We start from the raw sequence: 72,089 nt of genomic DNA on the forward strand, positions 1-72,089 counted from the left end.
TCACAGCTTTCAACTGAAAGGGCATCAGACCAAGCAGGCTAACCTGGCCTACCTGAGCGGCCCGTCGCACGTGCAAGGACTGGTAGACCTATATTTCTTCTTATTTTTTGTGGTTTCTGTAATCGTAAGTGATTAGTTGCAAACCCGTCTTGTATTTCAGTGGTAAAACTGATTTGGAAGTTTTAGTTTCACAGTCCTAAGAGGTGTCGAGTCTTTCATACTGTGCAGTTGCAAGGAAGACTTCAGGCCTCCCTATCTCTCTGATCAGAAGAGGATGGTACCTTGGAAATACAATGGAAAAGTTCCTGAGTGTTTACCTGCCTTTTTCAAGCAAGAGTTTTTTTTCCTAGTCTGTTACTATTTCAGGTGATCTTGTCTATAGACAGTCAATGCCTGCATGCCTCCCTAACTATATAAATCATCCCAATAATTGTGAAAGATTGTTTGATTGGGAAACTAGATAGCTCTACTGGATTAACCTAGGCACACTATTCTAAACCTTCTATTAACTTTTATATGTGTTTCTTTTATTACCTGATAACTTTTACACCTAACATTTATACTTCTTTATACCTCCTACTCTCCTTTTCAGGCTTCTTCTATGATAATCCCAGGAATGACTTATTTCTTGATGATTTTTATTTCTTGAAAACTCTTGCTGCCTTCATATTTGTAACTTTCATTTCATATTTTATTCACTGCTACACTTTGTTTACAGCAGAACAAGGTAGCTTGGCTTCTCTTGTTTCTCTTATGTTTACAAAATACTCTGAGTAAAATATTCTGCAAGGAAATCTTAGCCACGTGTATGATTTTAAAATAAAGAACCTTAATTCACCACTCAGGGAAAGTGCAGGAAAGGTGCCGAGCTGACAGCCCTTCACACTCCAGCCCTGTCTTTATCTACAGGATAACAACTGTAATGGAAAGTTTCCCCTCTAATTCCTTGAAAATTGTGTCTTATCCTACTCTTGGAGTAACCTCCCCCACATTCGTTAAATCTTTGGCATCTCAGCTAGGGTTTGCAAGCAGACTTGTTGTTACTGGTGGGTTTATTTAATGTGGAAACTCATGTACTAGCAGCTTGACTGAGACCACCGACCTGTTAGTGTAGTACCCCTATATTTTTATTGACTTGTGTACATCATGTTTTCTTCAAGAGTTAAGAGTGAAATGTGCAGGTCTTGTAGTGGCTTTAACTCCATGAATACTGTGCTGTAAATAGCAGGCTGGTAATAAAATTATTAAAGCAAAATATCACAGGCTAGATAAAACACTAAGATAGGAAATATCATGATGGAACAGCATTTCACTGCTGAAACAAAAACTCTCTGCATTTGTCATGCTCAGTAAAGGAGTTCATATCCAAACTTAGCTTAAATTTTCAGACTTCAGGAATATACCCGCACCTTCCATAATCACAACAGAATAATAATATAATAAATCAGTTTTATGACTCCTGCCTATATTAAATCATGTGAATAGTAATTAAAGTGTGCAATGAAGGAGCCACTGAATTCAATTTCAACAAAAATCATCTTCCTGTCCTCTTTCAGGAGAAAGATTGGGTTTAGAGGTGAGAGGCAAATGGAGTGAGATAAAAACGAAGGGTGTTCCTCATACTGTTTTTCAACTATGTTTTTCACTGTTTGGCATAGAAGGATATTTACAGTGTTGGAAGTGAACTATGTATGGGTAAAGGAAAATTAGTATTTGTAATCTAGAACCTGAAAAAAAAATGGAAATCTAAGCTTTGGTAATTAGCTGTAGGGTAGTAACAGTCATGACAGGTGATTATTGTAGATGTCCACGTGGGTCAACAGTGGCTGAGCTGCTCACATTTAAAAGGAGGCATTCTCATTCCACTCAGCTTATCTTTCTATCCTTATTAAACACATTTCTTCCACCTCAGCTCCCAGACTGCTACAGAGGTGTGCAAGTCACATGAAAGTACTGCCAAGTAGGCACTAATTGGTGCCCCAACTGGCAATCTTAGAAGACAGGCCAAGGAAGGAGACTGAAATACTTTCCAGGTCAGCTCAAAGGCACTTTGGGACAAAAGTGGAAAGCTCACAGTGCTCCTGCCTTGTGTTTACATCTTTTCCAGCACAGTCAGGCCAATGCTTGTAATGAGCACCAATTATTCCCTTCTGAATAATCCTTTTAACAAAGAGTACCAAGTTTCTTCCCCATTTGAGCTGTGGATGTCACTGAAACTTGATTCTTTTGCATACATGGTTGCATATATATGTATCCACTGTTATATCTTGCGTTCAGTATTATGTCAAAAAGTAGATCTTTATAGAAATAGAAAATAAACTTAACCCTCAAAAGTGGTTGTCAGCAAACATGAGACTACGTGGGCATTGATCCTTCTACCTGTGAAAGTCTGAAAAAATGAAATCTTCATTCTTTGGAAGTGACATTTCAGTTCCAAGTACAATTATTTTTTTACAAAATGTCTATTTTGGATCACTGTTGCCTATAGGCTTTTGTTTCATTTGATAAAATATGTTCTTCATTATTTTAGTGGCACTTCTTCACCTATACCTACATGATAAGTTAATTTCAGCACAGGGACACTAAACAGACGTCTGACCTGTTACTTGGTGGAAAGCAGGGATTTCCTTTAGTCTGAAGACAGCAAACGATAGTTCTCTTGACCTTGTGCCAGAGGTCTATATGTCAGTTTGCGTTTGCTTCTGAAATGCGGTTTACTCATTTTTCAGTCTGACGTTAGACTTTCCTAGTGGCCTGTATAAACAATAGAGACTGACTCTTCACGTAAGGAATCTTCACATTCCTGATCCAGTTTCATTAAAGTGAGTTTTAAAGAAAAGAAAGTCTCAAGTGTTATTTTACTGTAGCTGTCGCAAAAGCCGTTTATTCTGGGTTGAGGTGCTTTTCATTATTTGGTTGGGTTTTTTTTACCCCCTTACTATGGTTTTTTTTTTGGATATTAGAATTGTTTGGCATCAAATGATGTTTCCTGAATTGGTGTATTGGGTCTGGCTGAGATGGAGTTAGTTTTCCCCGTAGCAGACCTCATAGTGCCGTGCTTTGTATCGGTAGCTAGACAGGTGATGGTAACACACCTGTGTTTTGGCTACTGCTGAGCAGCGCTCGCACAGCATCACGGCTCTCTCCAACACTCCTTGCTCACAGGCTGGGGGTGGGCAAGAGCTTGGGAGGGGGCAAGTCAGGACAGCTGACCCAAACTGACCAATGGGATATTCCATAACATATGATGTCTGATCAACAATACAATCTAAGAAAAAGGAGAAGCAGGGGCATTCATTATTATGTGTGTCTTCTGGAGCAACCACTACATGCACTGAAGCCCTGCTTCCTGGGAAGTGGCTGGACATCATCTGCTGATGGGAAGTAGAGAATAAATCTTGTGTTTTCCTTTGCTTCTGTGTGCAGTCTTTGCTTTTGCTTTATTAAACGGCCTTTATCTTGACCCACAAGTTTCTTCCATCTTATTTTCTCCATGCACCACACCCCGCATCCTGCTGAGGACGGGAGTGATAGTGTGGCTTGGTGGGTACCTGTCACAATGCAATGCCTCACCATGGTCTTCATCACAGGCTGCAGGGGAATCTCTGCTCCAGCGCCGGGAGCACCTCCTCTCCCTTCTTCTTCACCAGCCTTGGTGTCTGCAGAGTTGTTGCTCTCACATAGTATCACTCCTCTCTCCAGCTACTGTTGCTGTCCCATGGCAACTTTTTCCCCTTCTTACATATGTTATCCCAGAGGCGTTGCCATTGTTGCTGATGGGCTTGGCCTTGGTGAGCAGTGGGTCTGCCTTGGAGCCGGCTGACATTGGATCCATCAGACATAGGGGAAGCTTCCAGCAACTTCTTTCAGAAGCCATCCCTGTAGTCCCCCTTCTACAAAATTTTTGCTATGGAAACCCAATACAATCAGCTGGCCCATTTTCAGCAAGGTGCTTCTTTTCTGTTTAACTGGTGGGTTCAGAAACAGATCCTTGCTCTCGGGAGAGGGTATGTCCCTGTACATCCTAGCTCTTGCTGAGTGGTGGCCAGGGTGTACACCTTTCCCCTCAATTTCTTCTTCACAGTTTAGACAGAGCCTTCAGCACACTCCAGTCTCTGAGATGAAAATTGTGTCTTTACTTTTGATGCACCTCTGCATAGGGCATCCAGCTGGCTTTATTCTCATAATATATACAAGAAATACTTATATACTAAAAGTTGTGCATGTGCTGAAAGGCTTTGTGAGGTCAGGTTCCAAATCCAACATTCTTTGGTATTTAAGTTCTCAATCAAAATCAAAATCAAAACAGGAATGTCCGAACAGCTTTGTAACCTTATCATACTTCTACTGCTGCTTGGGGGCTGCCAAATTTCTTGCTTATTTTCACCTGCATACTGAAATTGAATCAAACAGCTGTTATAAGTTTACCTAATTATTTGCAGTAACAAACACAGGCTCGAAGGCCCTGTCTCCTTGCAGTGGGAGTGCTGCAGGGCAGGCGCTTGCTGGGGGTTCATACACAGGCCTCAGCTCGTTCTTTCTGAAGTGTGCAGATAAGGAGCTGCCTAGTTTGAGTTACTGGTGCTGAAGTAGCTGAGTGTTCATATGCTAAAAGACCAGTGAAAAGCACTGTTCAGATGAATTTCTGCAGACCCCTCAAAATTGGCATTTATGAGGGAAAGGTAAAGAACTATGACATCAACCTCAGAATACTCTTACCTCTAAGGCAGTGGCTCCAAATTAGAGGGTTGCTACCTCAGCGAGCACGTGAGAAGAGGAGACCAACTCAAGCTCAGCTGCAGAGGTTGAGCTCCCAACTGGAAGTAAGTCATGAACTCAGGGTGTGAAATGAGGGGAAGATTGCATTAGTAAAGAAATTGGAAGCCTTATGCCGTAACAGAGAAGAAAGTCAAATTTTATTTTGATAGCTACAAACACTTCCGGACATCACTATGTTTTCTTACCACACCGTAGACAGTCTTTTGCTGAGATGGGCAATCTCTTGTTTGTCACTTGAGCCCTCTGTATGGATGTTGTCAAGGAAGCTGTGCTTGTCAGAAATACTGCTGTGCATCAAGGGTTCCACAGGTACTTTGACCACCTTCAAAAGCCAACAGGAAAGCAAGAATAAGACAGGGAGCGAATAATAATGAGCCCTCTACAGTGAAGAATAGTCACCGATACCTTCCGGGTACTCTGTAGCTGTATAATTTTTGAAGGCCTTATATTAGTGTCTACCATGATAGTACAACTGTTGTGAGTTAGGCTGTGTCATTACCCCATAAAGGTTCTATAACTAAAGCTATTATACACAAGTACAGAATGGATGCAAACTGTATCTCTCCAGCATAGCTTCCTCTGTTATTGATAAAATTGCAAGCCCTTTGGGTACAATGTAATCTTGAAATGGCTTTCTTGGAGAAAAAAAAAGATAAATATTTAATGTTTGGAGGCATTGATAATCTGGTGTGTTGTTTTTTTTTTTAAAAAAAAACTTTTGGGTGCCTTTTTGTTTTGCAAATAACAAATGCACTGTAACATGTAAAATGTGTTAACGGAAGGAGGCAATTTGAGGTTAAGCTTTTAGTTTACTCTTTTGAGTTTTGAGTTCTACTTCATGATTATTTTTCCAACAGAAGACACAAATAGCTAATCTTCACTATAATAAAGGCTATTCAAATATTCTTTCTTCACTATGCTTGTCATCAGTGTATTAATAAGGGTCCATTTTCATTCCAGTAGAGGCAAGGAATGAGAATGAATCCTCCTTTCTTTCCACTGCTTCGGTAATACAGGGTAAAGCTCTTTCTGTTTCCTCTGTTTCCAGATTTCCAGCTTTTCACTTAAATGTATGACCAAGGGAGAAAGAAAATAGAACAGATTGTTAACCATGGTAATTATGGGACTCATTCATTCCTGATTACTTCATTTCTGTCTCTCATTTATCCCAAGTGTTGGGCACAGTTTTCCTCATCACTTGTCTTTCAGGAATTAATGTAAAGTATGTCTCAGTCTCTGCTTTGTTGTATGGGCTACCCTGCTGCTCCTTTCTGGTTTAACACTTACTTTGAACATACCAATTTCCACCTCTAGTTTAGGGTGAGTGACACAAGAGAAGTGCTTTATTTACTTGAAACCTTTGTTATTCTCCTGCTTCAAACCTTCTAATTTCTTGCTCATTGAGAAGAAACAATACATTTGACAAGTCACACAATACAAGTAAGAAATAGTGAATGATGAATGGCAAATAGAGGTAGAACTTTATTGTCATTTACCTTAAGGCCTCTTGTCACCACTTTGGCATTACAAAAGGATCTCAAAGGCAGGAAAAGCACTTATTTCAAGGTTCCTTTCATCTGACAGATGGGTGGAAGGGAACTCATTATAAATAAGTGTAAGCAATAGTAAACAAACAAACAACCTCCAAAGTAAAATAATTCAAACCATTTACAAGTATGTATGAATAATATCTGAGTGACTTGAGTTCACTTTTGGGAAACAGATTAAACAATTGTATTACATGTCACGTTTGTCACTAGTAATTTCTCCCACGCCTACAAAATGATCTAATTTAAGACAAAGTTTGAAGGCAAAAAAGACCAGACTTATTGCGAAATGAATGAAGCTGCACATCATTTGGAGATGGCACTACTATAATTACTATGGACACTGATATCTGTGAAGTGTTTTGATGGGGATTGTATACATGGAAAAAGAGACAGACTGTTACATGCTTTATACTGGGTTGGGGGTCAGAGACCATGATATGCCAAGTTTCTGTTTAGTCAGAGACAGTGAAGATGCAGGTCTAAGGGAATTATTGAGGATTTGGTATAGATCTAGGCTTTGGTATCTGAGTTGGATGCCTCCTTGATCTGGGATCAATGAAAACGAACCCCAGGAACTGCCCCAGCATGGCAGGCTGTATTCATGGCTTCAGCCTCACCTATTGGAGAGGACAGAAATCACAGTCAACTGTCCTGCTTCTAAGGTTGTGGGAAATCAAGGCTGGTTCCCCATCCTCAAAACTGAATCACTGTCACTCCCTAGAAATATGTCATGATCCATTTTCTTATAAAACTTAAGCAACACACCTGATAGCTTAGTTACTTCATGTCGCCCACTCCACAATCCTTCTCTTCAAAGCCCTCTGCTCCCCTTCCCAATTCCTTTGTTATTCCAATCTGGTTTATGGAAAAGCCAGCAAACACGCACAACAGATCCTATCCTTCTGAGCCAGGGGCCACTTCCACACCAACTTGTTCAACCTGTGTGTGAACATTTGCTCTATTCTTTAACTTTTTGCACAAGTCAGTAGCCACACAGTGTTACAAAGGACTTCTTCAAGATCAGTACTTTTCCATTAGGCCCTAATAAAATTAATGGCAAAGGAGCAAGATCCCTACCTTTGTCCTGTTAGAGCAGGGCTACCCAACTTCTAGCTCTGCCCAACAGAGGGGAAGGAGGAAGGAAGAGCGGAGGTGAGTGCAGGAACAGCATGGCTCTAGGCTGTGGACTGGGAGTAGGAATGAAGTAAATAATCTCTGCTGCTTCCATCACCCTGTCAGCACAGTTGTCTGGCCACCTGACTGACATGCAAAAATGCCCGTGGCAAATGAAATCTCTTTGTGGCTTCCATCAAGAAACATTGGGGAGTGTCTGAGAGAGGCATTTCTTGGGAGCTAGAATTGGAAAGACAAAACAAGAGATGCCCTTTTCTTCTGGCTTTTATATAAGAGAAATGACAGCTCTAATGTTCCCTAACTCAGAGTAACAAGTCTGAATTTGTTTACATTTTGAAATATAAACACTCAAAACACTTCATCTCATCAGTCGTATTGCATCCTGGTGACCATGTCCGCAGTGAGCTCAGATGTGGTAGGGGAGATATGCTACTGCGTAAAGCACAGTAACAGCTGTAGGTGTTGAATGTTATATTTTGAAAGTGGAATCTATCCATTAATAACTCAGATCAGGTTTTTTTGCCTAAAGCTAAGTCAATGAATTCTGTTAAATGATTTTTTAAATTTTTTTTTGTGTGTGTGTGTATCATACTTTTTGTTCCAAAAGGATATTATTCAAAGTTTTTGTTATAACACACCTGTCATGAACAGGTCTGGAAAAGATAATGAGCCTTTAGGAAGCCATAGTGAGCAGTTATTCATGCAAACCTAACCACTGTCTCCGTTGGGCGCAGAGCTCAGTCTAGCTCTAAACCACCAGAGCACAGAGAAAAGTCTCTGGTCTCTCTTGAAGAATCCACACAAGGCTGTGCCACCAGCTCAGTGCACTTAATGAGAAAACTACCCCATCGTTGGAATGACCCAGAGATTTTTAACGACTGCTGTAGTAAGAGCTGTGATCCTCAAATAGTGGTATTTCCTCACACGTGCCTTAGATATGAGTGGAATAATATCTAGCGTAAGAACGTAACAGCATTACTCATGTTTCTGATGTTTTATCTTTCACTTCATTCTTTGTGTTTTCTGGATGAAATTGTGAAGGAAAATGGTAATAAGAGTTCTGGTTGAGCAGCTTAATTATTTTTTAGACAAGTCCCCCGTAGTGATAACACTCGGTTTCTTCTGTCTTTGACACGAGACTCATCTGGGGGCTAATGGAGGCTGGGGGAGGGGAAGAAGAGGAAACTGAATCCTCCCAAGTAATCCTAAACAGAGTAAAGAACTGCAATGTGTCTGCTTTCTCTCCCAGTTTGTGCCAAAGAAAACTCACCTTTGTTTCAGGAGTGAAGCATGCCGATTCAAATTGGTACTTATGGTCTCTCTTGGCAAGTTAAACATCATCAGTGGTAATGTTTTTAATTGAAACTGATTCATACAGTGCCAGCAGAATTCCTGTGGAAGTCAGTTTTGCACAAGGGAGTAAAAAGGATGAGCTCAATGAAACGGGGAACAAACCAATTACAGAGGTCAAACTGAACAATAAACCCATTTTAAATTAAATTCTTCTGAGTTAAAACACTTGGTGCTCAGACCCTATAAGTACAGCATGTTCTTCTTCTTATACTCACCTGCTACTGGCCGGTGCCAGGGACACTGCTGCGGTCCTTTGTTCTGACCTGGTATCACGGCTTTTGTGTTCTTAGACTGACCACCAGCCGAGCTGTATTGTCCTAATATCCCAAGTCAGACACGACTAAATTAGTTCTTCACCACTTTTAGAAAGTTCTCTTTACTTTGTTTTGTAGTGCTGTGAAGCAAAAGCATCAAAACTATTGCTTAAAAAAAAAAAAAAAAAAAATCAAAAGAGACCTGCAGCTGAGGCAAGGACAAATTATTTCAATAGGCAAGGGATTATTTGAGTCTGTATTTCTGTTTTGAAATCTCAGTCCTTTTGCTTTAGATCTTGACATGCAGCCACACTATTTTCCAAAGGATTTGAACAGTCATACAATTATACACAGAGACTGCATGTGTGCACACATCAGCCCCCCAGTGGTGATTTTCAGTTGGATATTTTGTTCTTTGTACTTGTATTTTTGAGTGTGAATTAAAACAAATTCTTATTTTGTGCTTTGTTTTCAAAAGCCTGCCTACAGTTTTCCTTGGCTTTTGTCTTCTCCTTTTATCATTTGAGCAATGGGACATGAAATGAAGAAAAGAAAGATCAAGAAAATGATAGAAGGTTTGGAAAGTAAGATCTGTGAGGGGACAAAAAGGTTAATAAGATAAGTGGGATATTCAATCTAAAGAAAAGAAGTCTTAGAAAAAGCATGATAGCTCTCTACAGATATGTAAAGGGACAAGGGAAATTATTCTCATTAGTCACCCAAGACAGAGTAATATGCTTGAGCTGTTGCAAGGAAAATGTAGGTTAAATATTATGAAAAACTTTGAAACTATAAAAACAGATAGATGATGAAACAAACTGCCAAAGGATGTTAGGGAGTCACTGTCTCCGGAGGTATTCAAAGTGAAATAGCTGCTCATCTGTTAGAAGTGGTTTTGGACGAAACAAATTAAAAGAAGTAACACAACACAAAAGGGATGAAATGGATAGATGACCCAGCAAAGGTCCTTTCAGACTCAAACAATTCTAAGGACGAAAGACAATGTTTGAAGGAATATTAAACACAGTAAGACATGGAGAAGAGTGCATACAAAGTGGCAAAAAGAAAAAAAAAATAGAGAGAGTGCCTTTAAAAAGATATAGTGTTTAATAGCAAAAGAAATGAAAGGCTTAGGTTTTGAAATATCTAAAAAGTAAAAGAAATACTTCATCACCACCATTAAGTCTAAATCTTGCAACAGCTTTGAATACTTGCAAATTATACGTATCTGGGTAATCTTTTTGCACTCAGTTGTGTATGAAAGCAAGTGCAAGCACACTGAATGTAATCCAGAGCTTGTATAACCTTGCATTTCCTTATTTTGATATATGCATCCAGGTAGAGCCTAGTTGATGGAGAGGTAGAGTGTGACTGGATTATTATAGGTGGTACTGTGATTACTGTTCAAAAACTAAAATGAAATATTTTTAGGCTTCATTTTGAGCCATAACTTGTTCTCTATATAGCAATATTAATTTCAGTAGAGCCACTTGAAAATGAAGATACCATGCATTATGAGGAAGAATGGTGCAATCTGGCTTCCTATCATGTGTAATAACTATATCTATTTATTAAGCATGACGATCATTTATGACTTCATATTTCCCATTCCACCTAGAGGAAAGATTAACATACATTTCCTATACACTTTAGCTTGATAATGCAATTCCAGAGCCTAAATTCATTATGAATAGTGCCGTTCATCCAATGAGAGGCACGAAATAAGGACACATGGCTTACACTTGGCAATACCCTTTCATTTAGGTAGAAAGCATTAATATGGCTGTATTTGAGTATACATGCAACATTACTGCACCCCATGTTCAAGCTGAACAGTGAGAGGTGACTGATGGTTTTTATGTAGATGTGAGTGTGCCAGAATCCCTGCAAACCTGGTCTTCTTAAGGTCTTCTTAAGGTCTGTAGCCTTTGCTTTAGCTCATGCAATGAGAAAGCAAATGAGTGTTGCATTGTAGCACCCCAGGTCAGAAGGTTATTTTCTTCAGGATATGTATTTACACAAGAAGAAGTAGGCCAGATTTTTAGGCTTCTCATGCAGTGACTGCACTGCAAAGCTGCACTCAGGTGTCCAGGCTGGTGATTTCATGCACATTAAAGACCTGAGGAGTTTTGGGGTTTGCTTCCTTCTTAAATAGTTTTAAAATAATGTCTTGGCTGTTTCCATGAGTTTATGGAAACTTACCCCCTGCTTTTCAGCCTGTCACAACATCTTTCTGACAAGGCACTGGTCAACTGTGCGAAGTCCAGTAGTTATGGCTGTATTCCACAAAAATCATCTGCCACCACCTTGGACTTTACCCAATACTGTGGTGAACCAATTTAGACATAATGTCCCACGTAATTCTTGCCAAAACATCTTTATATTTATGGACAGCACTGAGGAACAAGCAAACTGAAGTACAGACCCTAGTTAGCTCCTTAACATCAACACTTGTATAATAACTCAGACTGGTATTTCAGCTGATATTATTTCGGCTATTTTATTTCTATTACCAATCAAGCCTCTTATCTTACTCTTTCTTTGACTCTCTGCATAGTCTGTCTTGTCTATTGATTTTTTTAGTCAAGGATCATGTTAGCGTACTCATGCCAGAAAAAACTTCAAATGCTGATAAACACAGAAGATGAGATATAATTAACATTTACATATTGGGTATATAGATACTATTGAAATATTATTGGAAAAAAATCCAACCAAAGTTATACTGTTACCTGTCATTGCTGTTTAGCCAAATACAGCCATTTAAGCATAAATTCAGGAATCAGACAGTTTCTCTGGGTAATTCTTTTTGGATAATAGCTGCTTGAATAGTCAGATGCCTTCCATACAATTGAGGATAGAAGGTGTCTATAAACCACTGCTGTTCAAAGTACCATGACAATCTTACACTATCTTTTGTCTAAACTGTTCTATGTTTCTATTCATGTGGAATTAAATAATATAGAAATTACTTTCTGTTGATTTGATGTTGTGTGAAATATCGGTTTCTGTTGCTCAATAAGTACTTCTAAGATTTGTAGCTGTCTTAAAATTGGAGAAATAATACAAGACTTTTCAAGGAGTGTGGAGACAAAATTAAGCACCTATTAGAAAATCTGGATTTTAATCTTATCTCAGATTGTGGATGTAGAAATTTAACAAGCATTTTAAGAATGTTGGCTGTTGCCTTTGTGGCATGAGATTTTTGTGTCCTTCCTTTTTTGTCTGGCTTTTGTTCAGTCAGATTTCACAAAATCAAGTTTTAACACTTTAAAACACTGAGGTTTTCCTGCTACAAGGTCACTGATGCAGTACTATCAGTAGATACCCAAAGGAGATGATCCATTAATTTCTGACTGTCAGATTTTTCTTATTATTAATAAAAGTAATGTATAAATATATTTTTTTCTGGACAAACATAATTGAAATATTTAATGTACTTTATATCTTTGAAATTCAATCTTGTAAAAGACCACAACCAATTCCCACTTCCCACTAAAGTAATGAAAATAAGATTTGAGGAGGACCCTGTCAGGAGGCCAGGTCAGCACTCTTTTCAGCCAAGCATATTTAAGACCAAATATATTTTTATATTGATATATGTACTTTTATATGTTAATCTAGTTCTCAATACTTTTGCTTTGGGGCTTCTGAGTACATCCATTACCACAAGAGGAGTTCACACTGGGAAAAGTCAATTATTTGTGCCTAAGGTTAACTGAATGCATAATAAATCCTTTCTTTGCTTTTTCTGTTTATGTAAACTGCTGGTCTAGACTCTAAACCAACATTTTTAGATTTCACTGTAAAGCTGATTTAGTAGCTGTTTAATAACCCTCTTGAGTTTTGTTTTGTGTAATCCTATGTATCTAAAAATATACATTGCAATCTTCTCAAAGAGTGGAGGTGATACAAGACCCCAAAGACATATGTAACGAACCAAGGACCTCCTAGACCTCAATTAACATAGCTAGATCCTTTCCTCTCAACCTTAGATCCTTAAAACACAATTTATTTAATCCCTGCTATAGTCAAACACACCAAGCGTGTGCAACAATACCTCAAAATCATTAGCACAAAACCTTAAAATAGTGTATTGAATTTGTATAAAACAGCCAAATCCATTGAGATCTTAGCTGTCATGCCTAGACTTGCTGAAGGAGACACCATTTAAAAAGTTGGTACCAAAATGATATTGCTGGTTCTTGTGTCCAAGTCCTGTAACATAATGCGCTTCCAGCAATAATTTTTCAATATCAAAAAGGGGAGACCAGAGAACTCCCAGAGGTGTTCCTGGAGTATATTGCTTTTCTTCTCTAAGGGGCTGGCCACGCTGTAGTTGAAGATGTGAATTATGCTTTTATAGTATATTCAGGCTAATTCTATAAACTACCACAATTGCAGGTTGCATTGTAGCTGCAGGTCCAGCACTGCGCAGGGTCCAATGTGTTTTACTGCACCTCTCTGGACCTATTAAAATACTGCGTTAATTTTTAGGAAACTGCAGTTACACTTTTGCTGTTGACTGGTGGAAGGCAGCTTGTGTATGAATGCTTAAGATGCAGCGCAGAAGTAGTGAAGGTCACTAGCTCAAATTTAGCCCAAAGAAAGGTCTGCTGATTCTTTAATTGCCTGAACAAAAGAAGTGAAATGAAGTGTAAGAAGTTCTTCAAGTTCAAACCTCGAGGAGCATATGTCCATCTATTGAACCCCATAGTCACATGCCTCACTTGGTGGTGGAGGGAGATAATACACATGCATTGTAAACTAATCCCTGAAGCTAATCTATTCATGCTACAGATTAGGGGCTCCTGCTCTGTTACTGTGCCTATGCTCTGAATTTCTTTCTCTAGGACAATATTTTTTTGTCCTAGGGTAAGACTTTCCAAGGCACTGCACTTTCACTATCAAATAATGCATCAGCACATGAAAGCCTAAATCCCAAATGCTTAGGCTCTTGCGTTGTTTGTGTCATCTTTGAAAATGGATTTGGAAGTCTATTTTTTTCTGAGATCCTTTGGTGGATGTTCCTCCTGAACTCCATCAGGTTTTTTCACTTGGAATAACAGATTTTTGAAGTTGCTTCTGACATTAACAGTCTGTCCAGAAAAGGCTGTGAGAGTAGTTTTATTACAGCTTTTTTCTGTAATTTCAGCTTTAGTGAAAGGGGTACCATGTGGTGAGTGTCTATACTCCATAATGATTCAGTAACCACAAATCTGCATGCAAACTGGATTGGTGATCCAGGCAATCAAAAAAAAATATTTTTTGGAGGTGTTTTGCATGCTGGGAATGTTTACAGTTTGTTTTTTCACAGTGACCTGTTTTTGCTGAAGGCTGGGGCTGATTCATCATTGTATTATTCTAATTTTATGCTAGCATAAGCCCATTTTCTGTAATAGAGTTCCTCTGATATAAAGCAGGAGTGATACAGTAGTGAAGCAAAGGCTACGTCTTTAAACTGGCACAGTCAAAACCACCAAGCCTGATATATTTTTTCAGTGGTAAATTGTAGCTACTAATTCCAGTCAAGGAGAGGTATGTGTCGATGCACTAAGCATTAGGTAAGCCATACTATTAGGGAAAGATTTCTCCTCCGGTTGAATCTCAGCCACTATGTGACAGTAATGGAAGATTCAGTGCAGCGGGAGAATAGGCAAGAACTACTACTACAACTACTACTATAGATGCTTCTTATGACTCTGAGTTGTGAGAGGGAACCTGTTTTGTTTTTAATCCAATGACAGTTGCATGTGAATTGATTAAATAGCCTTGGGGGGGGGGGGGGAATAGGGTAGGCTTCATAATTCTCCTTTTTAAAATACATTTCCATTTGGCAGAATGGATGCTTTCACCTCCTACTACATCTCTCTTCTTCCTCACAAGTAGTTTAACATACAGCTTAGAGACTGAGGAAACAAATTGCTGCTTCTGAGGAGCACACTCTAACCAGCCAGTTAGCACTTAGGAACAGGCAACGGTACCATGATTTTCAAGGAACTGGTGCCAAATCGGGGCACTTCTTCAGATTTGAAGTGGTACATGCTAAGTCTTTCATAACAGTTAGGAGCATGCCCTATGAATTTGACAGGTTCTTGAGGTTGCTGGATCAAAACTTTTGACTTGGTGACATCAAGACAGCTCAAGCTCTTATTTCAGAGTCTGGTTGTGCCCAGGCACCTTCTGTACGATAGCTGGAGGTGGCCAACAGCCTAACTCTGTGAGAAAGCGGTTATTTCTTATAGAGGTGTCTTTTGTCTGTTTGCAAATTTGTGGGGAAAAAGAAGGGTGAGTTTAACAGAGGGTAACTATGGTCTGACTTGCATTTAGCGAGTGCAGTGACCAAGATATTTTTCACCGTTTTCCCATCTTTAAAAATAATTAATTGATAAACACAGAGATACTACTTCACAGGACCCAGAGCTCAGGTTATTGATGCTGAGACAGGAACAAATAAAATTTTCCTAGTTAATGAAAGGTTTATAAACCTTTGCATCTAGCATCATATGGACTAATTAGAAAATTATATATGCAGGTACTGTTCAGATTGACTGGCGTTCCCTCATTTACATGGAAAGGTAAGTAAATTCTGCTTTTAAGAAAACACAGTGTTTTCCTAGTTTCCTGTGGCAGCCACTCAACTTACTTCATTTCTTTGCAAAATAGGAACTTCAGCATTTCATTTTTTATCTTTTATCATTAGACTCCTACAGCTTTAAAAATGATTTTCCCCCTAGAAAATGCAAATCTATTCCTTTGTAGTGAAAACCGTATTATACATGCAGCATGTAACTTTCAAAACTTTAGTTAGAAGCAGCAAAGCAAGCTGTCAGACATTTCAGTAATTGAATTTCCTTGAGAACTGCCTTGGTTTGTCAGCTCTGACTTTGCTGTCAAAAGAAAAGAAAATAGCCAGGGAATTAATCTAAGATAACACAGGGGGTATTTTGATAATGCCAAGACACAAACATAAGTGTTTTCTCTGGAGACGTTTTGAGGTAGGGTTCCCCACCCCAATCCAGGCGGGTTCATTTTAGCCTTGAGTCATTATTATCTTGTGCAGAGTTCTGAGAATTAACTAATGACCTATCAAACTGCAGTACAAAGGATCCTTTCTTCCTGTATTAAGATGCACGATATCATTGCTTAAAAGGCCTAATATACCCTTTGTCAATTACTTCATAAGTGCAATTCATCTTTTACTGCTTCCGCACTTGGATTGCTTGTAAAATGTTTAGTGGTTAATTAGCCTGGAAGGAAGTCCAACTTATGAAAAACCAAGCAGTGGGAAAAAAATAGCCATAAAATTAATGGCTTACTTTTTGGTCCTTATTTTATAGGAGAATGTTAATCAGACTCTGTTGGAACTGTACCTTGCGCTAGCACTCAGCCTCCTTTACAATCAGCTTCAGAAGTATTCCTTTCTGGGTTTTCCCCTTTGGCCTGTGCTTTCCTCCAAAGGACTTGAATGTATTAAGAAGAGATTGACAGGTCTCCTAACAACTGCAGCCAGTCCTCTAGCTAAAGGGAAACGTGGGGCTAGTCACTTTTACTCCATCGGAACCCACCTGGAGTTACATTTAAGGTATAAAACTGTTATCCAAAAAATGAAACTAATAAAATATATACTGCTGTAGATAAAAGAAAATAGGCAATATTTGAGCTGTGAGACCTTCATTAGACAGTGGAAAAGGAGAGAATTGTACAGGGAGTAAATTACTGTATTTACAGCTAGCTCTTTATACCTGCAGAGAAGATTCCAAAATAATCAGGTCCCAGGGACAACTTAGCTATAGAACACACATTCCATTTTGGGTCAGTCATGAGGATGCTTAGGGGAAAAAAGAAACGTTAAGCTCTCTCGCTGGTGAAATGGATAAAATCTTATTTATGCAGATTATCCAGATATTTTGGCAATTGGCCTGTCTACAATTCTTAGACTGAAAAAAACCCAGGGTTTTTTGGTTTTTGTTTGGTTTTTTTTTTTCTTTTTGTGGGCAAATTGCCCTTCATTTTTGAGCATATTACGAGCAAACATCACTTTTTAGTAGGTTGTAAATACTGTATGTCATGGCACTGTTGGTTAACCCTATGTGCTGGGCCTGACACAAAACCGCAAGTAATTAGCATTTTAATATTGTATTTTCATTTAATCAAAAGCTTAATAAAAAGCTATCAGGAAAAAGGCCAGCTATTATACTAAGCCATCTGAATGCACACCTTTTTCTCCAGAAACCTGGAGCTGCAATGTTTTTCCTTTCAGAAAATAAGTATGACTACATAACTTTTAACATATAGTTCTCTCATAATCATAATTCTAGGTGGTTTTCGTTGAGTATATAACAGAAAAAGGATTCATTCTGAACACTGCTGCATCTCTCTGATAAGATATATAGGTGGTCTTGAGCCTCACGCAGCAATACCCTGTAACAGCTCACAGGCTTTTCAGTTTCTTTTGGAAAAGATGCTGCATGTGTCTGAGAATGCCATCAGCTGTACGTTCAGCAACCGCCCAGTGCTCTGACTGCTGGTAAATGGCCTTTGAAACAGAAGTTCCTCTTTAAGGCTTTGCTCCTTGTTAAATTGGCTATGTAAGGGCATGCAACTCACCAGTGGTACCCTAGGGCATTACATCTGGCCTCCAGCTGCCATTCCAGAAGCACACAAGTCTCACACGAGTCCTTCATCATATCAGTCACACTGATCTTGGGTAAACCAGGGCATCTTAAGTGACGTTACTAAATATGAGGCTCAGGCAACTGATGTTATGTGTCAGAGGAACTCAGCCCAACGTCACAGTCTTTAATAGCATTTTCCCTGCCAATACATGATATAATACTTAAGCCAGCATTAACATAGCACACAATTTATTGTGCTCGTAAGCGGTCCAACAGCTCAGCCTATAACTGATGGTCAGTTCATTCTTGAAGGATTTCTCCTTGGACCTACAGAGGTCTCCTGATGTATTGGCACTATCTCCATAAGCACGCACTTGTCCTGTTTGTCCCGGCCCCTGGGCTCCACTGTTCCAGCGTTTGGTTCTTGCATGGCCTTGTCAAACTGAATCAGTGTCCCTTAGTTCCCACCCTGCTCACCCATCACTCTGTGATACATCTATATAGGGTGACAAATTCATATAAGAACTTGTGACATGACTGCTGTTTATGGCCATCATTTCTCATCTAATAACTTCAACACCATTTTCTTACAGCGGTAGTAGCTCCAACAAAATTATGCCTTACCTACCTTATGTATGACATGATACATTAGGAAGATCCAAGCGATCCTGACATCAATTTCTAATACTGCCAGATTTCTTGTTTCCATTTTTCCATTTATTAAAATGCTGGCAGGTACTAATCATGTTCAGCTGATGCTCTTCTGGAAATTAACAGCAATAGAGGTGTGTCAGATACAGGCTGCCCAGCTCTTTTGTGTAGGGGCAATACTGGTTTTATACTGTTTCTTTCCAAGCTGTTGAACAGAGGTGATGGGAACAAGTTACTCCATGTCTAAACTATACTTAACTGTAAATGACTCAAACTCATAAACTAAAGTAGGACCTATTGTCAAATACTACTCCGTAAATTATAATGTCTAGTAAAAGTAGGATATATAAATTTCCTATTTAGTTCTCATCTGTTCCCATAAAAACTGTCTGCAGAAAATGAGACAAAAGGGCTAGAATAGGATGCAGTTTTGAAGAAAAAAAGTCTAAACTACACTTTCAAATACTGCTTTTTACTGTGATGTCAGCAGGAGCCCTTCCTTGATGTGCCCTATATTTTTGTATATGTGACAAGCCCTAAAATCTTTCCCTGTGTCACTGTTCATTCAAGGCAACATAATACATAAGTGAATTTTACCTGATATATATTTTTTTACAGTCCCTAACTTTCACATATCTTTTTTCTTAACTCATCATGCCAGAATACCTGAAGAGTCATCATCCTTTTTTTTTTTTTTTAGCTGATTTCATACTGAATTCTCCTCATGCAATCATTAGCAGAGGTAGAGAATACAGTGCACAGATATCGCTGCTTAATTACTGTCTGTAGAGTCTCAATTTCAGCAATAGTACTGACAGTCACAGTTTATTTCTTTTTTCCAACTCCAAGCAAAATTATTAGGTTTATTAAGGGGTTTTTTTTGGTGTTCTTTTTCCGGGGTGGGTGGGTGGGGTGGGGTGTGGTATTATTTTAAAATTCAATACATATATTTCAAAATGGACTTGGTTTTGCTATGGTTTCTGTTTAACATATTAGATATCAGTGTTTTGAAATCCGGTCTTTCAATTTGGAGATCATGTATTTTTCACAAAAGAAATTTCACTTTACTGCTTGCAGAGTATTTGTCAGCCCCCTTTTGAAAATGACACTATATGGTTTAAACTCAAGTTTATCTATTACTGTCCTTTAAACACAGGTATGATTTATTTTTTTACTTCTTCATGCCTAAAATGTTTGTATTACATCTACATTGCTAGCCTCCTACACTCAAATTTGAGGAGAAACCAGTGCAAAATGGTTCAGAGCTGCCCATTGTCAAAAACTGTTGCCTTACTGGTGCCCATTTCCTTCAGCTATTTAACAAAATATTATTTGAGCTTCCATGAGTTGTGTTCCACAGTTGTGAAGATCCAGGCTCTGGTGGAGCTTTCAGCTCCTCATTTTCTCCTGAGACATCATCTTAGAGGGTGTTTAAACTACAGCCAGAAGTTTGACAACACTAAAGTAGGCGTCCCTAGCCAGCTGGGATTGCTAGCCGGGCAGCGGCCACAGCATGGAGCTCAGTGCGGGCTAGCGGCCACGGTGTCTACTGAGCTTCTCAGAATAATCTGAGTTGTATTTAGATTTCACAGAGCACTATAGCACCCAGAGTGAAAATGTCAGCTGACAGCCCTTGCTACGATTAATGGAAATTCAGATTTCATCACTGGACTAATACTGTCCGATCAGAACTAAGAACATTCCACCTTGAAGTTAGTGGTGTACATAAATGAATCTTCACTGGATAAATAGCATTTAATTATTATGTCCATGCACAAAATTTTCCATGATATCCTACTGAGTTCCTCTGCAGTTGACTACGGTATTTTCTTTGAAAAATGAAAACTTGCATATATAACAGTATATTCTAATATTTCAGCACCTCAGTGGAAGAAAACAGACTACATTTCAATATTTTTGTGTCTCTGTTGTTATGTATTTTTATGTCTGAGACTAATCAGTTTTCAGTTGTCTCAGAAAATTTCAAAATGCAAGATAACTTCTAGTCTGTGGTTAGCATATTTAATATCGGAAAAGATTTTTTAAAAAATAACATAATTTTCATCATGATATTCCCTTACCATTAGTAAGGAATTATCTACAATATTTATGTGACAAAGTGGCATGGTCAACAAGAGTCTTACAAATCTATTTAACAGGGTATCTAGACAGATACATCTTGGAAGCTGTTGTATACATTAGCTTAAAAAAAACCAGCAACAAAACCAAGTAACATTCACTTCCTTACCTTTCTAGAGTGTAATAATTCTTTAGTGAATATTTTGCTTGCATTGCAACATAACAGGCTTGGTTTGCCTTTTTTTTTTTTTTTTTTTTTTTTTTCTCCCTTTCAGTTAGTTATCTCAGTACTCTATGATGTTTGTGTTATTATCCTGAGAAAATTTTGCTGGGCATTGCATGCCTGCAATAAAATTTTGAAACCTTCCACACTATTTCTCAAAAGGATCTCTAACGGTAAGGCTTTATAGGTCTAGCCCTTTTAAAAAAACAGCCTGTAATTTTACATAGCAGAGTGTAAGTATGATATACATCTATAATTAAGACTGGCCTCCGTTTTTACATATAAAACAACCTTCTTGTGAATTTGTGTTGTCAAACTACTTGTCAGAATAATTCTGTAATGCAGTATAATTTTTCACTATGTTGATATGTCTTTCCTTCATATTTTCCTGACTGAAGGAGACAGAAAGGAAAGAAAACTTAATTTACTTTAATGGAGGGGAAACACTGTTTGCCATGCTCATGTTTTTTTCTTTCAGTTCTACTTGCTAATTTATAAAATTTAGCAATCGCCAATGTGACTCGCAATAAGTACAAATTACAGAGCCTTTAAAGTCTTTAGGCCTGCAAAGAAGTGCAGTTTTTTTCTTGAATTCCTAGATTCATCCTTAGAATCTTTCTTGACAAAGCTCACATATTAAGCCAGTTTTTATTTTAGTTTTTCCTCAGGATGAGTTTAAGGCTTGTGTATTACTATGATGACCACTCCATTCTCTGGCTTCCACTGAGCTCTCAGATGAATGCAGTCTGGTCCTTTTGATTGATTTCAATTGTATTTCTGAAGTTGTTCCATCAAGTCTTTTTGATCCCTTTATCTCTGTAGTGGTTTTACTCTCATTACCTGTAAAGACTAATCTGAGGATAGCACCATCCTTTCTGGTACAGACCCATGCCAATAAATCATTTACTTTCCCTGCAGACTTTTGATCTTGTTTGATTGCACCCTGGTGGTCTAAAGGATCCACAGTCTTGCTTGTGGGATTCTTTTGATATATTTGAAGAGGTTTTGATATGTTTGGTCTGTTTGTTCTTAAATCTTCCCTAGTTTTTTTAAACTCACCTGTCATAAACTGTGTTTCAGAGACAGTATAAAAGACGAGATAAAATAGACAGGTAACGTATCACCTAGTAATAAGGCAGCTTCTCTCCCCTCTTTTACATTTCAGTATTTACTTCCAGATCTCTCTGTCTCCATTTTCTTTTATCTTGTACCCTTATGCACAGATGTACATGTACAATTGTTTCAGATGACAGGAGAAATTCTTGTTTCATCAGTACTGTAGAAATAGTATGGAAAGAAGGAAAGTCTTACCTGAAGAAAACTCTAGAATACTTACTTAGGTAAAACACTATGAGTTTTGTGATGGGACGATGCCACTTGTACTGAAAATGCAATAGGAACGCCTGCAGATGAATAGGGACTTGTTCTTTCTTAGGTGTATTTTCCTGGGAAAGATACAGTATTCTATTTCAAATGCAGTCTTTTCAGTTTAAGTAAACATCCAACATAAAGAAAAATTTGGGGAGGCTAAAATTCTCAAAGTATTGTGTACTGCTCTGTCAGGGTAGAGGCAGGGAGTGAGAGGGAGGTGTTACTCTAAGCACAGACTACAGTGAAGGGCAGAGGAGGCAGCCCCGCATCCTTGTTTCTGGGACAGGGCAGATGAAATCATTCTGTGTGAAGGCAGAATAAAACAGCCACTTGTCCTGGTTTTATCTGGGATAGAGTTAATTCTCTTCTCAGTAGCTGATATAGTGCTGTGTTTTAGATTTAGTATGAGAATAATGTTGGTAACACACTGACTTTTTTGTTGTTGTTGTTAAGTACTGTTTATACAAAGTGAAAGACATTTCAGTTCCTTAAGCCTTGGCAGCGAGAAGGCTGGAGGGGCATGAGCAGCTGGGAGGGAGACACAGCCAGGACAGCTGACTCAAACTGGCCAAAGAGATATTCCATCCATACCACAGAGCATCACGCCCCATGTATAAATTGGGAGGAGTTGGCCGGGAGGTACTGATCACTGCTCGGGGACTGGCTGGGCATTGGTCAACGAGTGGTGAGAAATTGTATTGTACATCACTGGTTTGGTTCGCTTTTTTTTTTTTCCTTTTGGATTTTATTTCTCTCTCATAATAACAATTATAATGATGATATTAATAATTATGATAATAATAAATAATTATTTCCTATTATTAATTTGTTCTTATCTCACCCCATGAGTTTTACTTTTTTCCAGACTCTCCTGGCTGTCCTGCTGGGAGCAGGGGGAGTGAGCGAGTGGCTGCGTTGTAGTTAGTTGCTGGCTGAGGTTAAAGCACAACACCACTCCGTGCTACAGAAAAGTGAACCTGATGAGGAAAAGTGAGTTTGACTCACATCTCTCTCAGTGGGAAACCCACACAGAAGGTCTGAAGCAAAAAACTTACTCTAACATGTGCTAAAACATTCATCAGCTGTTACGTAGTAATGAGTAAGGGAAACAGCATTTGATCATTGTGTCATTTTTTTTTCTTGTCTCATCAGAAATAACAGAATAGTCTTTTTCTTGTTTGTTTTTTAAGGTAAGCAGAGAAGCAAATTTGTCTCATTTACTACAAACACTAGAGAGAAAACAGTGCGAGTCTGTATCCTGTAGAAATTACTTTTGGAGTGTAATGGCTTTTAACCAGAGATTTTAGTTTGGAATTGATATAACAGTGTTATTCACATATCTATCAGGAGCAGAAAATATTTTTAATTTAGAATAGATGTAATTGTATGTGATAAATGAGCCTGTGCAATTAGACCCAAAACCCTTAGGGAATAATTATCTGTTAGTAGCACCTGCAAATGAATGGTAAGTAGCTGAAGAATTCTGAGCAAAATTACAAAGAAATATCCTAACTTGAAGGTACACATTATGAAATGCAAAAGAAAAGAATGATGAGTAAAATGGGTAGAGAAGTTTGAAAACAAACCGCATAACCTCAAATCTGTAACATTGCTGTGGTAGAGTAAAAGTGAAAAGAATTAATTTATCCTTTTGGCCTGTGGAACCTCAGCTGAGGTAAATTACCATAGCTCAGGTGTTTTCAAGGAAGCTATGTCTGCTTGTACCAGATGAAGCTTGGTCTCACAGGCATACAAAAATAATTTATGGGAAAATGCGAGATAAAAGAATATTTTAAATAATGTCATCCATATTTCTGATGTGATTAAGTATGCTTCTCAGTTGCTATTATTTTGTTGAGTACTTCATGACAGAAATGGTAAAATGAATGCACTGACAATTTCCTAAATATTAGGGTGATCTGAATCCCCCATAAATACATTGCAAATGTTCTAATTGTTTTAACTCTTTCCATAGTTCACAAATAGACAACTTTATTGTCTCTTTCCACAACTAATTAAAGAAAAGCTCTCTTGATTTTGGTAATAATTTTGGTGTCCAATTTCAAAAGCACTTTATCTGGAGTTGGTTCTCAGTAAATATTGAATGTTTCCTTTAGCAAAACAAGACTGTTTTTTAGAGCAGGTGTGTTCATTTGAGTATTACCATTGCCAATCAAAGAGCTCAGATGAACTTTATTCCACTCATAGAAACTGCAGTATTTCAAAAAAGTACCAGCGAACTACCTCATATTTATACGTGGAAGGATTCCTCCCCACACTCCTGCCCTTGCTTAAACTTGACCTAAAAAAGAAGTATATTTTTAAAATCTCTAGTGAGATTGAGTAGTCATTACTGTAACTTTTAAACTTTCAGGTTTTGAATATCTTCTATCCCCTCACACCAAGCAGGTTTGTTACATGCTCAGGTTATATATGTCTTGTGTGTGTTTACAGCAAGGCGGAGGAATTCTGATTTGTTCCTTTTTGTTGTGTACCTCATTTGAATATTAGGAAACAGAGGCTGGGTTTTGTATCTTCAGAAATATACTTGATAGCAAAAGAAACTGTGTTTTGGGGAATGAGAGGTGCTGGCAAAAGGAAATTTCTGGCCATGCTGCACGTTTGGTCTGTGTCACTCAAAGTATGCTTTGAGGAAACCGAGGTGTCGCGACAGAGGGAAGACACAGTCACTCAATATGAGTGATCAGCAGACTTCGTTTATTGTACCTTACAGTCACCTTTTATGCCTTCTTATAATTAGCTCATAATATTACAAAAGTTAAGCTCATTATTGGTTAGTTGCCTAAATACCAAGCCCACCCCTAGTTTCTCTTCTGTAGTTTTCTGTTCCCACCTGCAACATTCTTTTCCCACCAAAATCTTCCTGTTATTGTGTAACAAGGACAGCCAAAGACAGTGTATTTTGCTTTACTTCAGATAAGCTGAGAGCGATGTGCATTTTTGTCCAGCCAGCTGGACTATGTCTATGTGACCCTTTTCAGCTAGTCAGTTATCCACACCGAGGTCATATTATTACTTTCTGTTCGGACTTCTTGATGCCTACATTTTGTACAGGGGGAGAAGCTGAACCTAAGTAACCTCTACCCTTCCAAGCCAGAGGTATTGCCCAGCTACCTTTTGTATTTTTACAATATTATATACTTCAGTAAACTGCTCAGTTGATGTACATAGTCAAAGTTACGTTGATTAATGTAGTTTTGTCCACATATGACAACAACAACAAAAAAGGTCCTGTAATTACAAGATTGCACACTCTTGCACAAAAAAATAGATCACATTTTCTACAGTTGTAGATAAAGGCATAATACATTTGCAATAATGGGGAGTAATCTACATATAACAGTGAAACAGATAACATTACAGTCATTTGTGTGAGAATAATTTTGTAAACTGTACCGTTCTAATGTCTCACAGCTAATATATAATGTTGGAATTGTTAATTTTCCCATTGCCAAGTTGTAATAACTAGCAATCCTCACAAAATTTCACAGGGACAAAATGTGAAACAAATGTACAAGTAAAGACCCTCTGTCTGAACCTTCTGGAGTGCATTTTGATGCATTGCTTCCTAAAGACTACCAGGATTAAAGGAAAGAATAGAAAAAATGGAAACCAAATGAATGATCAATAAACAGTATAATGAAAAGTATTTAGTTAAATCTAAACACTGCTTTCACAAGCTCTGTAATTTTTTTAAAGTAAACCCAGAATAGTGATTCAATAACTATATCCTCTTTGTCCAGGTAGTCTTTTTTATAACCCAAAACAATGATTATTCAGGAGTATACTCATTCTGCACAAATTTCCCTGGTGATGCCTAAGTCAAATGGGACCCTAATGAAGAGCAAGTATTCCCTGCTTAACCTAGGCAGTTACAAAAATTTTTGGCTTTACATTACTAGCAAGAAATCCTCAGGAAAAAAACCCCAAAAACCCCCAACAAACAATCAAACCAAACCAAACCAAACCAAAAAAACCCCAACAGGGACTCAAATGCTATGTTCCAAATAAATCATAATCACTGGGGTGCTTTGTTCTTCATAGTCTATACCTCAAGGATAAGAAGAACACTTTTTTTTTTTCTTTTCTTGGTTTTTTTTTTTTTTTTTTTTCAGTGCCCCCTCTTTCAGTAGCTGCATTGGTGTATTGCATTTGTAGAATTTTGTTTTTAAACGTGACATAGGTTGGCTAAGTGGACAAATGTTGACTGTTTCAATCAGCTTCATTTGGTGATTCCTCTTTGAAAGACTTTACACATGCTTCTGGAACAAGTACCTTTGGGTTTTGTTTCTCAAGAGAGTTTTTTGTCAAGGGAAGCAAGCTGAGGATAAGGGTGTAGGGAAAGAAATCAGAGTTGTTTAAGTTACAAAATGTGTGTGCATCTGTAACTAGCTATGCAAGTTGAAGACGTGTTGCCTAAACAGAGATATTTAATATTTAGTGTTACACTGAATGCGCCTCTTATTGGGCCTTACTTCTCATGCATTGTAAAAACTTTTTATTTTTTTGGGGGAAGGGAAAGATCCTAAGCCCATGGAGACTGGTAGGAAAATCCCTTTGTCTTCTTTGAATCTTTGATCAGGTCCTAAATAGGTAGCTCTGATGGCCCCAGAGAGAAGCTTGTTTTCTCATGACTTGGTGCAACATTCTCTGAAACAACGAGCAGAAATATTTTGGAAAAATTCTGCTATTCTTGACTGACATCTGAATAATACTTGTATATATAGTCTATTGCAAGAGCTTCTGCTCTGTCTGAGCATAAAAATGGAGTGAACAGTCTAAAAATAATTAATGACTCAATGGCATTTGTGACTTTTTAAAGATGTAATTATAAAATTGCTTTATGGGAAAAGTCAACTTTTAGGAAGGACTTAACTAATGAGAAAAATAGGTGAATGGGATAATCTGGACATTAAAAGCATCTTTACAGGTGCTTTGTGTGAGGTTTAGATGAATAGGCTATCAAGATAACGTAAAGGAAAGAAAAGCTATCGGTTCTTTACAGAAAATATAAGGTGATGTTTTATGACTTTGCTTAACAGGAAATAAGTCTAGATGATTTAAATAGCCATATCTACCTTTAAAATCTATGATTTATGAAAACCTTGTTTCTATGAAAACATATGAAAAATGAGATGTTCATTGTGGCACATAGGAAAATATGTGAAAGAGGTTTCTAATTTCAAATTAATGGATGTAACTCTGATCACCTGCAAGAATTATATCTTTTCATTCCAGTTTTCACTGACCTAGGACTTGAACTTTTGTCTCATTAGTACTGGGGAGTCAGATGTCTGTACACCCTGAGAGCTGGTAGGAAAGGCGTGTTTTCTTTCCTTTGAACTGCAGCCAGATCCTGCGCTGTGAGGTTCATGAGGTTTCCTGTTTATGAAGGGCACGCTAGTGACACATGAAGGAGCAACTGCTGAAGCAAGGGTAGATGTAATATACCCCTCTGACGGAGGCATGGCTGAGAAAACAGTTGAACCAGTAAATCCTACAGACTCCAAGCATAGAAGACTGACTTTATCCAATTTCCTCTTTTACTATTTTATCTTTTGAATTGTATGTGGAAACAGAGTTTGTCACAGGCTACCAGTGTGCTGCAGAGAACTCGGGGCTTGAGAACTCAGTGGAATATAAAACAAATACAGGAAGGATGAATAGAATCAAGGAAAGCAACAACCCCAGACAAATGGTTGACTCTTACCTTGTTTAATTGGCTATTCTTTACAATATTGCCAAAGAAAGTTGCACCTAGTGAGATTCACATCTGCTAGTGATGTGGTGAAATAGGTCATTGACTGAAAGGACTAAATTTTTCATTCACTTAATGAAATGACTGCCCAGTCAACCATTTCATGACAGAGCTGTTTCAGGGACTTTGTAAAAGATAAAAATATCACCAGTGCTGTAAAACAGGTATCTAATCAAAAGAGTTCAAAGGGGACAACACATAAAACTGTTGTTTTTTTAAAAAGATATTTTTCTCAAAAATAGCAATTATACATCACTTCAACAAAACTGACATTATCAATGCAATTTGGTAAGATAATTGGAGGATAATAATACCAATAATAATAAGATCTTTGAAATAACTCTATCTGAGGGGGTTTTTTATGTGTGAATATAACCCAGAGGGTAAAGGTGTGGCTGGGAGGACAGAAATATGACTACTCTTATAGTTAGTCCCTCATACACTCATGTGCATTACGGCTTGCCCTAGAACAATAAAGGTAGTGGGTGCCATATGAAACATTCAAAAGCTCAGTTTTTGTATTCGTCTTCATGGCCTAGATCCAAAAGTGTCTCCATCGTATACCCAGAGATAAAGAACCAATAGATTTGAACATACAGTGATCTTGAGGCAAAAGAATCACCAGCTGCTGGTGGTTTACCTCTGGGATGAAAGGAAGACTTTAAATACCAGAGATGTTAGAAAATACTCCCTGACTGGACAGAAAAATGATTGGATTCCCATAAAAAAACCAAAACAACACACCACTACTACGTATCAACATGCTATAAATGATAAAGAGAGATAGTAGAAGGCTTTATCTGAGGTAGATAAGAGGATCTGAATTACTTGTGGCATTTACCATCCAATATAACCAATGTCTCAAACAAAAAAAGAAGGGAACAAATTGCACACACTTAGGCAATTCCAATAAAATAATAATAAAAAAAATGTATTCTCATGCTCATATGCTCATACTTTTATAGTGTTAACACAACTGTAGAAGAAATATGCATATGGGCAAACTTTCAAAGAATTAGCATTCATTTCCATAATTGAAAATGTTTCTTTCATTGGTTTGCATTTTTACATGCATTCATTTTCTTTTAGAAGCCTTTCATTTTCTTAGCTGTATTCACGTGGTGCTGACTTCCACAATAAGACACTTGATAATAATATCCTACAGTGACACAAACTTATTTCTGTTAATATCCCAGTCAATAAGAAGTTGCTGGGGACACGAGTCAGAGTGATTAATAGCACACTATCCATAGAGGTTTCAACTGTTCATGGCAGCTATGAAATGGAATGCTTGTAATGCCAGGTTTTGTGGTGTGATTGTAACCATCACAGCACTCATTTCATGACCTTCTTGAAACCTTTTGTCATTTGAGACTGAAGGATTGCATTCCTAACATACTTTCTTAAAAACATAATATTCACCTACAAAGACATTCTTCTGAGGATAAGTCATTGAAATAAGTTGGAGCTGTTGCTCTGTTAAAAGAAAATATATCATCAGAATTTAAAAGCAAATTTTATCTAAGCTGAATCACGTTTATGACCAAGGTTATGTGGACATAGTTACTTAATACACCAGAAAATACACATAACAGTTTTCTATACTGTCAATTTGGGATTATTCACTGGTTTAAACAAATACATGCAAAGTCACTTAAAATGGCACTGAAATCCAAGACCAAGTCAAACATAAGCCTTTTAAAACTTCAAAACTACATATGACTTAACCATAGTGAAAAACTGGGAAAATAATGGAATAGTTTACACAACTACTTTTTCATAGTATTTTCTTTATGCAGATTCTTTTCACTGCTGGAAAATCAGTTTAGTAGAAACTTTGGGATAGGATTCTCATACTTTGCACAAACCTTCACCAATCATTCAAAATTCTTCACAATAAAAAACTGTTGAACCTTTCTTGAAGTTTTTAACAAGCTGTCAACATCTGCAGAGTTGTATTTATGTTCCTTTTCACTCTGAACCATAGCAGTGATATTCCTTGCTTCACAGTGAAAGACAAATTGTAATACAGTCCACAGAGGGCAAAAGAATCATAAAGACCTCCTATAAGAAAAGCAATGATTTCTGAGATGAAAAAAGGTACACAAAAATTTTTGGTAACATATTTTGCTACCTGAAGTTCTTTCATGGGTGGTCCAGATACCGGTGTACAATGATGGATATTGCTATACTGTAACACCATGACAATATCTACAATACATACCATATAGATGCAGTACAAAAAGCTGAAGTACTTTTTAAATGTTATTTTGATGGTCAGGACTGTAAATCAAGTATCAATCCGTGGCACTTGCGTCCGATAGAGTCAGATAAGTACACTTCCCCCACCCCCCTGATTCCAGTTAGCTAGATGATTTAACTAAGATTTCAATCTGCAATTTCAGATCTATTATTAAGATTTTCTGAAGGTACTATACATTACTGAAGAGCATATGACAACTCTGTCTTTTATGGACAGTTAAAATAGTCTTGTGTCAGTAATGAGAAGTGTCTGACTCTTTGGGGATTTTGCTTTGTTTTTGACATATTAGAATAATTATGGTTGGAATGAAATTGGCATATGGAAAGTATTAGCTGAAAACCTATTTGAAAATCATAACTAAAGCTTTTATGTGCAGTACTGCTGGATCTCAGTATGCTTAAAAACTGTTTCTTCTTCTCTGACACCTTTCATTATGTGCACATCAAAAATGTACCTTTATCTTCTCTTCCATTTTTAGGAAGGCAGTATAATATGAATACAATAGTCAGATGATGCACAGTGACTGGTTTCCTAGGGCTACCTCAGCCAGATAGCAAATGTAATATAAATTTAAGACCATTTCACATCCTTGACAATCCCTAAAGAAACATACCTGACAAACACACCCACCTTATATGTGTGCCAGTCTTACCTTGCTCTCCCCCGAAAAACCCCACAGCCAAGTTTGAATTTAATGTGGATTGTATTTTAATTTTTTTTATACAATCCGCATAAGTCATAAAAGTCAGTTATATCATTCTTCTGTTCAAAACCTGCTCTGGGTGCTATAGCAGGGAATTAATTTTACAAAAAATCTCAAGGTATAATCTCTTTGTTCCTCATAAAAAGGCATCACCTTTATACTCTGTTTCTACTGATTCTTGTGGAATTTTGTATCTCTTGATACTAGCAAGCTGTATGTAATTTGTGATTAGGATGTACGTAGGAAGTCTAATAGTAAGAGACGAGCTATGACTCAGACTGATAGGTTCAGGCCTTTCACTTCATGCCAATACTTTTCACAGTTTTACAGTACGTACCCACATGACCTCTCATCTCCTGCACCGTGCATACGGTGTGAAACAGTGATCCTTTTTATTATATCTTATTATAAATTATTATTAGCTATATTACAGTTTCCAGTAATGTTTCATGTATATTAAATGGGTAATGCAACAGATTTCATTCAGAATTCACTAGAGCACTCTCAGTGAATGTTACAGATAGAAATAGATATAGATACATACACACTGTATATGAGTGCATTTCAAAGCTTTTCTTCCTGGTCGTCAACGCAAATAATGTCAAGGTTAGAAGTGACTTCACAATGCTATGGAACATTTGTTTTTGGTTGTCTGCGTGAAGCACATTTGTGTAACAGCCCTGCTTATGTTAGAAAGAAGATCATAGATCATATTGAGTGCAACTGGCACTAATTGGCAAACGACACTTTGATCAGAAAGGCTAAAAACTAAATGGGCAAAGGAATTGACCTCCTTTTCTAAGTTAACACCGAAACACTCTGCTGAGCTAGTGCAGAGAAATCTGCTGACCCTATCCCTTTCCTATGGAGGGTTTTCTCCTCTGGGGCTGTCAATCCAGCCTTTTTCAGTAGCACTAAAGCTACTAATAAATAAAAGTGTAGAAATACATAGCAACAGACTTGAAATGTCTGCATCCCCAGAAATATCTAGAAGGTCAGATTCTAAATATATACGTCTGAAATGTGTATGATAGAATGGTGTGGTATGGTGATATACAGAATCTGTTATGTATCTTCAGTGAACCTTTGTTCAGTAAAGCCTGTCCTGTGAGCTATATTTGGGAAGGGGGAGATGGAGATGAGAGATCTTTTTCTTCAAAATTTCTTGTCATTTTTGTGAAGGAACATCAGAGAGCATACTAGTGTTGGAAAATAATGAGTCAGTGTCTTGGTATTGCTAAGCCTCCACTAGACTTTTAAAACATCCTCTGGTAGGAAATATATTACATAAATACTTTATTACTCCCTCTTACTAGGAAAAGGACAGCTTCTGCCTCACAGAAGGCCAATTTCTACAGCAGCCCTTTCCTAGCTATGGCACAGATATATCTCAGCAGAAAACTTTCAAAAGTGTGTACATTATAACGTAGGAACCAAGTTTGTGTCTTAGCACCTAGGTTTGGGGCTGATATTTTTATTTGGCTTTTGTTTGCAGATTCAGTTATCCTTGAGTATTTCTAGATCACAGTCTTTCTAGCCCATTACATTTATTCAATGGCTTTGTAGCTCCTCTGCTGAAAAGTTGTAAATACATTTGTATTTCTAAATATTGTAATACTTCATCTGTTCTTCTTTACTCTCCATAGGCATTATTAGCCCTGCAATTGCTGTGCTTTGCTATTTGGGAAATCATCCAGGGAAGGCAAACACTGCGGATGAGTGACAGCCCTTTATCACCTTCTCCACCCCCTACCATCCTGCTGGCTGCTTAAGGGACTCCAGAATTTCTGCTTCAATGGATGGCAAATACCTTTGCAGCACTTGCAGCACGCCCTTGCTTACAGAAGAAATACAGGTGAAATTTGAAGATGTGCCTTTAATGCATTTACTCTCTTAATATGTTAATAATATATGTTTTCTTTCACCAGTGAAAGAAACGAGGAAAAAATATTCTAAAAATCTTAGCGGAAGGCAGACCCTGAATCTAAGAAAATATATCTGCAAACTGGGGACATTCAGTCTAAGTCCTTCCTGACTCAGCAAAGATAATCAGCAAAAACTCAAATAGTCAGAAGAGGACGGATGCAAAAACCATGTGTGGTTTATCAGGCAACGTGCTGTTCGTAGCCTTTTGACCAGCCATGATAGGCACTCCTTTTTAAAGTTTATTGATTATTCATTCAGTTGTACCCGGGAAAGTGTTTTGTTCTAGAAATGCAAGTGAGCAATTTTAGTTCATGATTTGCTCATTTATTTATACAGATTTATACACAGACTCCAAGGATTTTGTAGGCCTTTACTTGAGCCTGTGGCTTATGCTATTTCCTATTCTTTTTCGTTTACATAATGTTTACTGCTAATGACCTGTAAAGCAGAACAACAAACTGCCTTACCTCAGTATAAACTGGAATTCTATTAGATTACAGGTAGGGATCTGGTCCAAGAATTTAATGTCAAACAGTATAACATGGATGCTTCCTTGGGCTAAAGGTACTACATATTTTTAGACGAAAGAGTAGGATTTTCTGCACTAATGCTCCCTGTTCATGAGTTATATTTCCTGTATAATTCTTTGAGCTTCGCTGCATATTACAGTCCCACTAAACTTTGGGTCATTGACTTCAAAGCTACAAGGAAAGATTTCTTTATTAGAACTTACTATTTTAACCATTGTAAATCAGTATTTGCCCACATATCCTATACTACCATATCATCATGCCTGAAATATGTATAAGAAGTCTTCTATACGCAAACGACCTTTGTTGAGCTGCAAGAAGTTACAAGCATAATGCTAACCACAGAGCAAGCCAGGCCATATTCCAAGATATTAATACAACCTTTCCCTCTTTTCAAAATCCTCTGACACGTGACTTTACAGGGACCGTGTTGGTCACAACTTCAAGGAGCTGTCTCTGTCCATAGAAAGTGTGTAATATTGGAACTGTTGTCTCATCTGTGAAGATGACATTTGGGATTTTTATTCGCCTCAAGGCATCTGTTGGCCTTTTGCAACATTTTCTTTTTATTGATGTCCCTAATCAAATGCAAGTGCATATTGAAAAGATAGTTTTATTGCATCAACATCGCCTCCTTTATTTAGAGTAGTTAATTTATATATTTAATCTGTCACACTCTCATCTTTTTTGCTGCTCTGCAGAGTCTCATATTGTGTCTTTCTGTATCTCTTGCTGGCCATAAAAACCTTTGTACATCCTGGTGATCATTATACTAAACTTTTTGATAGGTAATTAGTGATCGAAACTGTGATTAGCATGTAAGTCTTCTCAGCCAGCTTATTTAAATATTTTTAAATCTGGAATGAAACACAAAAAAAAGGAAGGAAGAAATGAAACAGCAGATTGTTATGATGGAGGAGAGAATGAAAAAAAAGGTCCTTCGATTATATAAAGATATATACGTGTGTGTTGATATATGTCTACTGTCAGTAGTGGACCTCTGTCCTCCTCAGCAAGCCAGGGCTGTCGGTGCTGTTTGTTTCATGTGGATTCTCTGTGTGTCTGTCTGTGACCCGTGTGCCAGGGGTGTGTATATGTGTTGTAGGTAGGTGCTGTGTGTGTGCATCGCGTACATCCCTGCTGGGAACACGCACTCGCTACCACTTGGAGCTGGGACCATGAAGCTGCAGCAGTCACACTTCCCTTCAGCTGCTGAGTCCAGCATGACATAGTTTGCTCTGTGTTGATGATGATGATAAGAATGAATAGTAATAATAAATGTAGTAAGATATACTATTTCTTGGAAAATATGTTCCAGTTTAAATAGGGCCATGACAAAACCTCTGAAGGTTGAAATGGTCATCACACGAGTGAGTGTGTGCCAGAGTGAGTGTGTGCCTGAGAGTGTACCTGAGTGAGTGTGTGCATGAGTGTTTGCCTAAGAGAGTGCCTGAGTGGGTGTGTGCCTCAGTGAGTGAGTGCCTGAGTGTGTGACTGAATGAGTGTGTCCCAGAGTGAGTGTGTGCCTGAGTGAAGTGTGTGACTGTGTATCTGAGTGACTGCCTGACTGAGTGTATGCCCAAGTGACTATGTGCCCAAGTGAGTGCGTGCCTGAGTGACAGTGTGCCTGAGTGAGTGCCTAAATATGTGCCTCAGTGAGTGTGTGGCTCAGTGAGTGTGTGCCTGAGTGAGTGTGTGCCTGAATGTGTGCCTGAATGTGTGCCTTAGTGAAAGTGTTTCTCAGTGTGTGTGTGCCTGAGAGAATGTCTGCCTGAGTGAGTGTGTCCCTAGTGAATTAGAGCCTGAGTGAGTGTGTGCCTGAGTGTGTGCATGAGTGAGTGTGTGCCTGAGTGTTTGCCTGAGTTCCTGAGTGCCTGAATAAGTGTGTGCCTAAGTGTCTCTATGAAAGTATTCTTCAATGAGTGTGTGCCTGAGAGTGTACCTGAGTGAGTGTGTGCATTAGTGAGTGTTTGCCTGAGTAAGTGCCTGAGTGAGTGAGTGCCTTAAGGGATGTTTGCCTGAATGAGTGAGTGCCTAAGTGAGTGTGAGCCTGAGTTAGTGAGTACTTGAGTGAGTGATTGCCTGAGTGTGTGCCTGAGAGTGTATCTCAGTGAGTGTGTGCATGAGTGAAAGCCTGAATGAGTGTGTGCCCGAGTGAGTGCTTTCCTGAGTGTGTTCCTGAGTAAGGTTGTGCCAGAGTGTGTGTCTGATGTGAGTGTGTGCCTGAGTGACTGCCTGAATGAGAGCCTGAGTGAATGAGCACCTGAGTGAATGATTGCCTGAATGAGTGTGTCCGTAAGTGAGTGTGTCCCTGAGTGAGTGTGTGACCAAGTGGGTGTGCCCGAGTGAGTGCTTGCCTGAGTTAGTGCCTGAGTGACTATGTCTGAGAGTGTACCTGAGTGTGCACATGAGTGAGTGTGTGCCTGATTGAGTGTTTGCCTGAGTGAGTGTGTGCCTGATTGAATGTGTGCCTGAGTGTGTGTGCCTGATTGAGTGTGTGCCTTAATGAGTTTTTTACTGAAATAGTAACTGAGTGAGTGTGTTCCTGAGTGAGTGTTTGCTTGTGTGAGTTACTGAGTGCCTGAGTGAGGGAGTCCCTGAGTGAGTGAGTGCCTTTGTGTGTGCCTGATTGTGTATGTGCCTGAGTGTGTGCCTGAGTGAGTGTTTGCCTGAGTGAGTGTGTGCCTGAGTGTGTTTCTGATAGAGTGTGTGCCTGAGTGCTTGTCTGAGTGAGTGTTTGAGTATTTCACTGAGTTAGTGTGTGCCTGAGTGAGTGTGTGCTTAGAGTGAATTTGTGCCTGAGTGTGGGAGTGGCTTAGTGAGTGTGTATATAAGTATGTGCCTGAATGAGTGTTTGCCTGAGTGTGTGCCTGAGTGAGTGAGTGTTTGAGTGAGTGTGTCTCTGTGTTAGTGTGTGCCTGAGTAAGTGTGTGCTTGAGTGAGTGTGTGCCTGATTGTTAACCTGAGTGTATGCCTGAATTATTTTGTGCCTAAGTGAATAATTTTGTGAGTGTGCACCTGAGTGTGTACCTGAGTGAGTGTGTGCCTGATTGCGTGTGTGACTGAGTGTGTGTCTCAGTGAATATGAACCTGAGTGAGTGTGTATTTGAGTTAGTTTGTGTCTGAGTGACTGAATGCCAGAGTAATTGTGTGGCTGAGTGAGGGTGTGCCTAAATGACTGTTTGCCTGAGTGTGTTCCAGAATGAGTATGTGCCTGAGTGAGTATGTGCCTGAGTAAGTGGAGTCCTGAATGAGTGTGTACTTGCCTGAGTGTGTACCTCAGTGAGTGTGTGCCTGAATATGCATCTCATTGTGTGTCTGTAAGTGTGTGCCTGATTGTGTGCCTCAGTGAATGAGTTCCTGAGTGTCTGCCTGAGTAAGTGCTTAGTGAGTGAGTGCATGAGCATGCACCTAAGTGAGTGTGTGCCTGAGTGTGTGTCTGATTGGCTGTGTGCCTGAGTAAGTGTGTGCCTGAGTGAGTGTTTGCCTCAGTGTGACACTGAATGAGATTGTTCCTCAGTGTGTTTCTCAGTGTGTGCCTGAATGAATGTGTGCCTGAGTGAATGTTTGCCTGAGTGAGTGTGTGCCTGAGTGAAGGTGTACCTTTGTGCCTGAGAAAGCGTGTGCCTGAGTGAGTGTGTGCCTCAGTGAATGTGTGCCTGAGAGTGCACCTGAGTGTGTGCCTCAGTGAGTGTGTGCCTCAGTGATTGCCCCAATGAGTGTGGGCCTAAGTGAGTGCCTGACTTTGCCTGACTGTTTGAGTTAGTGAGTGCCTGAATGAATGAGTACCTGAGTGAGTGTTTGCTTGAGTGTGTCCCTGAGTGAGTGTGTGCCTGAGTGTGTGCCTTAGTGAGTGAATGCCTGAGTACGTGCCTGAGAGTGTACCTGAGTTTGCCTGAGTGAGTGCATTCATGAGTGAGTGCCTGAGTGAATGTGTGCCTCAATGAGTGTGTGCCGGAGTGTGTGCCTGAGTGGGTGTGTACCTGAGTGAGTGTGTGCCTGTGTGTGAGTGGGTGTGTATCTGAGTGAGTGTGTGCCTGTGTGTGGGCCTGAGTGTGTGAGTGCCTAAGTGAGTGTGTGCCTGAGTGAGTGTGTGCGTGATAGTGTACCTGTGTGAATGTGTGCCTGAGTGCCCACCTGAGCGTGTGCCTGTAGTGAGTGAATGCCTAAGTGAGTGTGTGCCTGAGTGAGTGTGTGCCTGAGTCAGTTTGTGTCTGAGTAAGTGTGTGCCTGTGGTGAGTGAGTGCCTGAGTGAGTGTGTGCCTGTGTGTCTGCCTGAGTGTGTGCCTGTAGTGAGTGGGTGCCTGAGAGAGTGTGTGCCTGAGTGAGTGCGCAGTGTGCCCAGAGTGAGTGTCAGAGGTATGGCATGGAAGAGACGGCAGAAGGCCGGGTGGGCGGAAGGTTCTTGTTTACCTCACGTTTCGATAACTGTGTCGGACCCAGAACCTGAGGAGCTCTTGCGAACGCAGGGAGAGGCCGCCGGCGCGGGCCTGGGCCTTAGCAAACTCCAACGTGTGCCGCAGGCCCATCTTTGGGGGCAGCTCAGGAACCCAGATCCCAGCGTGTTTCATGCAAAGCAGCCTGAACTCCTCTGCATGTATCGAGTCTGCTGAAGGTCCATGCTGGCGATTTGCTGCGGTGAACAGCAGCCAAAGCTCCGTGACTCAAGGTACTCCAGGTCCCTCGGTGAGGAGACTAGGCAGCCAACTCTAAGAGCAGTAGTAATACCCTAACTGCAGTAGCCTGAGGGGTATAAGCAAAGCAAATTTTAAATACTATATTTTATCAGGTGTGGTTGGAATATATGAGCAAACCGTTGGACACACTTTGGTTTCTTGTCAAGCTGCAGCTTAACGAACATTCAGATTTATGCTTCTTGATGGAACAGATTAAGCGCTGATGTAGGGTAGTAATACCTTTGGGCGTCATCTACGCTGTCAAATTGCTGAGAGCTCTTGGAGATCCCCCCTTCCTGCTGCCTGCCCAGCCCTGCAGTAGGACAGAACTGTGCAGAGCAATTGAAGCTGTGTGGAGGACCTGAGATGGTCTCCTTGTAGTACCCTTGAGGGCTCAGAATTCGGATCTCTTGTCCCCATGTGCCTTTGCTCAGTGTTGAGGTAACCAGCTGTTTACCGTTGTGTACAGCATAAGATAATGACAGAAAATGGAATGCTACAAGAATCATTTCGTGTTGTATGTGTGAACGTTAAAGTTTTAGAAATACAACTAAATAGCTCACTGGAGACTTTTATTTATAGATTTAAAGGAAAAATGGAGTAATCACAATCCTAACAACTTTAAGAAGGTAACTTGTCTTTGAAATTCTTGACATTTTACATACTATTTGAATTTTCTTACACGATTTTTTTTCCTTTCAGCTGCTTCCTCCAAACATTGAATATTGTACTAATTAACAATTTTCACGCAGAAATTACAGAAGGTTTTATGCTCCTCATTACTTTTTAAATATCACTTAATTTGCTTCTCAATGACACACTTCTCTGGATAGATCAAGCCTGTTTTTAAGAGAACTGTTAGATTCAAAACTGTTGGTCATAAAATATTGTGATGAAGGCTGATAAGTACCAAATGATCCATAAAGTTAAAAAGATTTAATGATAAATCTGTTTTGCTATACCAAATGCAGTACTGTTTATAGAAGACAGTCTGAGATTCCTAGAATCCCTTACTTTTTGAAGCTCCTGAATTATACTTGTCTGTTTACCTGTTTGCCTATCAAAGGAGAGTATCGTAAAACTAAAACTTTCTGTTTGTCCTCCTGTCTTTTTCCCCTGATTAGCTTGAAGGTTTCATTGAGAAGTAATACAATTAGCAATATTTAAAATTATTCTGATCCATATTTCTGCTGATTTTAATTTTGTTACTTGCAAATGAAAAACTGATTGCTGCATTTTGGGGGGTATGGAGTTAAAGAATGTACAGTTTTAATGCTTTTTAATTTTCTTGTGCTTAGATTATACTACATAATACACAAAACAGGACGGCTTTATAAGTTGAGCATGCTGTAAGCTTTGAGTGCACCGCTAACTGATGTTAGTGAATTAATTAATTTAGAGGGTAGTAATATGACAAATGGCATTAAGTAGGAACTCCAACAGGTTTTGATCTACAGGGGGCTCTCTCTACGCTATCTAATCAGAGGAGGAAGCTATCAGTTTTGAACATGGTAGGAGACGCGCATTATCAAGCAGTGATAAAGGAGCCTTCAGGCTCATGAAGTCATGGTGTAGTGATCCAAATTTTCCATTATATAATTATATATGTTTTCCTCTTATACAGTCAACCAAATTTTTGATTAGCAAGTCACTTCTATCCCATAGCAGAATTAAAAATAGTAAATGAAGTATGGTAAACGTGAAACCTTGTAATCCATCTGTGGGTTGCTGGTGTGCACGTTGCTCCCCTATCTTGCCCTCACGTGTGTTTCCTGAGCTCAACAGGGTGATGTGATCTTTATGTAGAGGAGTATGGAATTCACTAAAATGGGTAAGACAAATAGACATTATCACTTCTCGGGATAGTTCTTGAGGCAACGTCAGACTAGAACAGTCTGTTTTGCTATATCAAACATAGCAAAGTAAAACAGATGATTACAGTACTGCTATCAAAATTCTACTAATAAAATACAAGTATATATGAATTGTGATAAAATAACATTCTTCTGTGTTCTTGTGGGATATCTTCATGAAACTGGCAGCAATCAAGACATAGTCCTTGTATACCTAAGCCGATTGTAAGTATTTATTTGAAAGGTGTTGTATTGCAGTATGTCCTAGGAATGTAGTAATGTTCTCATGGAATTTTGATGAAGGTTATGCTATTGTTCTTCCAAATTCTCTATGTATCTATTTTTAGGAAATGCTAACAAAGTCAAGCTTAGCATCTTACCTGTTCTGTTCTGATTGAAATTTCTTAACTGAATTTGATCTTTTGCATTTCTAATAGAATCATGATGGTCATTAATAACTTTTTCAAAACTGTCGCCACACAGAGAGGTTAATTACCTTTGGTGAAAATGAGAAGAACAAGGTTGCCAGCAAAGCTGAATCTACAAAACACTGACAAGCCAGCTTTCTTAAAACTTCACAACTCCAGTATATATGTTTCTATAAAATTTTAATGTTAATAGGTCTGCTTTAGATAGTGATTTAAATGTAATACAACGAAGAATCTTTAGGACATGCATATCAGATACTCAGCAGAATGCAGGAGGCTACAATTTAATGACATGAACTGGATTCAAGGGCAGGTGAAGGTAAGTTTTATTTTCACCTTGCCTGACTTCATCTTCAAACAATGTTGGGTGAGGTTAACTGTCAAATGAAAAGGATTGTGGGCAGAGCTTTCTCAATGATTCATGCATTTTTTACACTGCAGAATCCAAACCACATCATGAATGCATTCCAAAGAATCATCTCTTATTAAGAACATATGAAGTTGCTTCTTTTTTTTTTTTCTTTTTTTTTTTAAAAGAATTAGAAATTTTGCAAGTTGAACATAGCAAAATGGTGCTCACTCATGAAAGATGGCAGTTCTGAAGCAGCGTCGTCCTTATTAGTGACTGCAGCTGTACCCTACCAGGTTCTCCTCTTGCCTTCCCAAGAAGATGAACTGTTCAAAATATGCATATCTTTTTGCAGCCTAGCAAAAGCTTTTCCTTATAGATAGGTGTAATGCCAATAGCAGAGGAACACAGAACTGGAAAGTATAATTTTGGCCAATAGTCCTTCTCACTCACAGAAACTATGTCTTCTATTCCAATTAATAACCAGAAAAATTCCATCAGTTGCAATTTATAGCCAACTTATCCAGTTTGTGTGCTGCTTCAGAATTTACCTCTTGTGATGTTTAGCAAACTCTTCCTAATCCACTGTGAAAATGTATTCAGAATCTGTTCTTAGTCACTTGCTGACACAGCACTTCATTTAAATAATTGGGTTTCTTCTCTCTGATATATTTCTAGTCTCTTCATCACCCTGCATTTCCTTCTGTCTTCATCTTGACTTCTCTGTGATAGGTTTACAAGTTTTTCATCTATTTTACTCACATAATATTGGATCTCTTTTATTGTGGTTCTAGTAGCTCTACTCTTGCCAGTTTCAGCCATTATCTTTAGTTATTTTTTCTCTCTTATTCCTTTTTAATATGTTAATTATCCTGTTCTTCATTCTCCAGTCCTATGTATCATCCATTTTTTCTGCATTGTTTTCTATATCTAAACTTAGTCATCAGAGTTCCTCTATTTTCTGTGTCAACATCTTCAATGGAAATAAACAACAACACCCCAGCTGATCATTCAAAAAATCTGCTATTAATTTTTCTCTAGCTTTACACTCTTCCTAACATCAATAAGTGTTACCAGTTTCTTCTTCCTGGAGATGTTACTCATCATGTTGAATTCCTTTGTTAATCATTATCTTCTCGGATTGTAATGGGATCATGTATACGGTATACATACGTATGTAAAGTCTGGGTAGCCAAAGGATTTCAGTCAACCCATTTCAGTCTAAAATTTACTAAACAACAATTCATTTAAAAAATATAATCTAATCTCTTTTTTTTTTTTTTTTAAATCTGTATTTAGATGAAGCACATCTTTCAGACAACACTTTCCCTAATGTTAGAACCTCAGGGTTTATATTATTTTCAATCATGGGAGCTAGAGATCTGGGGTGAAGGTTTAACTTTATTGTAATTAATATAAGCATTTCCAGTAAAGTCAGTAGGAGCAGATTTTTACCCTTATTCTTAGCTTATTTCTGATGAAAACTGATTTTTTCATATTATATTTAGAACAAGGAGCTCAGTTATTTTAAATACCATATGCTAGGAAGCTCATGAAGGACAGATAGGATATAAGGTATTAGCATCATCGTGGATCTCCACTTTTTTCAGTTTTAAGTTTACTAATTTGAAGTACACCAGGCCAGGCTGCATCATTACATCATCTGGTCTGTTGTATTGTATATCACAGACCATTACATTTCAGATAACCTCCAGTGAGGCTGATAATCTGCATTTGAATAAGGATCATTGGTTAATATTTGTCTTCCAGGAAATAAAATCTTCACTAAAAGACAATAGAAGACAGAGAATCTATCACTTTCTTTGTTGCTTGCTACCAAAGTTAATAATCTCACTATTAAAGTAAATTGTGCTTTACTTCTAATTTGAATTTTTCTGACTTCAGCATCTAGGCATTAATTCTTGTTATGCCTTTCTGTTCTAAAGAGCCGTATAATACCTATATTCTTCCCCGTGAAAATCAGGAAATCACTTATTTTCTTTAGCCATTCTGTGTCTTCACTGTGCAATCATGCTGAATGCATAGCTGCCAAAATTAGATCAAAATAATGTACAAAACTGCATTTCTTTTTTTTTTTTTCAGTAGAGATTTGGTTTGCAGTGGATTTTCAAAATGCCTGTAACTATATTTTGCACCTTTTAAGTTGTATGTTAGCTTTTAATAGAACCATGATGAGAAAGACATACTCCAGTCTCTTTTTTCCCCAACAGTTTGATATGTTAACTCCTCATTCTGACATCCCAGTGTGATGTTTTGAGCTGTTCTTACAGATTTCTATAAATTTCCTTTATGAAGAGAGCAGCAGAATGATTTCTTGGTAAGAACATAACTTCATTTTGAAATTGAATATGGTGTATTATTAAGGCCTCTTGAGCCAGTAATGTTAGTGCCTTGACATACCAATATAAATGATGAATCAGAGAAGGAATGTACAAGGTCATTCAGCAGGTACTTACATAGGAATAAACTGTTGAAGATTTTTACCTGAAAATCTGATTATATTGATTAGAGGTAGGAAACGAAGTTTCTCAACATAACTTCTTCACAATACTGTAGAGGACAGATACACTGATCTGGAACAAAAAAGTTATCCCTAGCCGTCAACCACTATTCATGTACAACATTTGTTACCATTTTACTCAGTATGTTCCATTTTATGTGATTTTCATTTTTTTTATCTGTAAGGATCAGAAGTTGAAGAATCAAAATAAGCACGTAACACTTGTAAGAGACTTGCAAGACTCTTCTTCCATAGGAAGAAAAAGAAAAAAAATAATTTTGCAGTATAAGATGTTACTTGCCTGATATTTTTCTATGTAGTTATAAGTTCATCTGTATTGCCATATGAGTTCAGGCCCATAATGGGACTTCAGGCCCACCTGAGGGGTCAGACCTGAGGTCCATACCCTTTGCTTGTTGTCTTCCAATTTGGCTTCTCAGCCAAAGTATTCTCTGTGCTAGAGAAAGACAGCTAGTTGTATTCACAGGAAAATTCATGTTCACACTCAGCAGCTACAGGTAGTTTGGCTAAACTAAGCTTCCCAGCTTGGACAACTTGAGGCTGAACTCAAGCATCTGTATTCCTGTTGTGGTTTAACCCCGGCTTGTTACTCAGCCCCACAGCCGCTCTCTCACTCCCTCCACAGTGAGATGGAGGAGGGATCAGAAGAGTAAAAGTGAGAAAATTTGTGGGTTGAGATAAAGACAGTTTAATAGGTAAAGCAAAAGCCGTGCACACAAGCAAAGCAAAACAAGGAATTCATTCGCCATGTCCCATGGGCAGGCAGGTGCTCAGCCATCCCCAGGAAAGCCGGGCTCCGTCACGTGCAACAGTTACTTGGGAAGACAAACACCATAATGTTGAATGTCCCCCCTCCTTCTATTTCCCCCACTTTATATACTCAGCATGATGCCATATGGTATGGAACACCCCTTTGGCTAGTTTGGGTCAGCTGTGCTGGCTGTGTCTCCTCCCAGTTTCCTGTACCCCCCTAACCCTCTCGCTTGCAGGGCTTGAGAAGCTGAAATGTGCTTGATTTAATATAAACATCACTTAGCAATAACCAAAACCATCAGTGTGCAATCAACATTGATCTCACACCAAATCAAAAACTCAGCACTGTACCAGCCACTAACAAGATTAACTCTGTCCCAGCTGAAACCAGGACAATTCCTAAAGGCAGTAAAGACATAACTAAGAGACAAACGAAGAAACAGAACTGCTGAACTTTTGGGACTCGTCGATACTATCACATTGATAGAAATTGTCTGAACTTAGGGATATTGAAAGTTGAATATGTTTTACTGGGAAGCTTTAATACTCATTTAAGAGTTTACCTTAAAAAACACGCCAATTAATTCTGAAAGTCGGTTAGCTAAAACCTTTGCACACCAGAGCCTCAGATACTCTGTTTGCTCTAGATGTTGCAAGTCTGAAAACATGGGTAGAAATATTTGTCAGTTATGAATTATTCTTGTATAATAACTTCCACTTGAAAATTGTATTTACTTTTTTATTATTGGTTCAGCCAAAAAATTACTTGGAGGAAGAAGAAATTATAAAAACTGAGCCAAATTCTCTATTTGATAGTTGCTATATAGTTACATTGATTAAAAATTGGTGAAACAGAGGAGGCAAAGTTATCAATACGTTGTGGAGCTACTTAACAATTACTATTGCATATACTAAATCTTTAAGAGTACAAATCAGACATGCTACGCTGCTGACAAGGGTGTATACAGGTTTTCTCTATCAGTTAATATTTTTTCCAGTCAGCTTGCCCACACTCAATTCAAGCATTATTGCTTCAAGTCCAAGTCCTGTGGAAAGAATTTTTAAATTACGGGATATGAAGGCAGAGACTTCTTGCATGTGCTAACTTTCTCAGGATGTATCCTGACATTTTGTCACCAACTGCAGCATAAAAAAATGTTTTATCAAGAATTCTCAGTGTTTTTCAGGCTAAAGCATATGAGGGTTTTTTTGTTTGTTTGTTTTTTTTTTTGTTTTTGTTTTTTAGGATCTTTCAAGTTGTTTTCTCTTCATGACTCCATTACTTGAGTGTGATGGCTGAATCAGTTGCTCACACTGAGAAGTCTTGCTGAAAAAATGTTTATTGCCTTAAATGATAGTACAGCAAGCAGTTATGTGAAAAGTCATCTTGATGTGGCATTCCAGGTCTCCCTGGACCTTAAACAAGCATTCTTTGGGTTTCATTAGCAAAAAGGTGATACAGCAACAAAGCAGTTGGGAAGGGATCTACCTTACAAGTCCAGCATCATTTTCTGAAGTTTAGAACTAGTGTAGTAGTCCCTTTGCTCTAGCTTGTACTCCTGGTACTGGAGCAAGGCTTCTCATTATTTTGGATTTTTTTTCAGTTCCTCTCATTGTAGTGTCTTCCATCACTGTCACTGTTCTGTCTGCTGCCCTACTAACTGCACAGCTGGAGCTCTGATTAGAATGGAGAATTTTGTTCAAAGCCTTTGCATGAGATATGTTTTCACATTTTTAGCTTTAACACTTAAAATAAAAGCAAACATTACAGCTTGATTTACTGGGTCATACTGCAGGAGAGACAAGGAAATTAAAATATTCAGAGCTAGTATTTCACATTACGATATAAAATGACAAAAATATTTAATCTACCCATCAAATATGGGTAGATTAAACACGCCTCAACAACATAGAATATGGCTGATTGACCTCAAAATACTTTTGAAAACTAAGAACAATCGGCAGTAGGATACACCACATCTAAAATCTGATGAATGCACATGTACTACCAGAAAAGTAAACTTAGAATGATTGTGGCAGCTGTTTTGAGACCAGGGCTACTTTAAGAGGCATTCAAATTTGACAAAATGGAGAATGTAGATGTACAGAAGAACTGGAAAATTTCACTAAATATTTTTTAATAACAGAATACTTACCAACAAGCCTCATTAATCAATGTTAACGTAGTGTCCCACAAAAAGAATGGTCAATATGTTCAAATGTTGCAGTGTAGTTACCTTTGCACATTGCAAACCTGCCCACTTTTCATTCAGTAGTCAAGCAGAGTCAAACACTAGATGTGCTCAGAAGCACAACATTTTTCTTTGATATTGGGCTTCAGCATGAATGCTGCTGCTCTGCAGTTTTCTGTATTCAAAACTGTTTGTAGTTCTGTGTTGTTTGCTTTTATAATACTGCCTCTCCCTTTTAGACCTCTTCATTGCTTTGAACTTTTCTTTGCAGTTTTCATTTCCTGAATGATATTTCAGCTTATCCATCACTCATTTTCAATGAAGTATTCTAGCCCAGCTAAAAGTAATACAAGTTTAGACCTGAAAAAAGAAGTTAAAAAAAAATATTTTGTCTCAGCAATCACCGACTACAAGATGTCAAAACAAATTCTAAAGTACAGTAAATGTTGTTCTGCAGTACAGAGTTTAGAAATCATAGAGTGGTCACACTTCAATGACACTGGTGTCACAAGCTATAGGTGTTTTTTCTCAGATTAGCTGAAAGGGGATCAACCTTATATCCCTAACAAACATGTTCTAAATTATAGTATTCCATTAAATAGACTTTTTTCTTTTTCTTTTTTTTTTTTTTCCTATAAAGAAAATGCCATATAAAATAGTTGCCATACTATTTTCTCACCATCTGGAATTTTAGCAAAGTTATGCTAATCCACTGCTATGAGAGTTGCCTGTAACAAATACAATTCATACCTATGTGCTCACGCAGAACTCAGTGTAAGCATTGCTTAGAAATAACAAAACCATCTTTTTATTACCAACACTGTTTCCAGCATAAATCCAAAACATAGCCCCATACAAGCTACTATGAAGAAAGTTAGCTCTATCCCAGCCAAACCCAGCACATTGTCCCCCCCTTTTTCCATACCATTTACGTCATGCTCAGGTACCACGCTATCCAATGCAACCTGATTAACCATCCCCCTCTTCCCATTATTTAACATGATACACAGATATCAATCCCTTAGTCTACAGACTGGCCTTGTAAAATGTCTGTAAAATGCCCACAAATCTCCACAAAATGTCCACTGAGTTCATTTGGTCCATGACTTTGGGGTCCATCTGTTACGGTGGTCACTCAGGACAGGACAGGTGGTGTGTTCTATAGAGTTACTGGGCACCGAAGCCATCTCAGGTCAGGTCACTGCTGCGCTTGCACTGCTTCTTGTAAGTCTTCTCCTGCATTGGGTCAGGTGGTTCCTGGGATAGGAATTCCCACAACATGCAACTCAAACCATAGGTTACAACAATTTAAAAGTGTATCCATCACAATCTCCACCCCTGGGACCTTTGGGCCAGACGATAGGGTTTAACATTGCAATGAACTCCTCCCCTTCCCCCTGCTCCAGCTTGGGCTCATCCACAGACTGCAGTCCCCCGGGGTTGTGCCTGCTCCAACTGGAGCCTTATCGACGAGCCACAGGCTCTTCAGGGGCATACCTCCTGCAGCATAGACTTTCCCACAGCCATAGTCGCTTTGAGGTACACCTGTTCGAGAGTGGCCTTATCCAGAGGCCAGTGCCTTCAGAGAAATACTTGATCCAGCATAGCCTTGCCCACAAGCACAGCTTCTTCAGAAGCAAACGTGCTCCAGCATGGCCTTTACCCATGGCTGCAGTCCCTCCAGGGGTGTACCTGCTCTGTCATGGGCTTATCCATGGTCACATCCTTTGAGGTCCTCCAGCATGACTTCATGCACAGCCACTGATCCTTCAAGGTGTACCTGCTACAGCATGGACTTACCTTCAGCCACAGGAACTTCGAGGTGCACCTTCTCCAGAGTGGACTTATCTGTGGACCACAGTTCCTTCAGAGGTACACCTGCTGCTGCACAGATATAATTATGCACACAGATGCTTTGAGATATATCTACTCTGGTGTGGGTTTATTCACAGACACAGACCCTTAGGGGTGTCCTGCTCCCACATGCACAGGTCACAGTCCCTTGGACCTGAGCTCACACTGGAATTCCAGCCTGTGCAGTACAGCAGCATGGAAACAGCAGTTTTCTGCCAGCCCTGGTGCATCGTCATTGTTGTTATCAAAATGTTCCATGGCACAGCAGAGTAAAGATGGTAAACAGTACAGCAAGCAGGGTAAGGAGAAAGCAGCCACTAACGAGCACTAGACTCTAATACACAGTATGGCAAGCAAGCCCCGCGGCAGATACAGGAGCCTGCCAATTAATAGCTTAACAGCAATTAACAGCTATAATTTTAATCTAACACATTCCAGTCAAGCCTGTTGTTACCTAGAACCCTTTGAACCCTACATTGGGCACCAAAAAACTGTTGCAGTTTAACCCCCGCCAGCAACTAAAGCGCCACATAATCACTCACTCACACCCCCTGCCCCCAGCAGGACAGGGGAAAGAATTGGAAGGGTAAAAGTGAGAAAATTCATGGGTTAAGTTAAAGACAGTTGAATAGGCAAAGCAAAATCTGCACACACAATGAAAGCAAAACAAGGAATTCATTCACCACGTCCCATGGGCAGGCAGGTGTTCAGCCATCCCCAGGAAAGCCAGGCTCCTTGTAATGGTGACTTGTGAAGACAAACACCATAATGCTGAATGTCCCCCCCCCTTCCTTCTCCTTCCCCCGGGTTTATCTGCTGAGCACGAGGCCATACGGTGTGGGTTATCCCTTGGGTCAGCTGCGGCCATCTGTCCTGGCTGTGCCCCCCTCCCAGCTCCTTGTGCCCCCCCAGCCCCCTTGCTGGTGGGGTGGGTAAGAGGCAGAAAAGGCTTTGACCCTGTTTAAGTGCTGCTCAGCTGTAACAAAACCATCTCTGTATTACTGACAGTTTCCGGTACAAATCTAAAACACAACCCCATACTAGTTACTGTGAAGAAAATTAACTATCCCAGCCCAAACCAGCACGCACACCTAGACTCTAAAGAATGCTCCAAATACTGTGAGTTTTGTGAGTAGGTGTTCACAAGGAACCTGCAAATCAAAAGCAGTCAGAGTAAGTTGATTTTTTAAATCTCTATTTTTAACCCATCATACTAAATTTACTTAGGCTGAAATCACAGCGATCTTTCTATGATGAGTTTGTTTCACTATAAACCACTGAACATTTCCTTTAAAAGTGAGTGGGGTTTTTTTTCAGTAGATGTGCTGCATGATTTATGTCTTAATTTGGAAATCTTTTGTGAATTAGAAGAATGTAAACCCAAATGTATTCCTTTTTATTTATTTTTTTCATAATATGACTGTTGTCTATTTCTGTTAGAATTCTATGGAATATTGCAAGTTCTTATGCAGTGCATGATACAGTTAGGATAATGCAGTTGTCTTTTTTTTTTTTTTAATTTTGCTTATTTTTTACCTGTCTTATAAATCTGTAACAGATTTTAAGTGTATTCTTCCCTTTGAAGATACCGGAGTAGAAAAGCAAAATATGACCCTAGTACAGTTCTCCTGTGTGACAATATAGAGAAAATGTGACAATGAGAAGCGAACATATGGCAAGGTTCTTTCTTTAGAAATCTTTTTCTCTTATTCATTGTCTATTGAAAGATTTCTGAAAGAAAACTGATACCTGAACCACAAGGATTTTCTAGGATCTTTACACAGGTAAAGGAATATATGCAGAATTTGTGTGTGATTTTGACACAGCTTTGGCCTTTTTATGTTTGGGTTCAAGTTCTTAACAATGTAGGTTCAGCAAAGCCACTGTGAACCTGGCATCATTGTTAATAATCTGGAAGATTATTCTAGACTGATATATAAGGTCTTCCAAACAGCTATGCCTCCAGTCTGTACCTGGAAAGCTTATCTTATTTTCTAGAGTAGAACTCTGTGTTCTAACAAAGTGCACTGACTTTCTGTAAACAGCAGATATCTTAATCTAGAAAAGTCGCTATTTCAATTAAGAGTTGAAGATGTAAAAGGTAACATAAAAGTAACACACTTTATCTATTCATTATGTTATTTAGCAGGAGTAGCAAGTACTGTCTATTGCTTTAAAATTATAAAATGTAGAACTAATAAAACAAATATTATAAAGAATGTGAAAATATAAAAGAAATTCCAAAATAAAGTACTGTCCAGAACAAACAACTACTTGAACTTTTATTGAAAAGTTTAATTTTGTCCATGCTGGCATCTCAAATTTCATCTCAGTTGGTGTAATCTCACATACACTAACTGTGTGACTGAAACAACCCTTTCCAATGAAAAGCATTCTGACAAATAGTTTTCAGCAACTCTAATGATTTTTGTCACCATTTTTCTCCTACAATCTGTTATACTCACTTGTAGTTTTGTATTTAAATTGGACCATATTTTCATTGTAGAAACCTGTCTACCAATCGGTACAAAGCAGTGCTGAGGTTCCTTTCTAACTGGAATCCATGGCAAGGCTGTGTCCTACTGATATTGATAATATTAACTTTACACAACTCACATGTAGTTCATAGGGTTTTATACCTACAGTCTGTAAGATTATGATTGAAATGCTACTATTATTTTAACAAAGGCTGAAATTAAAGAACACTACTCACTAGAAAAAGCCGACTTGTTCCAAGTGCCAGTGTCTCTCATTCAACCCTGGAATTTTCTCTCTGCCGGAGAATTTGCATGATAAAAGCAAATGATGAATGGACATGGGACTGAAATGTTTGGGAGAGGAGCCTGTGACAGTTCCTTTGAAGCTTTAAGAGTTTATAATGTAAATAAGTATTTAAGGGATTATCAACATTCACTTATTTTACCCTGAAGGCTTTCTGTAAGGTCAACTTTTAAACAGTTGAAGTATGCAGAAAGAATTGTAAAATATATGTGTGAACATGTTCAAAGACTTTAGAGAGTCTGTGTTGCAGAGTATTTTTGACTTTTAATATGCTATAGTAATATATACCAAATTAGTGTGTGCAATTAGTCACCATCAGAGATGTGTGAGTGTATGTGTGTATAAAATAAGCCCTGGGATTTCTGGATTATAAGGAATCCTGAACATTTTTTTATATAAAGTCATTTTAGTTTCAGAATACCACAAAAGGACAGACAAGACTAAGAAAAAGATCTTTCAAATGAACTTTACAAACAAACAGGACACTATTTTATTATGGGCCTCAGGAAAAAGGTAACTTACTGCTCAAAGCACAGCCAACAGGTCAGTGAATGAACTAGCATGTTGACTTCAATGCAAATAAAATTGTTAAACTAATGCTGAAATGAAGACTACTTCACACAGCTAATATCTAAAGCATGTCTGAATATGAGTCTACTTCTTTAGTATCCAAATGCATTTTAGATGTCTTGAAGCACATATTGTTAAAGTCACAAGCTTAGGCAAATGACCAGTGGAATTCTAATTTCCACTTGAATTATTAATATTATGATATAATGGCCTCACTACGTATAATAGCTCTGTGAGACTTACTGATATTTTTATTTGTTGTGCATATTATTAAGATGTTGAAAAAAGCCTCTTGTTTTTTCTCATCCAAATAAAAATAAATTATGTGAAAATCTTAGCATTATCTTTTAGGTAGAAATGAATGATACCCATGGGGTTTATTTGGCATACACCCATGTTGACCTGAATTTTTATTTCACAGCAACTAAGTACAGCTATTCAAAATATTTGTGAAGGTGTACTGGATTCCAGCTCTTTCTGTAATAATCCATCACTCAATTTTCCTGAATGGTGATGCAACCATTTCTTATTTTAACTATTATAACTTCAATCAGAATTTTGACTATTTGACAAGTGTGGACGTTGACCCTAACTAATGAATTTGGTAATATTATGTCCGTTCATATATTACTGAATTACTCATATGGTATGCTGAAGCTACAGAAAGCTGTCAAAAGGTGCTTGTCATCCCTAATCATCATTTGTTATTTCCCTTAGAAATTTAATTCAATTACACCTGTCAAAAATAAATCAAGAATAACTTCTGCAAAATGAATATTCCTTTGTTTCACTCACTGTGCCTTGAGGAATCTTTATCTCCCTTTTGTCTATATTTCAACAATTTACTTCATAAGGAGGAAATGACAAAGGGCATAGCAGGAAAGGGAAAGAAAAATTGTTGGTTAGCACTCTTTCTTGAGATAAGTTAGTTCAAAAAGCTGAATTATTCATACACCAATAAAGTCGCACCTAGGGAAGTGCAAAGTTGCTTATCACAAGGATAAAGAAGGAAATAATTCGATCTGTTTACTAACATGTATAATGCAGCCATTCACTTAATTCTGCAAACATTTTCTTATCAAATTGCTTCTTAGAAAGTGAGAAATAAATTGCTTGACTGTATTTATACATTGCTTATATAGCAATTTTCCTTTAGTATTTGTCAAACATTCCAAATAGCCATAAATGCACTCTATCTGTCTTGGTTATGTAGGGAAACAACAGCACCACAGTAATGCCAAAGTTATACGATTCCTCAGAATTTTTAAATAATAAGGTTATAAGTGCAAGTTCACATTTTTGTGCTAATCTGCTGGGTAGTCTCATCCAATTAAAATGCATACATGGAGATATGAAGAAAATTCTAAATTTGAAATGCCAAAATTATAATATGAAAAAAAAAAACCCTATTGACATATAATAGGAAAGGACAGTTTTCATTATCTAAAAAAGTAACTTCTCCAGGAAGCTGAAATTAGAAATTAATCTTGCACTGCTGCTTCTAAGACTCTGCTACATTACTTGTGAACTTTTATTTGAAAAAATGCAAGTATATAAATAACTTTTACAAGTATACATCAATTAAGCAAAAAATCCACAGTGAAGATGCACAGTTTTATTCCACTGAAAACCTGGGGGTTTTTTGGGTACTAGGAAAATGTGCTGATCACAGCAGTGGAAACACCACCTTGAGTTCAAAGGGCAGAATATTATTCATGTATGTTACTAAGAGCCATTCATTCAAGGAGTTGATAATTGCATAGAAAATGTTACAATGGCTCCATAAAAATATTTATATATAAATTTATACCAATACAAATTTAAACTAAGAAAAAACTAGTGTTCTTTCTGTTTCAAAAGTGCTTGAAATGCTTTTAAATGGAGGAAAAACAGCAGAAAAAGAAGAATCTCTCCCCTTTCTGGCTAGATGATTAAGAGTGTCTTCACAGTTTTCATTACTCTACAGTTAAGAACACATATGTCCAAAGAAATTCTGAGGAAAAGACAGCTTAGAGCATCTCAGATGGCACTGGGCACCTGTCTTCAGGCAATTTAAACAAACATTTGTTGCTTATGGTAGCCGAAACCTCTCTACGCTTCCCCGACTGTGTTTTCTAGGGGCTTGACTGAGTTGCCCCCACCTAGCTGGATCATACCATTTGAGAAATGTTGAGACATCATGGGTCTCCTGTAAATACAATACCAGACCTGTGCGGATGTCATGGATACGCTCAAGACTCTTAGAGGGCACTGATGTTAGCCTGTTGGGCCATTTTGGGTGGTACACAGCTATATATTTAGCACAGAGGTAAGAAGCTACATGTATGGACCTAAATATACTGTCTTAATCAGGAACTGAATCCTGATTATCTGATAACTGAACACAAATATATATTATATATTATATTAAATATTATATTTTTATATATAAATACATATATGTTTGCATATATAAAATACATAAATATAAACATTTTTCATGGCATTAAAGATAGAAACCTGATTTTATAAACTTTGCAAGTAAAGTTATAAACATGAAAGTTAAAGTTCATCCTTGAGCCAGCTTCGTATTACTGAAGGGGACAAACTGACTAAGCAGAAAGAAGAGAATATTTCAGAAGTACTCTGTTACAACTCAGAAGCAAAATTCTTAAATGAATTTAGTCAATTAATTTGGGAACTGATGATTAACTGACATAGATCATCAAATTGCTCTGGTGAAGAGGGTGACTGGCTCTGTAACTGCTAATTTATAGCACTTGGGGGAAAACCTCATCTTATGAAATGGGAATTCAGTGTAGCTTTCAAATACTGGGGATAGCTCAAAGATCAAACTAAAATATTCATTGAAACTGGAAAAATTATAAATGACAACTTCCTTAGTTGAAAATTATTAGATTTGACACAAGAAAAACACATTAGATCTTATCTTCATATGATAATAGAGTCACAGAACGGTTGAGGTTGGAAGGAACCTCTGGAGGTCATCTTGTCCAACACCATCGCTCAGGCAGGGCCACCTAGAGCTGGTAGCTCAGAACCATGTCCAGATGGGTTTTTAATATCTCCAGTGATGCAGACTCCACAACATTTCTGGGCAATCTCGTGCCAGTGCTCCATCACCCTCTCAGTAAAAAAGAGTTTCCTGATGGCCAGAGGGAACACTGTGTTTCATTTTGTGCCCATTGCCTCTGATCCTGTCACTGGGCACCTCTGAAAAGGTCCTGGCTTTGTCCTCTTTGCACCCTCCCTTCAGGTATTTATATACATTGATGACATCCCCTCCGAGCCTTTTCTCAACAGTCCCAGCTCTCTCAGCCTTTCCTCACAGGAGAGATTCCCCAGCCCCTTAATCATCTTTGTGGCCCTTCCCTGGACTGTCTCCAGTATGTCCCTGCCTCTCTTGTACTGGGAAGCCCAGAACTGTACACATTACTCCAGGTGTGTCCTCCCCAGTGCTGAGCAGAGGGGAAGGATCTCCTCCCTTGACCTGCTGGCAACACTCCTCCTAATGCTGGATCCCAGCACGTAGCGTTAGCCATGTTTGCTGCAACGGCACATTTCTGTCTCAGGTTAACAAACAGAAAGTGGTGAAATTGATCACAAAGTACAAATAATGACATGTAAAGTTTAGTGGACACTGTGCAATTGATTATTTTCCTATTAAGCAGGAACAAAGTAATGTGCAATCTGACAGTACTTCTATATCTGTACTTTAAAAACACCTGAAGAACTGAAGGCAATGACCTGAGTGTAGTGGGTAAGATATATTTCACAGAAATATAAAAATAATAATGCAGTTCTTGAAAATATTTTGGCACGTTGTTATGGTTTAACTGCAGCCAGCAACTAAGTACCACATAGCTGCTTACTCACTCCCCCTCCACCACACAGTGGGATGGGGAGAAGAATCGGGCAAAGGTAAAACTTGTGGGTTGAGACAAAAACAGTTTAATAACTGAAATGAAGTAAAACATTATAGTAACAACAACAGTAGTAAAGATGATGATGATGATAATAATAAACAATGACGATGATCAAAATGAAAAGGAGAGAGCTAGAGGAAAGAAATCCAAGAAAAACAAGTGATGCACAATACAGTTGCTTACCACCCGCTGACTGATGCCCAGCCAGTCCCGAGCAGTGAATGGCACCTCCCAGCCAGCTCCTCCCACTCGATATACTGAGCATGGTATTCTATGGCAGGGAACATCCCTTTGGCTAGCTCAGTTCAGCTGTCTTGGTTACGTCCCTTGCAGCTTCACACAAGCTGCACAAGTTTCAGGTTTCTCGTGGTCTCCCGGTGAGCAGTGGCACAAGAAGCTATCAGGAACAAGAGAAATCCTAGGAGCAAATTTTATCCACTAATGATCAAATTTACATATTTCTGTTCCTTATTTAAGAAAATATCAGGTGGTATATTTAGGTTATTTGAAAACCAGGGATTTTTTTTTCCCTCTTTGAAAATGGGATTAATGTTGCACAGCATGTGCTAAAGTTTGGTATTTTTTAATCAAAGGTTCAAATTTGTTTTCAAACAGATTTGTTACAAAATATCTGACCAATGAGGATTCTGCACTGTTAACATTGATCTTCTGTAAGTCTTGGAACACTGGGGCAGTTCTCCAGAGACTGAAAGAAAGATGATGCTGTGATAATATTCAAGAAGGGTGAGTTGAATGACCTGGATGGTGTTAGGCTTGTCAGTCTGACATTGATCTTAGGCAAAGTAATGGAAAGAGGCTGATAGAACACTTGATTAATAAAGAAGTAAAGGAGGTAAATATAATTGATGCCAATCAAAATGGGCTTATGAAAATAAATCTCATTAAACTGACTTGATAACTTTTTCAACAACACTACTAGTTTGGTTGATAATTAAAATGGAATTGATGAAATACACCCGTTACATCACAAACCTTTGTCTTCATATTGTACCACGCTTTGTCTAATAAAGAAGGAAGAAACAAAATCGGTGTCACACACAGTAAATAGATGAAAAGCTGTCTAAGTGGAAGGTTTCAAAATTAACTGAGTCAGAAGAAATCATGTAGCAGACAAGTTTCTCGCGGGACGCTGTTGGATTTGATATTTTTTTGCATTTTACTGCTCTCTATTATCTATGTTTGGTAGGAAAGCATTACTCTTAATCGAGGATGCTGATAGAAGAATAACTGAAATAATTGAATAAAACAGCTTCCTGATATTATAAACTCTGACTCTTTTTAAATAAACTTGGGTCAACCTAATGAAAAATGTTTAGTACAGCTAAGTATATAGTCATAGGCTGTACTTGCAGCAGGGTGAACACTATCTTGTGGAGCAGTGGGCTAAGAAAGACTTGGAGTAAGTTGGATAATTAATTGAGAATAAACTTTCACTGTGATGCTGTAACTCATATAAATAATACAATCTCTGGATACATAAATAGAAGGAATGTGATCTAAAATGTTTGGAAAATCGCCATACATTCTTAGCTCAGTTCTTAGACTGGTGTAATTTTAAGTCAGTAACAGCTAGTTTTGGAGTTCACATCAGACATGGCTTAAATGGAACAGGCTAAAAGGAGTGCAGCAGAAATAGGGAAAAGATTGGAGAACTTTTCTGACATGGAAATAGTCTAAGAATCTTCCCTCAAAAATTAAGATATAACTTATGTTGTTAGTTACTAAGATTTATAATTGAAGGGGACAGATGATTTGGCAAGAGACGTTTCTTGAGTCTTTCAGAAAAAACCCATAACAATAACACCTGATGGTTTGTAGTTGCAGCTAAATATATTAAAATTATAAATAAGATATTTTTAAGAGTAGCATGAAACACATTTTGAACAGGTGAACAGCATTTGCTGTTCTTAAATTCCTAAATGCAGATTGGTTCCTCCATGCTGCTCTAACTCAAGGAGGAATTAATTTGAAGTCTCACATTACACAAAAAAATATGCTGGATGATTGAATAGCCTTTTCTGGCTGCAGTCCATGAATCTATAGCAACAGGGAGAGCTGACTCCTTTGCTCTACTTGCCAATAAACTGAATTAAGTCTGACCTGTATAGAAAATGTTCACTAGCAGAATAATAATTGGATGGTATATAATTTTTTATTAAATAATTATACTGATAAAATCTCTACTGTAAATTCACCTATACAGAAGGCAGCTTAGTCTGGTTTTAGACCAAAGAAAACTACTGTTTTACACTGAAATTACTGGAATTCAATTTAGAGACTTTAAGCAAGCTTGAAGTAAAAGAACATTCACATTTATGTTGTGCTTAAAATTTATAATAAATGATGGACTGACTTAAACTTGATGAGAGATCTTGACAAAGGTAATGTTTTGACCAAGCTGAGAAATATGTTTTCAGCAGCTCTATCGGTAAACATGCCAGGTTGTTGCTTATGCTCATACTACACTCTGTATCAGCACAGGAAAAATTCTTCATTGATATAAAATGCATTTCTTAATGTATTGAGTTTGTATGGCAAGGTTTTTGCAGCAGGGGGCTACAGGGGTGGCTTCTGTGAGAAGCTGCTAGAAGCTTCCCCTGTGTCCAACAGAGCCAATGCCAGCTGGCTCCAAGATGGAACTGCAGTTGGCCAAGGCTGAGCCCATTAATGATGGTGGTAGTTCCTCTGGTAGAACATATTTGAGATGGGAAAAAGACCTGTTGTGCAACAACAGCAACGGACAAAGGAGTGAGAATATGAGAAAGCAACAACTCTGCAGTGTCAGTGAAGAAGGCGGGGCAGGAGGTGCTCCAGAAGCTAGAGCAGAGATTCCCCCACAGCCTGTGGTGAAGACCATGGTGAGGCAGGTTTCCCCCTGCAGCCCATGGAGGTTGATGGTGCAGCAGACATCTACCGGTTGTTTGTGGAGGACCCCACGCCAGAGCAGACGGGTGGCCAAAGGAGGCTGTGAACCCATGGAGAGCCCACATCAGAGCAGGTTTGCCGGCTGAACCCCATGTGGGACCCATGCTGGAGCAGTCTGTTCCTGAAGGATTGCCCCCATGGAAAGGACTCATCATTGAGCAGTTTGTGAAGAACTGCAGCCCATGAGAAGGACTCACATTGGAGTAGTTCATGGAGGATTGTCTCCTGTGGGAGGGACCCCACGCCGGGGCAGAGGAAACGTGTGAGGAAGAAAGAGCAGCAGAGACAATGTGATGAACTTACCAACCCCCCCATTTCCCCCTGTCCCCCTGTACCGCTTGGAGGGAGGAGACAGAGAAATTGGGAAGAAGGGGGGGGGGGGGGGAGAAGGTGTTTTAAGATTTGGTTTTATTCCTCATTAACCAACTCTGATTCGATTTGTAATAATTTTAATTAATTTCCCTAAGTTGAGTCTGTTTTGCCTGTGATGGTAATTCATGAGTAATCTCCCTGTCCTTATATTGACCCACAAGCCTTTCATCATGGTTTTCTCCCCCCTGTCTAGCTGAGTAGGAGGAGTCATTGAGTGTCTTACTGGGTTCCTGGCGTCCAGACAAGGTCAACCCACTATGGTCCATTTTGGCACCCAACACGGGCACCATGAGGTCTGCTATGGGAAAATTAGTTCCATCTCAGCCAGAACGAATACAGTTCTTTAGATGATGTTTCTGATTTCCTTACATAAGAATAAGGATTATAAGCTAGATCTGGTCCCAACCTCAAATGGCATGACCACTGTCAGGTCAAAATGGAAAACAAGCAGATCAAGTAGTTGGTATTGCAGCCAAAGCAAAGGCCTGTAAAACCTGCTAATTAAAACTGCAAGAGTCAGGATAAAATTAATTATGGCTTGCCTTGAATGCAAATATAAACCTACCAAAATACTGTAACCAGAAGCAGTATATAAAACTTTTGTGACACTCTTGTGGTATGTCAGACACAGTATGTAAGCATTGTATCTAAGTACGGGAGCAATGTGACCAGCAAAGGTGCAAGCAAAACTATGTGCCTTTGCATGTAGGAACCATCCAAGTGACAGAAATTACAGTCCCAAGATAAAGAACAATTAACAAGATAAACACAGTGGATTGCAGGTAAGTAGAGCACCCTGCTTAACGTAGTGTACCAGAAGCATGACCATCAAAATCAAAACCAAGGTAAAGAGCATCTGGAGCAGCATCTGAGATCCCATTAGGGTGGAGGTAGCAAGAGGCATAAAAAGTCAATGATGAACTTGAAAAAGAAGGCAAGCTTGCTTTGGTTCTCATTTCTCTCATCAAACAGCTCTTAGTTTGATCACCTATGGAATCACTACAGACCACAGCCATCATGTAGTAACCATGCAGCATCAGCTTCAAGGTATTGTATGCTCACAGCTAGTTCAGGGTATGATTTTTAGTGACAATCAGTTTGCATATATGCAATTATAATGATTAAATATATAGAAGAAGTAACCATCAGCATCAAGGGTTTTGTTAATGAACGAATTTAGTAAATTTTGATTTTAAAGTTTAAAAATTTACATAATCTGTCATCCTCTTAAATATTCCCATCACAGTAACCTCAAATTACCTGATACACACAAGTGTGCACACACACACACACACACAAACATATATGTATAAATAAATATGTATATAGATACATTCAGTTTAAAAGTATTCCTCCCACACACTGCTGTGTGAATACTTTCAGCAGGAAAGCATGCTCAGACACCAAATACAAGGCTCCTGCAGGGTTAAACAGCTGCTCTGGTTTGCTCCGGAGCTGGGAAAATCGACTATTTATTGAAAATAAGTACGTTATTTAAGGCTACTTTCCTTCTCTTGTGTTCATTTTCATTTGCACTTACTGCTCTTTTTGACCAACAAAAACAGAATAAGAAGTCAGGAATGCTCTTTTCAATGCATTATGAATACCTTCAAGAGAAATGTTTGTTATTCTCTGGTAAAAAGAGGTGTTTTATTTTGAGTGTAGATCTAATAAAACTACCATTGTCCACCCATGTCTTCTATTATTAGCTTTTAATTACAAGATATGAGGGGAAAAAGGAAGGGAAATTAGTCTGAAGCCATATGTACAAGTTATTTGACATTTTTAATTTTCAATTCCTGTAACCAGTGATCCTCAACCAGCTTTATGTTGTCCCTGAAAAGTCACCAGAATTTAGTAGGAGGTTATAATGCAATTAATGTATTCCTTTTTAATGATGCCAGTGTCCATATTTTATGTATTACTTGTCCAATTTAAAAGATCAGAGCAAAAGTCCTATCAGCACATGCATCACCTAAAAGTGAGGCCCATTTGAGTCTGGAGTAAACTATCACTAAGTAGCAGGGGTCCAGATATGGGAAAGTAACACAGCATGCTAATGTTAAAGAATAACTTTTATTAATTAAGTTATTTTAATTAAATTAGTTAATGTTAAAGAATAAAGAATAAAGACTTTTGCCAAGTCTTGCTTACAAGTAGCAGACTTAAAGGTGAGAATCTGAGATGGGGTTTACCATAAACCGTAATTTAACAATTTGTCATAGATAAACTCAATGTCAGTTCTCATTCAAGGCTCTAACCACACAGGTAAAGCAAACACTGAGACAACAGCTTTTCACTTAAGCTTTTTTAAGTTAACAAATTATGTATCCCATGTGTTATCAAGAAGACATCCCACAAGCACAACAGGGATAGTAGGATGTGAGAAAAAGCTTTGTCCTTTGTATATAAAACTAGCTGTGAAAATGCTTGTCCATGACTCTGATAGAAGTTGTAAAATGAGCAAGTAATAAAATTATGCATATAGTATACCCTTAGAACAGTATCTGCATCATGAAATGCAGTCTGCATATACATGCACGCACACACACACATATATATATACATACATGTATAGAAGAGCATGGATTGAGAAATTCTCATTTGTATTTCTTAATCCAGGAATGAAGAACAGTTAAGAAATAATGATCTGGCTTTGAGATGAGAAGGAAAACAAATCTGTAACACATTAGCACTCTGGGTAATACACAAAAATGGTCACAGTAATTTCCTTTCAAATATATTTTCAAAGAAAATTAGGAAAGAAGCATTTTAGCACTCAAGCAAAGAAGGAAACATTGACAAGAGATACATAATTCAGGTTTATACCTAGCAGCAAAAGTTCGAGAGACAGAAAAGGTGTTAGATATGCTTCTCTATTAGACATTTCATATTACTTATTCCAAGCATACAGGGTGATGTGAATGCTATTCTGAGATATTTATCTTTGGCCATTCATCAAATAGAGAGTTCAAACATCCACTCTAATATGCTGAATCACACTTGCAGAACAGATTATAATGCAAGTTAACTGCCTGCACTGGTCTAATAGTTTTTGTTAATGAACAATATGGTTGTGTTTGGGGTTTTTTTTGTTTGTTTGGATTTTTTTATAATGAAATATTTTGGGGGGGGGGGGGGTTGACAATTTAGATAAAATATATGATTTTGATTCAAAACTGGTCCTAACTTTAATAAAAAAATACACCAGGAAAAAATCTTCTGACTGGAATCCCGAAGCCTAAGAAATACTTTTACACTTACCACTTTAGAAATCAGACAGTGGTGCTCATGTTACTTCCGCAGAAAGCTGGTAGACTCATGAAGAATGGTAATATATTGCTCTTTAAGTCAACACATACATATAAAATAAAAATTTGCACTGTAACTAAGGGTCTGGAAACCAAAGCAATTCACTGGTAGGTAGATCTTTCTTAGTCTTTTGCTCTATCCAGAAGACTCAAAGGCACTAATTACTGAAATGGTTGACGGTTCATTTTCTCAGACTACATATAGCTACAGGTGGAGACAGGCAGACGGGCCAGAAAGAAAAGAAATAACATCCTGGAAAAACAAAACTGTCTCCCTAGGCGACTCCTCCAACCTGAATGGTTTTTGTTCACATCATCATTGCCCTGGCCCTCAAGCTCCAGAGCCACGATACCTGGGATGGTGAGAGGCCAGGGGGTGATTCACCTGCTGCCCCAAGCAGGAACCTGTTTCCTTTCCTCCCCATCTCACCATCTGCCTGATAGGAGCAGGAGGGAGAGCCTCCGCTTCTTGTGAGGTGTCCATGAGGTGCATTTGTTTCAGTGACAGTAGTGAGCAGCTCCACCACTCTATCTCCCTCTCACACCATCTGATAGTCCTTAACCTTTCAGCTTCCCCTTTCAGCTCTGCCACCAGGCTGAGAAGATCACCCACCTGGTTGCACCTCACACAGGTGTTCTCTCTGCTGTCCGACAGCACTGACAGGCTCAGGCAGACCCTGCAGCCTGTGGCCTGGATGGCTGTATATTTACATGGGAGCTCTGTCTGCGTTGCCACAATGTCTTCTGGTGCTGGTTACTATAGCTAGGTTTCTTCTGGGGAGGCGATAAGCACTACTGGAGCTGGCCTTTTTGAGCTGTTAGGGAGGTGACGCCCTCCCTACGCGCCCTCCCTGCGCTAAGTGCCTTGCAGGGCCCAGGCTGATGGGCTAGGCCCTGTCTGCCCGCTGTAGCCGCTGCACTCCTGGTCACTTGCACTCCCTGGGGGCTGTGTGAAGGGTTCGGTCACCTGCACTCCTGGCCCTGCCAACGCTGTCAGAACTGCCACTCGTCAGGGTCTCAACGCTAACCACTCCAGGGCCGGTGGGCCGGGGCACCCTCTCTCTCTCTCTGCCCTCACTTGGTTTCTCGCCACATTCCCTCAGTGTGACTCTCTGCTCTGGAGTAGCACACCTCGGAGACTATTCTTTAGGTTTTAACAGTTTCCATCCTCACACACATATTTCTCTCTTGATAACAGTAATGGGGGCAGCCGTATAAACAAAATGTTTGCAGCCACCAGTGTTAGCCATACTGAAATTCCTTTTTGTAAAACTCGTTAAAATATAAAAGTTGGCAGAGCTCTGGTCAGTGCTGGCCTAATGTGATCAGTCAAAGTGGAGGGAAAAAACCCAAGGTTTAGGAAGAGCTGGTTGTATTACCACAACCTCAGGAGGGAGAATGGGCAATTAGACTTTTTTTGAGGTAAATCCAGATTTCTAGAATGTAACTCCGGTGTCATGATATGATCAATGAAGATCTCTTTTGTATAGCTGTCCCTGTCTTTATCATTCCATGTTATTAATTAAATACTGATCCCTGTCAGAAAAATGAACATGCAGGGGATCATAAGAAGAAATACGAAAGGTATAAGAAGTCTGCTGTGAGACAAAAATAAAATCATTTTAACTGTTTCAGTTAGAACCTATATAAGTAACAGAAACTATAAATATACAGTAAGGGCTAAGAAAAAACAGATTTTTGATACTACATAACCTCTCATCATAACTTGAAAAAATCCGGTTAAACAGAAAGGAAATTAAGTTTACACTCACAGTATAAAATGCTTTCTAAAAACACATCAAAAATCCTTGGAACTCACTGCGACACATAGAACTGAGAAGCTATATGTTAGACCTATTTTCTAAATTATATTTTAGTTTGAAAAATGGGAACATATGATCCCTTTGTAACTGAACACCCCACAGGCACACATGCATTTCTTACAGAAAGGTGTATGCACTTTTTTACGCAGCTTCAAGAACTTGCAAGAAGAAATCACTTCTAAATCCATATCTCATATTAATATCCAGAACTTAGCAATGCTGTTCTTTCTAATACATCAAAGGGATCAATAAGAGCGGGAATTGGTAAGATGGAACCCTAGCATTCTCAGAAGTAACTTGCTAGGTACAAATGGTATAAAAAATTACATTCTTTTATCTGTGCATGGATATCTAATAACCCTTGAATAATTTTCTCTCTGTTAAAGCAAAAAGCAAGCCCAAGTATAATTTCATGTAGTGCATATAACAAGTTGCACAAAACTGCCAGATTAGTTGCCATACCATTCTCTTCTCTGTAGCAAAAAAATTGTAAGAGGTATCAAAGTGACACAGTGTTTTTGACATTTTAGCAATAATAGGAAAACATTGTTTTGATGTGGTGTATGTATTTTCCTATCACTGAACAGAACAAGGAGGCTATTTCTAGCGATTTCTGTCATCTCGACTCAGTTTACATTTCCACGGACAGGCATCAGCATTTGTATTATTGTTGATGTGTTTTCCTGGTTAATTAAAATTTGTTATATTCTTCTATTTTGTGACTACAGGTTATTGAAAACAAATATAAGGATGAACAATCAATCTTAGAACTATTATATCCCTAACCACCAAATCTGGGCTTTTAAATTTCATCACCCACACTGGCATCTATTTTTTCACCAAGTTCTCCATCAAGACTCAGTTTGAACACTACAGGAAGAAGAAAATCACTTTAAAATTTACAAGATAGCCAAAGGGGTGACGTTAATGGATAGCTGTCAACCAAAATGCCTTTCAAGTAGGTATATGCACATCTTGTATGAAAATCTAAACTACTTTTTTGTGAATAGTTTACAGGGGAAAAAAACAATCAGCATTTAATCTGGATTGGTTATATGGCATTGCTTCCCTCTTCTCATGGAAAAATATATTTAGATATTTTTGGTGGCAGATGAAATCTTGAACTAATTTTTGCTGATTCTTTTCATTTTATCTTATTTCTTTTCCAGAGCATCAGCTACTTGGTTGTTCTTTGAGATGTTTGCTTTTCTGAATATTAAACTAAGGCATTTATTCACCACTGGCATCTTCAGGGTTTTCTGTGAAAAATGCCATGTAATTGGTGCAGAATTCTTTGGCAAATATATCTGTGGGAGGCTACAGATATGTAACATATATTGTATGTACTGATTGCTTAACTTAGTATGCTTATTGGATAATATTTGCGAAAGACAGTAAAGCCCCTGACAGATTAATTTAAACCCAAATGATATCTCAAACTATACACCTTAAAAATCAGTGAGCTTCAAAGACTGGAAGATCTAGGCCCAGTAATTCACATGGAAGTAATACAAGGCTTTATCGCAACAGTTCAAGACTTTTTTATAGACTATTATCATAGCACCCAAGTCCTTACCTAAACCCATAAAATAATCCATTGTAAGTTACAACTAATATTGAAATTGAAAATATCTGAGTACATTAGTCATGTATTACTGAAACTGATTCGTTTTGAAAAGATAGTGAAGCAAAAAACCTAAATTAAAAATCCAAAATTTTTGTCATGAAAGGATGGAAATTCAGGCACTTAACTGCATAATTAAATACATGATGGTTTCGGATTAAAAAAAGTTTAGTTTGTATGAAAAAAGCAATCTAATGTTCAGTAATGATAAAGGTAGAAATTATAACTTTCCCTGATTTGTAACAAAATATATACATTTCAGTTATTTCTACTTGGGTGTTTCAAACCGATATAGCTTCTTCAATGAAAATGCAATTGAATCTAGCTGTTCTGTTTAATCACAGCCACATTCTCCTTTGAGCTGTATTTTGAGAGAGATTGCTATATCTTGAAACACACAAAGATCCCTGCCTGTGGTAGTTTTGATAAGTGTGCTTGAGTTTTGGTTCATATTCTTTGAGCCAAAGTTTGTGTCAATAGGAGTCCTGCTCCAGATTGCAATGTAAATGTGATTCCTCTTGATCGCACTGACACCATACCTCAGCAGACAGGAACATGGACTTGCCAAACCTCCCAAATTCCTTTACTTCCCACACAGTATGGTTAAGTATGGTTCCCATAGTATGTATGCCTGACCTTACTCATTAAGTCTACTAGACAAACCTACAGCATGTTATATCTGAGGAGAAGCTGTTTTTCTCTCAGGATGCACACAGAAATGATGTCTGCTGCAGTTGTCAGGACAGGTGAGGCCAAAGAAAGGATGATTTAGTCAGTATTTTCTGTAACTGGAGGCAAAAATCCCACCCTAATATTTGTTCTAATGCCTAACACCTGCAGTACTAGGAGCTCATACTTCTTTTGTGGATGCAGTCTAGCAAGCCTTTCTAGTAGTAAGAAGATACCAGGATGCAAACATGTATTATATATTGTACCTCACACTTTTTGTTCCCTTGCCTCATGCCTCCCGATCTGAGTAACAAGTGTACCTCAAAAGTTAGTTATCAGACTATTTCAGGATAATCACGAGTTCAGAGGGTTAAGTCTCATACAGTATCTCATACACTAACTGGAAATAAGAACTTCATTTGAGTATGCTGGTGTGTTTACTAACTTCAGTGAGGACACCAGAAAGCTGCTCCACTGGTACAAGGAATTGTAGCTGTCACTTGTCACAGGAACATTTCAGCAGGCTGAACTTAGAGTGAAAGGGCTACCTTTAGTTTGCAATCACATGTATCAACTTGCCAAACTGCATCATGCACTGAATTGCTATACCTGGGAGGCATGGTCAGGAACACTGTTCCTGCCAATAAATCTATAATTTGCTCTGACCTTCTTTACGTAAAGAATGGGTCATGTTCACATTTCGTTTTTTTTCAAGCAGTTGTTTTTCTGACTCCCTTCCCTGACCTATCTCACCCAGCTTCTGCCTGTGGGCAAATATCAAGCCAGGTCATGCAATGCCATAAATCCTGGAATCCAGGTTATTAATCAGTGCCTTTTGACTGCCTTTCAAAATAATGTTTCACACTCATAATAGCCTTCTCATGTTCTCTTCCTCCTTCTTGGCACAGATGATGTCCCTCACATCCTGGATTGCCACTTCGGTAACTGACAAAATTTTTCCTTTCTGGACCTTGCCTCACAGGGAACTGCAGCAGACTGTCAGCCAGGGGAAATGAAACCTTGAAGGTGCTCAGAAAAGTTTGAATAGTTTGAGAACTTCAAAAGGCCAAACACATCTGATTTTTCATCAGCATTTGAACATATGTCTAGCATTAAGCAGTAAGGAAATGTATGCCAACCAGTGCGTTACGTGCCAGAATGAAATTGAAAAAGCAGCAATATGAGGTTACTTTACTCCAGAAGTCCCTGAAATGAATGTTCTGGGGTCACTTTTATGCCAACATGTGGCCTTCTGCAGTCAAACAGTTAAATAATGTTTATCTAATTGAGGGGAGCCATTCAGGCTTTGAAAAGACTACACTTTTCAAAGACAAATAAACAAATGAGGGTTTCTTGGGTTGAAATAGACTACTCAAAAAAAAAAAAAAAAAAAGAAAAAAAGTTCTTCTCTGCCCTGCTGGAAACAATGTGGAAACAATGTTGTGGCCTGTTTGTCTACTAAAGTCTAAAAAAATGGAGGAAGTAATCTCCTCTTTCCCATTCAATACATTCATAAAAAAACATTGGCAGGGAAAACAGTTACATCAGTCACATTTGTCTGTGAACTCTTGTCCCCGGCAGATGTTTTCTTTTGCCTTTTTGCCTTTGTCAGCCACCCTGAAATGATTCAGGTAAGTGAGCAGCAGGAGTTCATTACTATATGCTGACCCTACCTTAAGGCCTGGCTTTGTCTCCCCTTGCTTCTCTGGAAAAGCAGGGAAGGAATTCAGAGGAAATATGCCTGCCTGAGACATCAGAAACAGGAATGAGTTTGATAAGTGACGGTTGTTGCTTATCCATTGATTGGGGCCTAGGGCTGAGAATCCCTCACAGGAGCTATATGTCTGGCTTGGTGTTCTCCTTCAGATGTGTCAGCAGAAAAGAAAGAAAGGAAGATATATTAACATTTCACAGAATCTGAAGATATAAAATACAATTCATTTTTAGCCAGCTACAGCCCGCTGACACCCTACCCCATGCCCGTATTTGTAACTTGCTATCTGTATCCTCTGGCAGATTCATCCCTTTGCAGACTTTTCCTCAGGAAGATTGGTGAACAGCGCTAGACAGAGTGGCAAAGCATTCCAGCAGAAATGTTAGGAATGTCATAGTGACCTCATGAAGATGAAGGTGTTGAAGGTTAGATTGTGGCTCTTCACAGATCTCTTCTGAAGTCATGAAGATGCAGCTTCATGATTCAAGGCCGTGTCCCCCATAATGGGTCATGAGGCAGAGCACAACCCTACAAAACGATTTATGGTGGAAGTACCTCGTTTTCATGTAAATAAAAAAAATCATCCCTCGCAGTTTTTGCACAGAAGTAAAATGTAACTCTTAAATTTCATGTTTGTGTTTAGACTCACTTTTAGACTATGTATTTGCATGCATAAATGCAGTGACTGCATTTCAAGGCTCTGTTCAGTCGCTGGGACCTTTCCGAGCAAAGGTCTTTGAAAGAATTACTGCGTATAACCAAGACATATGGTAGAACAAGTACACATTACTTTTAAAAAAATGTTTTAACAAGTTAGAGCTTTTGCTTTCACAAAGTTTTCATCAATTGTATAAAGATTATTTGTTGTAGACTATTATGAATATTCTGAGCAGCAGTTAAACAGCAAAGACTGAAGTGAGTAGATGAATGTGAAATAAACACTTGTGGAATATTTCTGCTGCAACTTTAAGAAAAGTCTTTCTTGTAATTACACAGTGATTAACAACTGTATTTGTATTTTCTTATCTTGGTCTCATAAACATATCCCTTTCTGCAGCTGGTAGTAATACGAGCTTTGAAAAAAGAATACTGATAGCTCTTTTGAATGTTGAACAATATTTTCTTTGAAGATTATTCAAATTAGTTTTAAAGTCTCATTAAATGATAATTTTTAAACCAACTCTAAAACCAACCTCTAAAAATTCTTAGCAAAAATTCAGATCAGTGGAGCATGAAGTTGGTAGGTAATACCTTGGTAGGTATGTTGCTCACACTGCTACATTCTGTAAATATTTTATTTGCTTGTAATTTTTTCAATGTACTAATTGTCTAATAAGGCTTTCAATAATTTTAATAATATATTTATGAACCAATTTACATATTCTAAATATTAAATACAATTTTAACTTCTTTAGAAAAAAAAGACTATTTATTAAGAGGACCTGATAGCCAGATACTGACAGGAATATAAGTAATTGGTTTTTAAGATAGTGTAGCAGTGCTTAAAAGATAATTAAATATGTTGGCTTCTTTAATCATCTAATCACTGTTTGCAAGCCTAGTCCTGCAATAACATTACGTTTTTCATAAAGAGCAAACTTTAAACAGTTCATAAGCTTCTTTTCTTATCATGTGATGTGTTAAACACATGTGACAATTGACTATTTCAAAATACGCGTCAAATTAGACAGCCACTAAATAGATTTATTGTAAAACCATTTAAAATACCTTTTAATGGAGCCAGGAGGGAACTGTGGAAATCCTTGATAAATCATAGTAATATTAAAGAATGTCAGAAGTAAGCTTGTGGGGATTTGAGGTTGGGTGCCTACTCACTTATTATCAAAACACACCAAATTTCCTGCCACATCTGAGAGGGAGAGAAATTGCACTAGTCAATGCATGTATTAAAGGAAATAAGAAAGCAGCAGCCCCCAAAAGGCAAATAAAGCTGAGAAAGAAGTTGGGAGATGAAGATAACACACTATTCCCAGATGAATCCTGCAGTATTTGTTTTCCATTCATTTTTATTTACTGAGAATTGGGTTCCTTCATAAATATAAAAACAAAATTACAAATCAATGAAGAAAAAAAAGATAAATAACCTTGGACACTTTGTAGATTGTTTACAACAATCTGTTTCAACTGAGTAGTAAATCAAAAGCTGCATTGTTTAATGTCAACAGATTTCAGGTTCTGAACTTGTGCTTCAGCCTAGAATTTATTAACTGTGTACATATTGCTAATTGTAAATGTATTATTGAGTAGAAACACTACATAAAGCTTCCTATGTTCACATTTCATTCTTTGAAGATCTCTATATTGTTTGTCAGGAATTACTTTTCTTCTTTGGAACATTTCAGTGATGAGCGACCCTTTCAAAAAGAACACCAGTGCTTTGATTTATTTTGAAGGCATTCTCATTAAACTGTGTACTGCTATATTGAAATACATGATTACTGTAAAAGTGCTGACACAAATATTTTTTCATATTACTCTTTAAGTTGGTTGATTTTCTGTGAATGTTAAATCAAGGGCATGAACATACATTTCTTCATCTGCATAGAGATGAAGATGTTTCATATATTCATTATTTCTTCCTCTGCTGTCAGTTTTATGTATATAGACTTTTTGAAGAAAATGTACTAAGCAAGCATTTAATAAAACTGCAGTTTTATAACTCATACAGCACTGTATTTATTTTTAAATTCAATTATAGGAATAAACATATCTATTAGTAATAACTGTATTAATACACATTTCTATAAATATTTCAGCAAATTGAATAAACTAATACTAACATTTATTTGGTTGTATACTTGTAGCCCTGCTGTGGTTAAGTTATAGTTATCGTTGAGGAGTTATAATTTAGGACTTGCTTATATAATTTTCTTATATATTTTTATTTATAAATATATATTTCTATTTATAAATATATATGCAAATTTTATATATAAAGGCATATATAATTTTCTATGAAACATTTGGAACAAAGTTTTTAGCCTTTTTCCCAATGCAAATGACTACTTACTTTTTTTTAAACAAAAATTTTAAATGATGTATTCTTGCTTTTCAGAAAGATTTTTACTTTAACAAAGGACTTTCTGTATTTTGAACATTGACTGTAAACAAACTTACAGTGTGTTAGAAGCACAGACTGATTTTAAATAATTTTAAAAGAACATTTGTTAAGACATTTTTCTTTTAATGTTTTAAAGGCAGGTACTGTATGTATTTGTGATTTGCATATCTGACTATACTTAGATCTGCTAGTATTTACTAAATAACCTTTGTTTAACTGAAATACCACATCATGAGTCTGTGAATGAGTTTGGATTTTATGATGAATATTCTGGTCAATGGGCCTATTTTTGAGTATTTGCATATATGTGATTTATTAATGAAATTTAGAAAGGAAAGGATGACTATTACTGCAATGTCTCATGTTTATTCAACATCCCTTTGCTTTAAATCTGTAACCACAAATTTGTGTCAGTAAACATAGGTGATGAAAAATGTAAATACCCTGAAGAAATTACATGCAGTATTATGATTTCTTCAGTATCTTGGTACTTCTTCACATGCTGTAGTACATATAAGCAGAGAATTTGTTCAAACTTTGCTCTGTTTTTGACCTCCGAGTCATCCGTGTTGTCATAGTGTTGTGAGGATATAGGCAATTTTTCAGGTTCTCTAAGTTTGTTTGATGTCTCTTATCAGTATCAATAAAGCTTTTTAACAGTTACTTAAAACAGTTATTATTTTTGTTTGTTTGTTTTTTAAAGTAAAGCTACTTGATTTTTTTTTTTTTTTCACCTGTCACTACTGCTTGAAGCTAATCTGACACGCTGGGAGGCAGATTAACCTAGGCCTCTAGATATCGTCAGTGCAGATACTGTCAGGGAGCACTGAGTCTGCTTTCTTATGAACTGGTATTGTGTTCATTACATATGCCTATTAACTTCTTTACTTTTACTGAAAAGAAAACATCATCCTGCTCATTCTCTAAAGACAGTTTAATTCTTTTCCAGACACAATACAGATGATTTCATAGCACTGCTGGTGAGTATTTCCAGCACATGTGCCCACAAATCAGGCTAATCTTCCAACTCTCTTCTACCATGTATGACTTGCCTAAATATTTTGGGAAATATATATGAAAATGACAGTACAAACTGTCAAGCCTGTACATTTGAAATCCTTAAATTATATGAAGACTTCATTATTTTCTTTGCAGATACCTGGACCTTTACTTCTTGAATAATATAACTTTGGAGAAAGTAATCTCTTTTAACAAAGGAGGTCTCATAAGTTCTGCAGCTACAAGCAGCAATAATTCCTGCACTAACAATCTGCATATAATTTGTGCCTTCATCCACATGAACCTTTTTAGATTCTAGTTGAAGACATCTGAGATTTAAAGGCTAGTAAAGTGGAGATTTGTAGATTGCCACAAGGAAAAAAAAAGAAAAACGAGGGGGGGGAGGGTGGAC

This window comes from Falco cherrug, chromosome 1 (genome assembly GCF_023634085.1).
Source record: "Falco cherrug isolate bFalChe1 chromosome 1, bFalChe1.pri, whole genome shotgun sequence".
NCBI lineage: Eukaryota > Metazoa > Chordata > Aves > Falconiformes > Falconidae > Falco > Falco cherrug.